Source organism: Thalassophryne amazonica, chromosome 15 (assembly GCF_902500255.1).
Source record: "Thalassophryne amazonica chromosome 15, fThaAma1.1, whole genome shotgun sequence".
Taxonomy (NCBI): Eukaryota; Metazoa; Chordata; class Actinopteri; order Batrachoidiformes; family Batrachoididae; genus Thalassophryne; species Thalassophryne amazonica.
The window spans coordinates 7,749,774-7,821,862 of NC_047117.1; the positions used below are offsets into that span (position 1 = coordinate 7,749,774).

The window sequence follows — 72,089 nt, forward strand, 5'->3', positions numbered from 1 at the left end:
CGACAGTGAGACACCTCCCTGTTGAACTGTGCTCAGAAAAATGTACCACGACTGTCGTTTTGCACTCATAGTGCCTGATTTTCTAAGTACCCTACCACATGCAAATAAAATATGCAAACTGGTTTATTAAGGTTGAGCAATGTAAATTGTCTTACAAATGCACAAAATAGTTTGTATTGTCCATTTAACACATTTACCTTCAAATATAGAAAAAGGAATCTTTCAGCTGTCAAATGCACATTTTCAGCCAGAGCAGGGTTAGTACTGCATGCATCTTGGAGTAATTTTCAGCAAAAGTGCTGTCTGAAATGGAACCTGGATAACATGATTCAATTTTTTTTCCCCTTAATTCAAAATTGGCCAAAAATATAATGGATTTGAATGACCAGGAGAATCTAAAAAAAAAATCCTTTCTTGACGTAAGCGTTGCCCCGTCCATGTCATGAAGCTTCAGACCAGGACTAACCACTTCAAATGGATGGTTGTTAGATCTTGTTTTTTTGGGGGGTTTTTTAATTGTTAGATCTTTGGAGGGGAGTTAGACTGGTCTGACTTGCCTAGTCTACAGAGGTGGGTAGATTAGATTAGATTAGATTAGATTAGATTAAATCAAACTTGATTAATCCCTTGGGAAGGCTCCCTTGGGGAAAATGAGGTTCCAGCAGCATTGTATAGCAGCGCACAGGGTAAGAAGCACACAGAGTATCAAAAGAGAAAGTTAAAAAAAAACTTGCAAATAAAATATAACTGCACAAATATAAATACCAGAAATACTGCTCGTTACTAGTTTACTGGCGACGACTGCTCCTCTCCTTCCTGTCCTCTGTCTTCCTGTTACTCCTCCTCCCCCTGAGTGAGGAGTGAATAAAAAGTCATAGATTGTGCTATTTCTGCCTGTGCACCTGAAACAGGTGATTTCACTAACTTGCTTATTTACCTGCCTGAAGAGTCAAACTAATTAGAATCAGCTGGTTTTGTGGATGGATGGAACAAATATGTGGTTGGACTTTTACTCACTGAAGCCGGAATTACCCAAGTCACCATATTTAGACTTTGGCTAAAGTCTGAGTACTAAGCCTTCGTCTCAGTATATCTCCCTTAGTACAGCCTCATAAAACCAGACCTAGAAGAACATCTGACACTGAGCCATGACTTCTGGCCATCTCAATCCTCAGTCTCATTGTCTTGTTTGCATCGGTGTCCTTTTGTTGGACCCCACTACCAAGAAGCTGTTGCCATGCTAAAGTCAAACAGCTGCATGTGCACAGGATTCTGAATTGTAGTGTGACCACCTGTGAGGATTTGAGAGATTTGGTTTGCTGCTCTGAAGCCGCCTGTGGTGGAAACGACACCGGTGGCCTGCGGCATAAAGCACAGATAGGGTGGGAGATGCAATCACTTGACTCTGCCCTCTTCCTTGACGGGAGCTCATTGTGTTCTGACCTTTAAAGTTCCCTCTATCTCCCTCTGTGTCTCTCTCTCACACTGTTTTCCTCCCTCCTGCTATCTGCCGGTGATGGCTGGGGACTTGACAGCTGATTTGAAGCACTGCAGCAGCACCACTGTTTCTTTTAATGATTTTCTTTCTTGTCTTCCTGTCCTGTCTCTTAGCTGGCTCTTACTCTTAATATGTGTGGTTTTTCTGCTCTTTCATATTATCTCTCCATTTTATTGCCGCTGATGTCCATCCCTCACTGTTTTAATGAGAGTGGAAAAAGGGAGTGTGCGCAGACTGTATCAGTATGCAGAGTGTTCCACCTCCGCTCTCAGCAGAAAGCTTTTCTGCATCCCCCCACCCCTTCCCTTGCGGTTTTGTGGTAAGTCCATCTCCAACTCCGGTAACCGGTCAGCTGAAAACCATGGTCAAGGGAGAGGCCGAGGACCGGAGGGACAGCAAGCCAAGGAGGGCTGAGAAATGTCATTGGCGTAGCACAATGTTCTTCAAGAAAATCAACCAATGGGCCGTCACTAAAAATGATTTATAATATACTTTTTTCTTAAATTATGATGACAGCGGCCCAAAAATGGGTGTCAGCCCATCGGGCATTGCCCTGTACGCCAGATGGCCTGTCCGTGCCTGTTAGCAGGTGTTGATAGCTAGACACATTGTTAGTGACATGAATACTGAGGCTATATGCCAATTGTAGTTTTTAATTTACACACTCAAGCCACCCAATATTAGATTCACTGCCCAATCTGCAAAATTATGCATTAACCAATCACCAAAACCTAGCTCGTTAGCCTTAGCTAACTTGGTAACTTCGACATAGGTGGGCATGTCCATTTTATTTTGTCCCACCCATGCCATTTAGGTCTTGCCCATGCTTCCACTTGCTTGCTTGGATTCGTCCATTAGGTTTACAATCTATTCGAAAAACTGTGAAAGTCCAGTCAGCGTATTGCAAGCACCACCCTCCAACAAGATTTAGGACTTTGGTCAGGCTCAACTAAATATACCAGACTTGTTAAGCTGATAGTCCGTTGGCAGGAGCATCTCAAGTAGGCTATTAAAGGAAACTTTCCAAAAAAGGACTAATCATCCAGTGTATACAGTCTGGTCAGAGAGCAAAGTGCCAGCCATTAGAGGATTAGAGGACTAGATCGCTTACCAGAGGTTTTGTCATTAAAAGCTGAGGGAAGAAAAGAACCATCCGTGAAGTCACCATTGTGCCAGAGAAGCTCAGTGTTGGCTGTGTCTCAAAAGAATGGAACCATGAGCATAAAACAATTAGGTTTGCCAGTTGGGTACAAGCCAGGGTCTGAACAACTGCTGGGTCACTCACAGGGGGAGTACGATGTAGAAATACCCCTAATAATCCTGTATCCATCAATGAATAAATCCCCAGCTGCAGCATCAGTGGATGTGAGAAAACAACTGATAGCTTTTCATTCACTCAAACTTCAAACTTCACATTAGTCATTTTGGAGCTACACAGAGTAAAACTGTACAATGCTACTACACACACACACACACACACACACACACACACACACACACATACATATATATATATATATATATATATATATATATATATATATATATATATATATATATATATATATATATATATATATATATATATATATATATTCACTGGGGATTTTAATGTTTTTCTTCCGCGTGCTTCATACAGGCCCTGTGTGTGTGGCCAGTCTGTCTATTTTATTGGGTCAGGCATCAACTGAGCCTTTATATGTTTGTCCTTGGCTTTACTTTTGTACTCCTGGGATATGAATTGGCGACCATGCATGCTGAACTTGAGTTACCAAGGACTTTTTTCCCATATTATGTCACATTTAGTTTTGAGGCCATTTCAGTCGGCAAACACGACCTGCTTATGAAGAATATATGCTAAGAACCTACCATACAGTGTTTGCCTTTATCAACCATTGCATGCTTCACCAGAATTTATGAGATATTGTTTTGAAGTTGCCTCACAGCAACAAGGTCCTGATCACAGGTGGGGTCTTTCAGTGCCGCTTTCTCACGTGTTCAATGCCTCTGGATTTGAAGCAGTCTATATCCAATTGACTTTTTCCATCTCTGGTATTTGGGAAGTGAGATGCAGCCAAGGGCCCATCTTGACACTAACCTTCTTTGGTTGTCCAGGCTTGTAACTAACACCTCTGGTTTCTTAACAAATATGGACATCAAGTGTGGGTCAAACATATGTACCAGAATGGAACACATGCAAACTGCATACAGGAGCCTCCACCCAGCTGTCCTAAGTCATTCCTGCACTTTTTGTGCTGTGAAGTTGCTTTACACCATCCTTCTTTTTACTACCTACATAACAAAAAAGGTGAAAAGGTCTCAGCCGTCATCATTTATGCATTTTCTATACCTTCTTAGTCCAACTAATTGTCAGAAGCCTATCCCAGCAGTCAACGGGCAAAAGTTGGAGTACTCCCTGGACAGGACGCCAATCACAGGACCACATATAGAAAAACAAGCAAAGGCACAAACCTACTGTCAGTTTAGATTTACCAACTCACCTAATCCTCATGTCTCAGTGAGAGAAATCCAGAGTACCCGTACTGTGCCGCCACCATCTTACCTGTCCTTTGACCTTGATGTTCAGATGCATATGCACATACCCATGTATGCTGCCATAATTTCTGTTTTCTAACATCAGACTTTTTTAAGTGGCACATAATGTATATTTTTCAGCCTTTTTTTCTTTTTTATGTATTTTTTTATTTCACTATTTCTAAGCATACCCCTTCCCCTAACAATAACCCCCACAGACACCACACCCATGTCATGACGGTGTCATTTCGTGACACCGTCATGACATGAATTTGTGCTTCAGTCATGAAAATGTGGTGCTTTTCATGATGGTATTAGGAACCACAGATTAATTTACTTTTTCTGAAGCCATCACAAATTGGGTTGATATTTTTACAGTGCCATTGCTCTTTGGATGCCGCTACCATTTTCATGTATGTCTGCTGTCTTCTTTGATTTTTCCAGGGAAGTTCTCCTTTAATTATTACACTCCAGCTGCCTCATGGGATCGCTTAGGACAGGGGTGCCCAAGTTCAGTCCTCGAGATCTGCCTTCCTGGCACTCCTAGTTGTCTCCCTGTTCCAACACACCTGAATCCAATGAAAGGCGGAACAGGGAGACAACTAAGAGTGTCAGGAAGGTAGATCTCGAGGACTGAACTTGGGCACCCCTGGCTTAGGGTACCATTTGACTCCTGCTAAAAGCCTCCTGAGTACTCAGGTGCACTCCAAATTTTGACATACTGCTTTTTGCCTAATATATCTAGGGCCTGGCATCCACATATGTGGACATGACATTTTTGGTTGTCTAGATCATAATACTATGTTTTGTTTCAGGAGAACCTCTGGGTCTTAGGAGGTTAAAGTAAGCTAATCAGAGTATTTGTAAGTAGCCTTTGTCAAGATACAGCATAAACAAGGTTTCCACAAACTCTGCCCCCTGTTGGCCAGAATTATAATGGAAACACATCCCTCATTGAACTTGTCTGAGGGCCAGTGTTGGGGAAAGTAACTTTGGAAAGTTACTTCATTAGTTAATCTATACAGTTATATTTTACAGTTACTTCTTACATTTATTTCATTAGCAGCTGTGGACAAATTGTTGGCAGCTGCTGAATGTAATTAATAAAGATACTCATAATCTAATTTGGTTATTTTTAAGATTTAGTACTCAGAAAAGTAACTATTAGTTACTTTGCTGATTGCTCAATCTTACGAGTAACCAAGTTAGATTACTCGTTACCTTATTAGTTACATTACTTAGTTGCAAGTTTTCTGCAGATTCTAATAAAGTAATTGCATAAAGCTGCTAATGAAGTAACTGCATAAAGCACCTGTATAAAGCAACTGAAAAAGAAACTAAAAAAGTAACTTGTCAAAGTTACTTTCCACAACACTGCTGAGGGCTAAGTGAGATGACTTTGTGTACCAAGTTTCACCTCAGTACAAAAAGCCTTTGTGAAGATATCACAACCACATGGACACAAAAAACACAGAGACACACAGGTGGCTTTAAGCAGATCCAGACACAGTTAAAAACAAACTATATGCCAGTTTCTGTTCTGACACCACTTTACCTATTTTTAAAGATCTTCATCAAGAAAATTGTTTCTGTCAATGCCAACTGGTGAAGCCACCGTGTATCATTGCATCGTGCACCTTTAGCTTTGAGATTTTGCTGTAGCTGCACAATGCAATTCAAACACACCGAAATTCACTTTTGTCCAGCAGTTACCACTGTGAGTACTTTGTAAACTCTGTCAAAGCATCTTCAGGGGCAGAAAACTTTCTCCTTTCTGGTCTAATGGCCTCCACCCTCCACATAAACTGTTTCCAATGCACCATATTTTGTGCTTCCCTTGCTGCCCGGGTGCAAATTGGTCCTGTAACATCCCCCTACAGAGAGCTAACAGCACCCCTAAGAAGCACAGCGAGCCAAACAAGCCCTAACACTGTTATCATCATTGTGCTACCTTTAAAAAAAATAGTCAGAAAATACTGGGTTTCACCGAGAGCAGCCATATTGAATGTGTTTATCATTCTCTGCAACTTGGGTTACCCATAACCCAGACAAACAACACAAAGCGCATTTTAAAGTGCGTGACCCAGAATGTGCCGTGCTAAATGAATGCAAGCTCAGAATTATTCGGTCCCTCTAACATTCTTATTAGTTCGGCTGGTGCAGCTGAACACAACACGAAATCATTTCATGAGCAGTTACACATGGCTGTAACTTCACAACACTGCTTTTACTGTATATTGCTGTTCTTTACCTCAGTAATTTGTGAAATAAATTATTTAAAATGCACATTTTGGATGGAGCCACTGCTTTGTAACATTGTAAATTTATGGAATGTCATAAATATTTGGAGAAATCTAATTTGGGTTTCTGCTGTGTGCTGATTTCTCCGTTTCAGGGTGTGTTTCTTTTAAAGGTATAGAAACCTCTCTTGAAAACAGATGCAAGATGTGGTGCAATGTGTAAAAGTGAATTTGGGGCATGTCCTGCTCTATTTTGACATTTACACAGAACATAATTTGAATGCAAAGTGGGGGATCAAAGGGGTTGGACTTAGTGGTTTAATTAGCCATAATTTCTGTGATATAGCACTAAATTGGCTGTCTGAGTCCAACCCCTCATCCGCATCATGACAAAAGGATAACTGACCAAAAAGGGGATTGCCTGTTGGGGTGAAATAAGATGAGGATCTTGAGTTCCCCGTGGCCGCTTCAGTCACCATGACAGTCCAAGAGGAGCCCTGAACACCAGATGGCTAACAAAGTTCTTGTGAAACAAGACGTCCTCAATGGCAGATCAGGTGGAGGAGGTGATCACCTGTAACCCAATGGCAGAGAAGGCTGCAGCAGGTCCTCAGACCCCCATCGTCTGGGATTTCGCTGCCATTGGAGCAGGCTAAGGAACTGTCAAGGACCATGTTTGTCAGCGTGCAACAACATTTCCTCCTTAAACAAACACACATATTGGATTGACCAGTAGATGTACATGTCCCATCGATCGAGAGATGATCTTCCTCACAACCAAGGGATGGCCATAACCATAGCGCCAAATTACTTGTCAATATGTATTTATTCCATGGCAAATACAGTTTCAATTTCAATTTATTTTCATTTATATAGTGCCAAATCACAACAGAGTTGCCTCAAAGCGCTTCACACAGGTAAGGTCTAACCTTACCAACCCTCAGATCAACAGTGGTAAGGAAAAACTCCCTCTGAGGAAGAAACCTCAAGCAGACCAGACTCAAAAGGGTGACCCTCTGCTTGGGTCATGCTATGAACATAAATTACAGAACAATTCACGAACGAATATACAAGAAATGCTATTGGCGCACAGGACAGGAGGATCACCAACACAAATACAACTCCCATCTCTGGATGGAGCTGCACCTTAAACAGAGACAAAAAACTGAATCAGGCATCAGACAAAAAAAATACTGTATAATTTGCCAGCATTAATCAACAAGAAAAACAAAGAAATACTAAGGTGATTGCCGGCCACTAGCCATAAACTTCACGAAAAGACACAGAATTTAGGTAAAGTTGAGGCCGCAGCCCGCTCCAATTACTAATAACATGAATTAAAAGAGTAAAAAGTGTAAAACAAAACTGTACCAGTATGCTAGCCATATGAAAGGGAAAATAAGTGCATCTTAAGTCTGCACTTGAAATCTCCACAGAATCTGACTGTTTTATTGACACAGGAAGATCATTCCACAGAACAGGGGCACGATAAGAGAAAGCTCTGTGACCCGCAGACTTCTTATTCACCTTAGGGACACAAAGTAGTCCTGCACCCTGAGAACGTAAAGCCTGGGCCAGTACGTAAGGTTTAATTAGGTCAGCTAGGTAGGGAGGTGCCAGTCCATGAATAATTTTATAGGTTAGTAGGAGAACCTTAAAATCTGATCTCACTGGGACAGGAAGCCAGTGAAGAGATGCCAGAATGGGTGTAATGTGGTTGAACTTTGTGCTTTGTGTCAAAAGTCTGGCTGCAGCATTTTGAACCAATTTGAGACCCCTAATGCTGGACTGCGGTAAACCAGAAAATAGAACATTGCAGTAGTCCAATCTAGAAGAGATAAATGCATGGATCAGGGTCTCAGCATCAGCCATAGACAGGATGGGACGAATCTTCGCTATATTTTGTAGGTGGAAGAAAGCAGTCCTCGTAATATTTCTAATGTGGAGGCCAAAGGACAATGAAGGATCAAAAATTACCCCAACGTTCCTCAGTTTGTCAGTGTGATGTATGACACACGAGCCGAGGCTGAGCATTAACTGGTCAAATTGATGCCGATGTCTCACTGGACCAAGAACCATCATTTCAGTCTTATCGGAGTTTAAAAGTAGGAAGTTTCTAGACATCCAACTTCTCACTGCTGCAAGGCAATCTTCTAAGGATTTTATGTGAACGAGATTACCAGCAGTTATCGGCATGTATAACTGAGTATCATCTGCATAGCAATGAAAAGTAATCCCAAAATGCCGCAATATGTGCCCAGTGGGTGCTATATAAAGGGAGAAAAGCAGGGGGCCCAAGACAGACCCCTGTGGAACCCCAAATTTCATGTCACTAAGGTTAGAGGTAGTGTTACTGTACAAAACACAGTGAGAACGACTGGTCAAGTATGACGTCAGCCATGCAAGGGCACTCCCAGTAATCCCAAAATGATTTTCCAGCCTATCAAGTAGAATATGATGATCCACTGTATCAAATGCAGCACTGAGATCTAACAGTAACAGAATTGTAGTGGTGTTCGAATCCACTGTAAGCAGAAGATCATTCACTTTAGTGAGAGCCGTCTCTGTGGAATGATATTTTCTAAAAGCAGACTGCAGTGGCTCAAAGAGATTATTCTCAGTAAGATAGTCTATGAGCTGCCGTGACACCACTTTTTCCAGAATTTTAGAGAAAAATTATAGATTTGATATCAGCCGATAGTTTGTCAATACACTAGGGTCAAGATTAGGTTTCTTAAGTAATGGTTTAATCACTGCAGATTTGAAACATTTAGGAACAGATCCAGAAGTTAAAGAAAGAATAATAATTTCCAGCACAGTCAGCCCAAGAGTGGGCCACAGGTCCTTAAACAGTTTTGTTGGATCAAATAAACAGGTTGTGCTTTTTGTTGAAATTACGAGTTTTGTCAGCATGCCTAGTGAGATACTATCAAATTCTGTAAATCTAGGTAATACCTCAGTAGTGGCGCCCACCTCAATAGCAGGGTGTAGGGGCTGGGTTAAGGCATGCCGGGATATGTTTAACCTGATGTCTTCTATTTTCTTCCCAAAGTAATCCAGGAAATCTTGTGCTGTAAAAGGAGAGCGAATTACAGGTGGTTGTCCATGCATAAGTGTTGCCACCGTGCCGAACAAGAACTTTGAGTTATGCTTGTTTTTGTTGATCAAATCAGAGTAGTAAGTCCGCTTTGTAGCCAATAATGCATGCTTATAGTCTAAGATAGCATCACGCCACGCAAGGTGAAATACTTCTAATTTTGAATGACGCCATTTCCGTTCTAGACCTCTTGCTTTATGCTTGAGGTCACGCAGATAATCATTGAACCAAGGTGACTGTGATTTGGGGGAGCGCAGTTTTAACACAGGTGGTGCAATCATGTAGAGTGTAGTTTTGAGCACTGAGTTTAAACTATCCACAAGTCTGTCTACTGACTGGGTATTTGTCAAATGTGAAGCTAAGACATCAGGCAGTCTAGCTTCGAGTTCAGTCTTAGTTGAGGAGTTGATGCTTCGCTGTAATGATATATAAGGTTGTTGTTCCACTAAACACGGCAGCGAAACTGTAAACTTAATACGTGAGTGATCAGACACCACTGATGTAAGAGGCATGATGTCAATATTCGTGACAGCAATACCACGTGCGAGAAACAGATCCAGGGTATTTCCACTAATGTGCGTCGAATCCCAAATGCATTGCCGAAATCCTAATGCATCCACAATTTCCATAAATGATTTGCAGAGGAGATCAGAAGGCTTATTTATATGAATGTTAAAGTCACGAATGACCAGAATGTTATCTGCACTAGTTGACAAGTTAGAGATGAATGCACCAAATTCATCTAAGAATTCAGAATATGGGCCAGGAGGCCTATATACAGTGACAAAGTAATATGACTGATTTTTATTCTTCTGACCTTGGCAATGTGTATTATCCTGAGCAGAGCGGAGAATCAGATGTTCAAACGAGTGATATTTGTAACCCCCAACAGCTAATAAGCTAAACCTAGATTTATAAACTAGAAGCACTCGGAGAGTGCAAACCTCTGCGAAGGCCATGGGGTCACTGACGCCATAACATCTACATGCCGTGGAATCACTGAACCTAAAAAAAATCTAACAATGATGGTTGCTCACACTATAAAAAAAAAATAGTTGAGAATACTTAAAATTTGCAGGCAACAGTCTGCACTAAAACTTTTATGTTGTACCGATGATGAAATATATGTTATAGTATATAGTTCATCATCGGCACAACATAAAAGTCTTAGTGCAGACTGTTGCCTGCAAATTTTAAGTATTCTCAACTATTTTTTTTTACAGCGCAGTAGTAAAAAAGTTTCATCTGTTGTGACTGGATAGCATGTAGCACTTGGCATCACAGTTTATTGCAACTTGCACCTTTCCCAGAAGCTGCTGTCATCTTAGCACTGATATTGATATTGCATGTGCTTATAGACAAAAACAAATAAGAGACAAAATTAAATTTATTATTCAACTAAACTGCAAATATATGAATTTTTTAACATTTATGAAACACTTCTCTAAACAAGGCCATAGGGTCACTGACCCTAAAGAGATTCCCTCCTTGGCACAGTGATCTATTCAACAATTCAGTGTTACAACCAAAACTATGATACATACACTTTTCTTTCCTTTATATTTGACATCCTTGACCATGAAAACATACCACTAGAACTTGGAATCACTTTTATGTCTTTATTAGTTCAAATGTTATTGTATAAAAACGGTTTTTGGGTAATGGCGGTTTTCTTCTGGATCTAGCTCCATAACATTTGAAGCTACATGAGAATCTGATAACACCTTACTGAATCAGTACAGATTCAGCTACAGTTTGGTGTTAGTTGTGCATCTCTAGCTTCATTTGTCACCTCACACTGACACATTTTCTATTTTCCCTATATTTTTGCATATTCTGGATCACCAGATTCGGAATCCGGATCCGATCATCACCAAACTTTGTTGTTTGATAGAACATTTGACTATGTTACACCCTAATTTTTTCAAGCCTTTTTGCCTTGTTTTTGTGGAGTTAGAACTAGAATGTCAAAATTCCCCCTATCCTGCAATGGTGAAGAATCCTTTAAAAAAATTCCTGGATCCGGATCGTGATCCGGCTCACCACTAAAATTTAATCACTTGTTCCTCTTGTCATTTCCAACCACTCCACAAAATTTCATCAAAATCCTTTTCAAAACTTTTTGAGTTATCCTGCTGACAAACAGACAAACAAACAAACAAACAAACAAACTCGACCAAAAACATAACTTCCTTGGCAGAGGTAATAAGAGCAACACCCCCACCTTGCTTCGCAACATGAGGGACGTGACTAAATGTATATGCTGGTGGGCAGGCCTCATTAAAGGGGAGGACAGCTGTAGGTTTAAGCCAGCTTTCACATAGCCCAATCATATCTAAGTGATGATCAATAATTAGATCATTGATCAACTTTCCTAGACCACAGAGGCCAAACTAACCCTTTTGAAATGAGACAATGGGCTCATCCTGCCCCTACGCTTTCTTGCTTAGCAACCTTGATTGTTTTACATTACAAAAGTGCGTAGTAGGTGTAACATGTAGTACACTAATCACTTTTCACTACTTATTTATACTTATAAAAATGAATTATTTTCCATGTGAGCATTTGCACTTCTGCACTGCCCCAAAAAAACGCACCAGACCCATTACACTGTCCACATGAAGGTGACACCATGTTGCTGCTTCTGGCTGAGCCCAACCAAATCCCATGACTGTAGACCCGGATACCAGGAACGTCCAAATGGGAGGAGGCACCGGCAAAGACCCACGATGACATGCAGGCAGGATTATATTTCCCAGCTGCCTTGGGAATGCCTCGGGATCCCCTGGGAAGAGTTACAGGTCTTGGCCAAGGATAGGGAAGTGTTGGATGAGCTACTTAGTCTACTGTCACTGTGACCCAGACCCAGATAAGTGGCAGAAAATGAATGACTAATTTTTAATTGTAAAACTGAGCTTTTTTAAGCTTTTTTTTTTTTTTTTTTTTAATTTACCAATCATTTTGTGTTGGAAAAAAAACAGCACAGTGACACTTAGGTTTGTTTTGGCCACAAAGGATACACATTTTGTATGTTTTGTTTTTAGGGGAAAGAAGGCTGCATTCCAAGGAGACTTCAAAATGAGAGCCTCATCTGTACCTATGGAATGAAGCCTTTGAAGGATGCAACCCATGAATTGAGACACAGACTCCATTGATGTTGAACTAAGGCTTATACCTGGAAGATACTGTTTTCGTTCTTTTACAAAACAATATTGTCTTTTCCGCCGCTGCCTGAAATAACACCAATAATAATAAAAATAATGAAAGAATAAATTCAGTGCTCCACCTTCATGGTGGTCATGTTCTCATGGTCAGCTCATGATTTGCATTCATCCATGAGGAAAGTCTAATGAGCCTTACACTATCTGCATACTGGCAATATCTACACACACGCGCACACACACACACACACACACACACACACACACACACACACACACACACACACAAACACACACTGGTGTTAACAGGCAGACCCACTTCACTCTCAGGTGCACTTAATTCTCTATATGTGTGAAACATCGACCAAATGGAGCAATCAATTAAGTCCACGCATGCAGGGATTAATCAGAACTTTAACCCAAGCGCTAATTGCAGACCCAGCAGTATTTCCTGCTGATTTGTTATCTCTCTCTTGTGCAAGCTCTGTTCTTTTACTCTGTAATAAGGCTTCCCGTCCGGAGACGGGGGAGCATGAGAACATCCCAATCGGGAAATCACTGTGCAGTTCGCCCTCCCTGCCCCTCCCCTTTTCCCCCCCACGTCCTCTACGTCTGTCTCTTCTTTTATAGCCTTCCCCTTGTGCTCTCCTTCTCTTCTTCATCCTGACTGCACTTCAGGAGCAGTATCCATGTTTTATTTGTTGGTTCTGGGTTTCTTTCAGTATCCTGTGGTTCAGGTTTGGTGTTTTTGTGGTCCAAAAGTTTAGAACTGATCTGTAACAGAGCTGTGCAACTGCAACTTACAACCACTGGGCCAAGCAGGTCCTAAGGCAGGTGTCTCCAACCCTGCTCCTGGAGGGCACCTGTCCTTGCATATTTTCCATGTCTACCTGCTCTAGTCACACCTGGTCAATTAACATGGGCATTTCCCGGCTCTAGGCAGCACGGTGGATTAGTGGTTAGCACTGTTTCCTCACAGCAAGAACATTGTGGGATCACTTTCAACCTGGAGCCTTTCTGTGAGAGGTAGAAAAATCTTTTTGTGCCCTCAAACCAAAAAGTCAGGGCCCTGATAATGTTTGCAGTTGCGTCTTAAAAAACTGTGCTAAAGAGCTGAGTCTTATTTTCCAATTTATTTTTAATATGTCTCTGGAAATGCAAACTGTGCCAAATGTGTGGAAAGATGCTGTTGTTGTCCCTGCCACCAAAAATTGTACTCCAAAGGTTCTAAATGACTTTAGGCCTATAGCTTTGACGTCCATTGTCATGAAAACCTTTGAGAAATTGGTGAGAACTGAAATTATTAATCAAGTAGGTGCCAACTTGGACCCTATGCAATTTGCCTATAGGCCAAATAGAGGGGTCGAGGATGCCACAGTCACTTTAATGAACTTACTTTTCAGACACCTTGAAGGGAAAGGTGCACATGCCAGACTTTTATTCATTGACTTTTCTTCTGCTTTTAACACAATTCAGCCCCACATTTTAGCCTCAAGACTTTTAGAACATTTTAATCTAAGTTGCACTTTTATTCCTGCTGCTATTAGTGTTCTTAACAGATTACTTTGAATGTATATTTAATTAATTTATCTGCAATTTTGCATTGAGATGGCACACGCTTTGTGACTTTCTTCTGGGTGCCATGCTATTGGCCTGTACTTGCACTGCTCATTGTATTTTTATATATTTTTTTTATTTTTATTATATTTATGGTATTTGTTATCGGTATTTATGTGTTATGTGATTGTTATGAATGAAGTGACTCACTGCCAAACCAAATTTACCTTTTGGTACAAATAAAGTAACCTTGACCTTGACCTTGTGTGGAGTTTGCATGTTCTCCCCGTGTTTTTGTGGATTCCCTCTGGGTGCTCCGGCTTCCTCCCACATTCAAAGACATCCAGGTTAGGCGAAGTGGAAACTTTAAACTGACTGTAGGTGTGTGTGAATGTGTTTGTTTGTCTATTTGTGGCCCTGTGACAGACTGGATTCCTGTCTGGGGTGTACCCTGCCTCACGCTCTATGACTGCAGGGATAGGCTCCAGCCTCCATCACCTTTAATTGAAGTTAGTGGGTATACAAAAAGGATGGATGGATTTCCCAGCTCGTGATTGACTGAATACACCTGACAGAGTAAATTAGCTGTGGGTGAAATAGACAGAGTTGTCAAACATGCAGGACATGTGCCCTCCAGGAGCAGGGTTAGGGATGTCTGACCTAAGGTGACCAAACATTTACAATCCAGCTCCGAGATACCTTGGCTACACAAAAATGAATAACCTAAACAGGTGTGTAGCTATAGCCAGGTAAGGGTCAAAGAAGGATTACAGTGGGGCCAAAATTTAAAAATGATCCAATAATTTTGAATTATATACCACAATATTTGTCTGAGCATAAAATGCACTAAAAGATATAGGTTTGGTGATCTACGACTGAGAGTTATGAAGTTATAGGATAAAAACAACAAAAAATGGTACAGACAGTCAATTTGACTTTGTACAGGGGTCAAAACTTAAATTTGCCCTAATGTTGTCAAATTTGTTATGCTTAGTTGTTACGTTAAGTAGTAGCATGACATAAAATCTGATGGACTTTGACCTTGTCTGCCCATTACTTTGAAGACCATGAACTACCAAAACTATTCCGTTTTTTTTTTTTTTTTTTTATAACCCTGCTGGTAAAGGTAACTTTGTTTAGTTTGTTGGTGTCGGCATGACACCAAAGGTTGTAACAGTGAACAACTAACAAAGAATTTGTCCCTTTTATTGCTTTTCTGCTGTTGGGATTTGATTTTGTTGCTACTTTTCTCACACTCTCATTCATATTTTTCAACATTATATAGCGTCTGTTGTTTTTACTTTTCTGAATTACCTTTATGTTTGGAACTTGGTCTCTTCAGGGAATCCATAGGTGCTGTTGACATGAGGCTGTCAGACAAATGGTTACTCGGGGAGACTCATAAAAGGTGCTCCAGTTGCTTTGTGACGGGATATCAGCGTCAACATTTTGACCATGTGGCACACTTCTTTGGACATGATTCAGCATATAGATGCCTCAGTGTTGAAGACCCCAGCAGCTGGAAAAAGGCAAGGGGAAGTACATTTTTCAGCTGCCTGAAGCAGATATGTGGCTACTTTGAGGAGGTGGCAATAGACCAGTGGTCTGTCTGGGTGTCTACCATCTAGGACCCAAGATGATTCCATAGTGTGGTGGATATAGCATTGCATGGCACTGGTGTATGCTCCCAAACCTAACCTTTATGGTGTACAAAGGCATCTTAGCAGTTGGGTATTACTTGCATGTCTGATTTTGGCAATTTTGCCACTACTTGTTTCTTTTTTTTTCTGGTTATCATTAGTGATTGACCTCTGCTCTCTTCCACAGCATGTCTTTTTCCTGATTCTCTCCCCTGAGCTCCAACCAGTCCCAGCAGAAGACTGCCCCTCCCTGAGCCTGGTTCTGCTGGAGGTTTCTTCCTGTTAAAAGGGAGTTTTTCCTTCCCACTGTCACCAAGTGCTTGCTCACAGGGGGTCGTTTTGACCGTTGGGGTTTTTCTGTAATTATTGTATGGCTTTTGCCTTACAATATAAAGCACCTTGGGGCAACTGTTTGTTGTGATTTGGCACTATATAAATAAAATTGATTTGATTTGATTTGGTTCATGATTTCCAAAATCAATTATATGCCTGAGTCAATGATCACAGATGTGCACAATCATCTTGTTTGATCAAATCCTAAACTGTGTTGGAAGAATTGAATACACTGGGTTGGTGTGATGAGGGTTGACAGATCTGAGATCACAGAGTTAACCATGGCTCTGTCAAGCAGCATGTGCAGAATATGTCTGAACTCAGCCAATACTAAATGCTCACTATTCATTAGCAGAGCAAGTAGCTCAGGGATAGGGGTTGGACTGCCAATACGTAGACCTGGGTTCACACTACCTGTTGCCCTGTCCATTCCCTTGCAATGTACAATGCCTTGTTCATCTGCAGACCATAAAATATCACCTTGATGGTGTCGAAATATATTTTACATTTGATGTATTACTCCGCAACCTGAGCGTAGTGCTACACAGATGTCAATAATGGTGCTGTCAGCTGAGACCGAGAGAAACTGGCAGAGCAACGACGATGTTGAAATGCATGGATTTAATGGATTTAACTGGATTGATTGATGGATTTACCGTGGCTTTAACTCAATGCAGCTGAGGAAATGGAGAAATCTGTGGGTCTGCTCACAGAATTTCCAGTTTGGCATGAAGACGCTGTTGCTACAGTAAGCTTCACTGACCAAATTACTAAATAAGCAGTGCAAACCATGGACTTGGATTAGAATGGGAATAACCCTGTTGTGTCTGATGATTTGTGAACACCTGTACCTGTGGAATGCTGGATTATGGTAAATATCGCAAATATCCGTTTTACCGTAAAACTCAATTTGCGACCGTAAAATCCAGCATTAACTGTCATGATTTTGGCTGGCTCTGGACTTTGATTGTATTTTTTCCTCCTTTTTTTACCCACCATCTGCCCCAGCTCTGTTTATTAGTTATTTGTCATGTGTTTAGTCCGTTCAATTTTGCTTTGTCACTTTGTTTTTTTATTACTTTTCATACTTTAGCCATTGTCCGGTTCTGTTCTTGTTGTTTTCAGCCAGTTTGTGTTTTCATTGTTTATCACTTGTTTATTTTGTTCTTCTCACTCGTTATATTATCTGTTGTGATTTAGTGTCGGGTTGTGTTAATCACAGAGTCTCTGTTTTATTTACAATTTGTTTAGCCACATTGTTTTCTTAGTCAGTTCCACTCTCGTTTTGTCCTTGGGCTTATTTTCTCATTATTCTCTGATTAATTCTTATGTTCTGTTCATAGACCTCTGTCTCACTTCACATCACTGCACCTGCCCCATGTCTTTGTCTCTCACCTTGTTTCTGTCTGCTTTATTTTCATTCACTCACGCTCTTAGCACCTGTTCACATATCTTTGTCTTTCCTTCACTCCCTCTCTTGCACAAGCTCACGTGTCTTTGTCTATTACATCACTCCACTTTGCACACTCCCTTCCTCAATATCTTGCCCCATCCATACTCTTTGTCCAGAAGCCATGCCCCCTTCTAGATCCTTCTCTTCACTTGCACCTTGTTAGCACCTGCTTATTTGATCTCCTCCCAGTCACCACACCCTTGCCAGATTGTTGTCTTTGTACACTTTCCAGCGCCCTTCACAGTCCTGAGTTTTTGTTCTGCCGTGTTCCGAATCCTGCTCTGTATTCTTCGACCATGCCTCTTGCCTCATCCCAGATGTCGGTGTTTGCTCGTGCCTCTGAACCCTGATCGTTTATGACTGCATCTCTGCCTAATCCTGCTAGTACTTCTGCTGCACTGACTGACCACATGTGTCCCGAAACAAGGCCTGGAATAAAGACCATGATTTCTCTTCCACCAAAGCCTAGTCTGGGAGTTTGCATTGCGGGTCCAGCCACTCTGGTTGCCGGGCAGCCGCCTGCCCTGACATTAACGTCCTCAAATCATCAGACCCAGCAGGGTTATTCCCTAAATTAATTGACCTAAAAAAAATTGCAGCCTGTCATGCTAATGGAATAACATCTTGGATCAAGGGAGGAAGAGTCAGGGCCATATGGAAACCTTCATTTTTACACACATTGTCTAAAGACTAATTTTTTCCCGGCAGTAACGTTCCTCTCTGACCCACTCAAACAGCACAGGACGAATCAGAACATATTCAGATTCTACTGAACGTTGCGTTCAGGGACCAGAAATGTCAGATATTAAGAACACTGCTGTTCGTAATCAAACCCTGTCTGCAGGACTTCATGGTGCTTGGAGAGTGAACTTCAAAACCAAATTTAGATACAAGAGGAAACCATATGGAAAAGCTCAGGGTGTAAGTTTAATCAAATTGTCAAACTGTCTTTTAAATAGCTATGGAACAACGGCCAAAAGAGAGAGGGGAAAAATAATCCAAAAGCAGGATATTTGTGCTGACAAAAGTAGTCCTTCTACATGATTTTTTATTTTTTATTTTTTTTTTTTTAAGTTTCCACGTGTCTCACCTGTAACAGGAAAGTCTTATCTCAGCAAAGTCAGGGGATGATTCTGTTTTGGGACTTTTTCCCTTAAAAATAAAACTGAAATGTACAAGCAGCAGCTCTAAAGTTTTGTTGTTATTGTTGTTGTTGGGTTTTTTATTTTTAGCATTCCAATTCTGTCCCAAAATACCATTTCCCCCCTTTTTTCACACTTGCATGTGCAGTTGCCAAACTTTCCATTGACTTTCATTAAAAAACTTTTGCTTCTGTGAAGGGTTTCAGTTTTGGAGACTTTCTGGGGTCATAACCCCAAACCACAATGTGGGTTTCTACCTTGACACATATCAAAATAATGAGTGCTGTAACTTTTATTTATGTTGTGTTCGAGTTCCAATGGGAACTTTTAATTTTCCAGGTAAATGTACCTATCTGGAATTTTACCCCAATTACTTTGATCTTCACCCAAACAATCGACTCAAGGATCCTCCAAAGAAACCCGGTATCAAACGCATCCAGTCATTGCCTCAGGTCACTGATCAGGGTTCAAGTCTGTTAATCATACAATGAGACAAGAAGCACTAGGACCTTGAACACTTGGACCTTCATTCTCCTACAAAGACATTGGCATCAATAAACACTTTTGTACAACAACTTCATGACTCCATAAACTCTTCTCAGGTGTGTCTCAACATGAAAGGCTGATGACCCAGAGACATGGATGTCACTGCTGAGATAAGAATGTCTCAACAAGTTCAACACTTTCACTGCATACAGATACTTCCAGTCATTGTGATCTGAAACCAAACAAAAAGTAAAGCCAAACATTGCTGAGGAGCTTGGTCCCAACGTCCAAGTCTTAAAACTCCCAAGAATCCCATTAAAACTCTATGGACTGATCGCATTTTAACCTTGAGGTGCATGTAAGAAACATGACCCTGGATTACACAGGAAAGCTTGAAACTCCACATTGATCCGTCAGCACTTTTATTCTTCAGCCTGGTCTACCGTAGAGCAAGTAGCTCCGTGGCTAAAGCTAGTCTGCCCATATGTAAACCTTTGTTCATACTCCACTCAAACTACCTGTCTGTGTCCTTGGATAAGACATTTAATCTGCACGGTCTCAGTCCACCAAACTGTAAATGAGTACCGGCCTTGGCTGGGGAATTAACCTGTGTTGGACAGACATCTCATCCAGGGGGAGTTGTAGGCTTTCATCCGCTTGATACTACATACTCCAGAAATAAGCACCAGCACCAACGGACTTCTGGGCCTATAAAGGCCATACTTCAAGTCTAGCCAGGATGACCATCAGCTCCAATTACCTTCAGGTTTTCTGTTTGTTTGTTTATTAGTTTTCCCCTTTACGACAGCCATCCATCCATTTTCTTCCGCTTTATCCGGAGTTGGGTCGCGGGGGCAGCAGCTCAAGCAAAGCCGCCCAGAACTCCCGATCCACACACACCTCCCCCAGCTCCTCCGGGGGAACCCCAAGGCATTCCCAAGCCAGCCGAGAGATGTAGTCCCTCCAGCATGTCCTGGGTCTTCCCCGGGGCCTCCTCCCAATGGGACATGCCCGGAACATCTCTCCAGCGAGGCATCCAGGGGGCATCCGGAAAAGATGCCCAAGCCACCTCAACTGACTCCTTTCGATGTGGAGGAGCAGCTTTACGACAGCTTTTTAAAAATTGTTTCATGTTCTGCAACGTGCCAAGAGTTTACGCCCTTTACACAAAGCTCTTAATTCAACAAGTGTTGGAATTAATTGGGACTTGCAGTACTGCTACTGCTGCTGTGCATTAAAGGAGCAGCAGAGTGTGCATTTCTGTGCATATACCATTGGGACACATATTAAATAATTAAGTCAGCCTTTGTGCACCATCTGTCAGTCAAACATCTTGCAGACTTTGCCAACCAGGTCCATATATGACATACCAGGAGTAGCTATTGCTTGCTTTCTCACCTTTTCTTTCTTTTTTTAGTGTTTCTGTTGTCTATCAGGCTTTGCAGAAGCCCTCACCCAAACTTTATATTCCAGAGTGCAACTTGGCAGTAACTTAAAAGTGTTCAGGCAGAAGAATAAACCCACAGCAGTTAATATTTGGATATTTAATTGCCTGCATTAGTTTTAATCCTATCTGAATGAGGTCCACCTGTCCATCAGTTTTCTTACTTGTTCCATGCTCTTGCACGTATTTAATCCCAGCTTTTCTGTTTTTATTATTTATGCCCTACTTTCACAGGTTTTTCTCTCAATGTTTCCATCATCTGCTTGTATCCTTTCACCAAAGATGTTATGCTGTTATTCACATGAGTTTCTTCAAATCAGGTTGACTCAAACATTTTCATCCAACCTGAATGAAACATGGTAAATAATAATAATAATAATAATAATAATTAGTAGTAGTAGTAGTAGTAATAATAATATTTCTATTGCCCTTAGACAAGACAATTAATCTGCATGGTCTCAGCCCACCCAGTTGTAAATGGGTACCAGTGTTTTGTCGAGATGAGCTCCTCAAAGCGTAAATTAACAGTTACGTGTGTCGAGATGAGCTCTTTGTCGTATTGAGCTCCCTACCGTGTTTCACTTTCATTCACCAAATATATGATTCTTAACCCTCTGGGGCCGACGCCGTCGTATACGACAGCTGAGACCAAGCTTTACTAAATTATAAATAACTTTTTAATGATATGAGATAGAAACTTACTTTTTGCTGAAAAGTTAACACTGTAGTCTTTCGAGCCACTGTCCACCACCTTTGTACTACTCATAGAAACTGTGTGATGATGAGAGCAATGTGAATGTCCAATAGGAATTGGTTCACCATCACATGGTTTTCCAAAATCCAATTGTAGGGCAGATTCACCTCACGTGACACACCAAAGATTGTTTTTAGGAGTGATGTGTTACTAGTTTATTATAGTTTCCTGTGTGTTTTGAATAAATGTGTGTGGAAAATTATTTTTCGGCTTTACTTCTTCCTTTCTTATTTCTAATTGTAAACATTTATTACACTTATAAAACACAACTATAGCATATAGATTTTGAAAGTACAGGTTGTCCTGAAAAAAAGGAGACATAAAACTTGATTGTGGGATGCAGGGAGAGCTATTAACAGCAATAATAAAACATTTATGCCAGGCGAGTGAACTGTCCAAAAAATGCCCTTGGACCCCAGAGGGTTAACCAAATTAGATTATTTTCACAGGCAAATAAATGTATAAATTGTTCATGCGAATGTAGTAATGTGTAAAATGAACTCACTATTAAGAGATAAGTATTCTTAACCCGGAAGCTATTTTTTTTATTATTTTTGCAAAAATTGTTGATTACAATAAAAATATTAGTTTTAGCCTACCATAAAATGTACTCCTGAATATTGTCATCTAATGACAATATTCTTTATTAAATACAGTGTGTGCATGCAAATCTTTACTTTTTAAAATTGAAAACAAGTTTATTGCTGTATTTTTATGTAAAGTCAAAACTTACGTGGGTTTTCTTCAGTGGGGGAGGTCAACCCCACAAGTGAGGTGTTAAAGTCCGGGGTAGAAAGAGTTGCGCATGCACAGTTGCATGGTAAAGAGAGAGGTAGCTAAACTGGGTGGGTGGGGGGTTGTTAAAGTCCGGTGTCTCTGACCGAACAGTCCCCCTAAAAATCGGTCCCCCATGATGACGCGGTTCACGGATTAACACCTTGTTTCTGCTTAAAATTGCACACCAGTCATCATCTGTCTGATTGACAGATATCTGAAGCTTTTGTACAACAATCATTTCCACACAAATTCAGCATTATTTCATCATAATAGGCGGCGGAAGCAATCAGAGTGCTGCAGCTAAACGAGCTGCTAGCTGATGCATTCACTGCGCGTCGGACATTTCAAAGCGTCACGGAATTTTGCCTTGAATTTTGCAAAAGGCGGACCGATTTTTAGGGGCGGACCGTGGTCTGTGACACCGGGGTAGAGAGAAATCCTCTCGACAGGTAGCTCATCTTGTCAGAACACTGGCCTTGGCTGGAGATGGAACCTGTGCTGAACCGATGTCCCGTCCAGAAGAAGTTGCTTCACACAATGGAATCCAGAGATGAGCACCAGCACCACCTCGGGGCCTATATGGGACTGGCAGTGGTTGCAAGAATCTGCACATTTATGGAGAATGTTTGAGACCACAGATTTGAACATGTCAGCAAAAAACAAAATCACTTTTTCTCACAAGCGAACCAGGTCAGGCTATGAATATTAGAATGTGATATTCTGTGGCAATTACCTAGTAATAAGAAACGTAATCTCTGTCACAGCCGGCCTGCAGCCAGTCAAAGACTAAAGGTCGAGGAAGTTTAATCAAGTCATATGATATCAGTGTTGACCAGGGAGACCTCAGGTTTGTAACTCTTAGAGACAGTGACTGTAATGTCTCAAGGTCAAAGAAGGCCATTCTGTGGAAATGAAAAAGAGAGATGGCATCACAAGCTATAGTAAAGGTGCAGATAATGAAAATCTGAAACTGGGATGATGGTCTTATGAAGATGTTGCTGATTTGTTTGAAATGTCAGCGGTATATTGGTGTTATATTATCATGCTGAGAAGATGGGACGCATCACAGCTTGAAACAGCTAAGCTATATTTTAAATTTACACATTGATCATGGCACACTCATTACAAAATGAACACTTCATATGACTCATTTAATTTTGGTGTTTTAAAGAGAGCAATGTTGTGTGTTGGGGGGCGGGGTTGGATATTGTGTTGGTGTTTGTGTGTTTGTTTTCCTTTCCAGGTGGTTTGGGACTGTTCTCTGGGTAAATTGTGCTGCAGAAGAGTCTCTCACCTCTGATACAAGGATTTGCTGCACCTGTGGCATTCATGTGCAGCGCTTACTCAGGACAATCTGCTGCACCTGTGGCATTCACGTGCAGTGCTTACTCAGGACAATCTGCTGCACCTGTGGCATTCACGTGCAGAGTAAGGACTTTCAGCTGGTGTCAATAGAGAAATGAGGAGCTGCATTTAAGCCAGCGGTGATGAGTGCTGGCTGCCGGAGAATTCAACTTTTCACAGCTCAAAACAACGTTGTGTCGACCGTTTGGGGACGCTGAGGGTCGCTCCAGAGCCTGACCGTACGTCTGTGAAGGAGGACGAGGGTGAGAGGCAAATGCTGTCAGCACACGTCAGAGGTGACTTTCTTTGAATGTTTATCTATGAAAATAATATGGCAATTGTGCGTAGTTAAATTTAAATACTAAAAGTCAGTGTCTTGTTTGCTCCTCGCGGCGGTGGCGTACGGAGTGATAATCCTCCACCAGCTGCGAGCAGCTGTTCTTTTAAATAACGCTGAGATCAAACTGAACGTGTTGCTGATAAGTAAGCCTCTAATAGTTTTCTGATATTTATATTGAAGGATACCACCTTTGTTTCCTCCTCACAGAGTATAGTCCGGGAAAGGCCACCTGGGGGGGTGTCGGCGGAGATCCTGAGTCCTAAACGTTCGGGCTCCGGTCAGTCCAGACGCAGAGAGAGTGCGCCGCCTGTTTAGCCACCAGATGTATTTTATTTTGACGTTTATGTACAGCACGACAGGGTGATCAATAAACTTGTTTCTTTGGAACTGCTTCTAGTTATTTTAGGCTGGGTTCAGTCGGGCCTTGGATTGCCCTTTTAACTTGCGCCCCCACATAATAAGCAAAATTAAAATCTAATAGATGAAAAGCCATAAAATCTTGAAAAAAAAATGAAAACATACAGTTTCTGTTACGGAACATGATGTCAAAAGACAACTTGTCAGGAGTGGTGGGCACAGCTATCCGAAACGTTAGCTTCGATAACCATGAAGCCGCTAACTGAAAAATTAACTCTTATAACGCAAAGCCATTAAAAAACTTAATGGAAGTTACCACTAACAGCTAACTTTTAGTATTGACTCGGTTGTGGCAACACTGTCAGCTAAACTAGTTTCGAGTTTGAGTGCCGCGGGGGCTGCTGGGTAAATTCAAAGGTCAAGTCATATAACCCGTGCATTCCCAGGATCACTAACACAAAACGAACACATGAAAAATAAATAAATAAAAAATAAAACCCAAACACTGTCATCATCTTTATCAATTAGAAGTCACAGTTTATCTCTATATTATATATTTATAAACCATTAACACAGATACGGCGCACCTGTATTGTGTTCACAAACACAAAACAAATGCATAAAAAATAAATAAATAAAAATACTGACTTACATACCATTTTTGTCCAAAGTATAACTTCTTTAGGCTCTATGTTGCAACAGCAACCCTGTCTTCTTAACAGCGCTTGTGTGCTTTGACCTGTGAAGCGGAAGTGTTAGCTAGCTCTCTGCACATTTACGCTGCGGCAGCTCATCTCGACAAAACACTAGCCTGACTGTTGCAGACACACAACAGACAGGAACTAACGTATGATTTTAGGGTTTACAAAAGTTTTTGACTGTTAAATTTTACTCACTTTACCAGTAAAAAAAAAAAGTTTGCAGACTGAAAGTAAGCAGAACTAAATTTAGCATAAGCTAATTGATCCATTGATGGTTTTCAAAGTTAGCTGAAAAGCTAATCTGCTAATGAAAAAGCTAGCTTTGCTAATTAGCAGATTAGCAGAACTGTGCCCAACACTGCTTATCAGTTATTTTTCTAACCTCTAGATTGAAGTGGGTAGACGTTTCCCCACAAACTTTCTTCTCGTGTGTGTATGTGTGTTGGGAAGAGAAGGTGTGAAGTCAAAGCTGCAAAAATAAAGAGATTGTAGCACATCTGCATAACATGGTTGTGATATTTACTTATTATTGGATATCAGTTTTGCATACAAATATCTGCAACACAAAGTATTTCACGCAATCATATTCAATATTCAGATGTAGATTGACTCTACCCGTTATCCACAGGAATACAGTGGTGTGTTGGACTCCTGATGGATCCATATTACAGAAGACATTCTCTGTGCTCATACTGTATGCGCTAATGTGTGCCACAGGGCTTATAAATGGCTCCCTTGCACTTCTTCTTTTGGTACAGTTCATACATCACCACCATGGCTGGCATCATACATCAACTGCCACCAGCTGAACTGCCACCAACTGGTGGCAGTTCTGTTTATCACATGCTAACCTTGTATTTTTTAGATAAGGATGCAGTAAGCCTGAGGACACAGTATGTGGGGACTGATAGGCTAATCATGGGCATGACTTCCAGACTCAGCATCTGCACTGCTTTAGTGGTGATGGATGAATAGTTAATGAAGTTATGCATCAGTTATTAATGTGTTTCTTTATTATAAATCACCCATGGTCCCATGTGGCTGCCTGTTTGTATGGCGTAGACTCTCCTTATGAATAATGAACATTCAATTCTCACTTTGACTGGAGATTTCACACCTTTCAATCTCGGGAGAAGAGTGCTCATGTGGGGATAGATGAAAAATGGAACTGTGTTTGATTGTGGCAATGTGCATGTAATCAGAAAAACCCAAGTGTGCTGAAAATGGAGGGAAAAGAGCCAGCAGTTAGGGTTATTGCCATTATTTAGGTGCACAATACCTGAGCAGGCCTCTTACTTGGCATCACTCAGAATGATTTCATTATTCAGACGGGCTGAGCTCTTGCCAACAGTGAGCTCTTAGAATTATGCTTGTATTTATGTTGGAATGATTGATTCGTAAACAGTCTTCTTTTCATTTTAAGTCAGTTCATTTGCCAGTAGAAAGAAAAGTGGACAGTTGCCACCATACCCGGAGATCATCATGGTAACAGTCGGCACTGTTTGGAAGCTGACAGGGATCAAGGAACCATCATGGCTTTTCCCTGTACAACAAAAAGGTCTTTCTTTGTAACCATGATAGTTCATATAAGATGGACAAAACTAAAAGCAGATGGTGTCTTAGGCATAGATTGTAAAAATTTTGGGCAAAGCCTCTGTTTTGTCAGCCCTAGGTTTTCCATAGAGCAGGTTTGAAGCACAAATAGGGAGGTTTTAAATGTAGCCATCCTGGCCGTCCCTGACTCTGACTAAATCATGGCCAACCCATGACTGGGCAAAGATATAGAGTGTAAGCAAGACCGGTGTGACCTGGGTGGGCTGAATGAAGCCTGAAGACCCACCCCCACCCCCATCTTCCATCCATCCATTTTCTTCCGCTTTATCCGGAGTCGGGTCGCAGGGGCAGCAGCTCAAGCAAAGCCGCCCAGACCTCCCGATCCACACACACCTCCCCCAGCTCCTCCGGGGGAACCCCAAGGCGTTCCCAAGCCAGCCGAGAGATGTAGTCCCTCCAGCGTGTCCTGGGTCTTCCCCGGGGCATCCTCCCAATGGGACGTGCCCGGAACACCTCTTCAGCAAGGCGTCCAGGGGGCATCCGGAAAAGATGCCCGAGCCACCTCAACTGACTCCTTTCGACGTGGAGGAGCACCCCCATCTTGCAGTTACCGAAACAAGTGGCACTCAGGCTAGCTTTGGTTTTGGGTGTTTGACTGAAATGTGGACTGGCCAATGGTACTCATAATGATTGACATGGTTGTGATTATTAAAAAGTGTTACCACTATAATGTCTCAGTAACTGCTGAGCAGTGCCAGTGTCAACAAGCTACCTGCCAATAAGTCTTAACTTGGTGCTAACATTCAAATTAAATCATACTAAAATTTCACTCAATGGAAATACTGAAGCACAGGCTTCTTAGATGGCTTGTTAGTACAGTTAACTGCACAGCAAGCCATATTCTCAATATTTGTAATTAAATGCCCAGAAACAACATCCATGTGTAAGTCCAGAGAAGCTACCAATTATGACCAGCAAGGCCCTGCATGCATGGTACATGCAACTACACCTAATTATTCATAAATTTATGACTTAAAATAGCTGAAACTGACAAGCTGTAGAAAATTTTACCCCCATACATGTTGGGTCATGATCTTAGATCACTGGCATAAGAAATATTTGTGACCTTTCATACAGGCATGTAAAAAAGTAAATTGGGATTTCTTAGCCATAATCCAATCTAAGCAATCCAGCATTATGCTCTCTAAAAGGATTTTAGCTACCTACAAACTGTTGGGAAAGTGTAGTGACACAGACCCACAACAGGGGGCGCAAATGAACGGACAATGGATGAGCCAAAAGTATAACACTTTACTGTTGTGAAATGTGCACAACGAAATACAGACAATTGCAGAATTTGGAATACTGCCAATGTATAAAGGTGACGTGCGGCTCGAGGATAGAAGACGTCTGTCCAGTGAAGAGCCGGATCCCCCACGATTTCCACTGCCAGCGGATCTGGAATACACTGGAGCCACCAAGTCCTGAATCCCCAGGTGGCCACCGTCTCCAGCTGTCAGATCCGGTACTGCTGGCAGGAAGCAAAGACAGGAGAAAAGGTGAGTGTGGGTTTACATCCAGCAACCCTCAACACACCGGTGCATTTCCTTCGGGTGGGAATAACACCTCCACCTCTAGATCTCAGATCCTTTAGTATCCGTGCAGATACCAATGTTCACTTTACGAGTGCAGAAGTGTGGAGCGGGACACGCCGACTCCTCCCAACTTTCTCCAACTCAGCTGAAAATGAAGTTGGCTACGTCTGCAAACTCAAAGTCACAATTTAACAGCTCCAAGCTCAGAAGTAAAGAAAAGTTACTACTACCAGCTTAGCTGCGGAAGGCACAAAAGACGGCTGAGAATTTACCTTCTATGGTAGATGATATCGCGGCAGCGAGGTTGAGATGCTGTCCGGCTTTTATGGGATGGCTGATGAAAATGAGTGGCACCTGTCACTCCCGGCTGCTCAGATGTGGCGGCTGCGCCCTCTCGTGCCTGAAGCCCGCACTTCAGGCAGGGCGCCCTCTGGTGGTAGGCCAGCAGTACCTCCTCTTCAGCGGCCCACACAACACAAACCTGGTCTTTTAATAACTGTGGTGGAATGTGATGTCAAATATGTCAGTCCAAATTCTTCCCAGTTGGGTTGAGATTTGGTGAGTGAAAAAGACATAACTGACATCACTTACATACTCAAACTATCCAGCGAACCTTCAGACCCTATGGGTGGAGACCAATTCCTTCAGGATGGAAATGCATCAGGACAAGATCAAATCAATCAACACCTTTATACTGATTTGCCACGATCGTTCCATTTTAGTAGATAAGTTGTCCCAAACCATGCGTTTACTTGTCAGTGAGGACTGGCGGATATTGATGTAATCCTACCAAGTAATTGGTGAATCATACAATTAACCTTCTACCGGTGGATGTCAGGTCTAGGAGTCTGCACTGGTGCCTTACGTTAGCTGATGCCAGCCATGTATCAACTTTGGGTCCTAGATGGCAATCACCTCCCGTTTCAACCCCACCTCTCAAAAGTTACAATCAACCTTCCACAGCAAGGTAAAGCATGGACTTTCTGTTGGCCTTCTCCAGTCTCTGCAGTCCTCAACACTGCTTCCATGTGAAAATCACTGATGACTGATTTGACTGCCATCAGGCCTGGTTTGACACCTTGTGGCAGGAAGATTTTGACATCTTCACTTACACATTCAGATAAACACATTTTTCCGCTGATCTTCATAAAAGCAGACGGAAAATCTGCTGCGCTGTGAGAGCTGCCACATTACTGTGAGGAGTTCAGAGATCCTGTGAAGCCTGTCACAAACCTGAAATTCTTTCTCTGCCGAGGTTGACACCAGGCTCGATGGATGCTATTCCTCAATTTTGGAACAGCGCTGCCAGGCACTAAAATAGCAAGCTGCTCTTTCAGAGGGTCAGGCTGAACACATTGAAAAGAGGACACAGAAATGACAGAAATCTGTCATGTTGGTTTGCTATTCGATCAGGCAGCTTCACCGCCTCCAGTATGCACACTGTTTATGCTACTAATATCAGGTTTGCTCGTTCTGTCAAATGCCAAAGAAGTTTGCTATCATAAGGACAGCAAATGTACCACAGCTGCTATAATTTGGGTCATAACACATGAAGCAGAGGCAGCGCATCCCTGTATAAGAACACAGCATGTTTTCCATCAAGTGGAAGTCTCACCACATGGCGTTGTGAAGTACATGTGCTATGGGGAAACCATACATTTGTGTTGGGGGAGCACACAAAATACATGCACACATGTGTTGTGGGGGGAGTCAACACTCTGGCACGCCACATGTGCAACTTCACAGTTGTGGGGCACTTAGACAAATTTCACTGCCAGCTCGACAATGATCGTCTGCTGACTGTTGTGTTAATAGTACGAATGGCCACATATTTTCTAAGTGCCAAATGAGCAGTGTTAGATGTTCATGTGTGTCAGCTGGAATTTGTCCGACACCTGTCACGAGAGAGATCGATGGGCTCACACAGCGCACACTGCCGCTGGTGTGCACAAATAGTTGTAGCAACAGGTGTATGAAGCAGCTACGACTTTACACATTTTGCACATGATTCCTGCTTCATGCACACTTTATGCGCAAAACCACCAAATTTGCACTATGTGTGAAGGAGCCCTACAGGATAAAAATGGACACAAATGGATATCAAAATTTTGTATTTGTTACTCATACCTTTCTTTCACCTGTCACATTGTGACAGCAGCATTATGAACTGAGTCCACAGTATTTCTCTCGTGTGTCTGTGAAGTGTTTCTTTTTTGTTTGTTTGTTTGTTTGTTTCTCCAGCTGAGAAGGTGGGGGAAAATGCCTTATCTTTGAATTAAGCTTTGATTTTGGCTGAGAGCTTTATTAAAACTAAAAAGTGTTCCTCATGGGACTTGTTTCTATGACAATAAAGAGCTATTCACTAGCTTACAGTGTATGGTGATAAAAAGCACTCACTTTCAGCAGGATGAGGTTTTGGTCTCTATTGTGATTTTTGTGTTTTAAATGTCCAAAGGCTTTAAATGTCCAAAGTAAATCCTGAGTTTTGGAGGCAATGCTAAAAGAAGGCACATTGCCCTCCATATCCAGCCCAGTCTCACGTTTTTTTGTTTCTGTTTTGTTGTTGTTGTTGTTGTTGTTTTCGTGCTCCCGTGACTAAATGAGTCAAATTTTCGTGGCAGTTTTTTTTTTTAACTAACTATGACTAACCCTACTCCTACCCCCGACCCTAACCTTAACCATAACCTAATCTTACTTTTTTCCCCCACCCTAACCACAACCATCACAATATCACGAACCGATAGATTAATGTATATTTCATGCTGCTGAATGACAACTTGCTGTGAAACCAGGCTGCCATCCTTTCATTCACATGGCCAGCCCACAAAACATTGCCTGTAAGGCAAATACATTAAACTGGTTTAATGCTGCATTCACATGTTGGTGGTAGAGAAACTGTCATGCTGGTGGTTCCAGTAAAATAATTTTCATCTTGAGCACAATCAGATTGATGCCCTGATTGCCTGGGCTGTTTATGTCCAAGTAGTACTAATATATATTTGATGGTTTACATATTATTAATGTGCCATACTTCAGATGTGTTTTCCACAGCTGACAGTTTTTTTATTGTATTTTTAAACCAAGCATTCACTGTTTTAAGTTACAAGCTTCTGCCTGCAGCAGCAGTGATCAAACGTGGAGTTCACATCTGGGACCTCTGTCTGTCTTCAGTGAATATGATATTAAATGGAATTTTCACTCCTCAAATCACAGGTATGCTGCATCATAGATTCCTCTGATAATGCCATCTGTTCTCTGTGTCTCTGGCTGAGGTTTCATTGTTACACTTGGGGAATTTTAAACATTTGGACTAAAAGACTGAACACTAAAAAAATGGGAAAGCTGAAATGTTACACCAGAGGACTCCTGGCACAGGAAAACTTCTCTTAAAATTGGACCTCGCCATCAGCCTACATGGATTAATATAACAAACAAATATGTCTAAAGTGTCTCAATTTACCTGTGAGCTGCAAAAGCAAGGTATGAATGAAGACTTCATGAAAAAAAAAACAATCCTGCATTTTAAATATGCTGCTGGTCTCTGTCACATGTGCAGCACTTTGAACTTATGCATTTCACAGACATTGAAGTGACTTACATTGGATGTAATTTAAGTATCTTGTTCAAACAAAAATTGCTGCACCTGTGGAGCATCTGGGAAACGAACCACCTTTTGTAGTCATACATATTCAAAAACCCTGAGGTTAAAAGGAACAAATGGTCAAGCAAGCTGAAGATGAAATGTCCTGATTAGTCCGAGCTACTTTGCATTACAAAACATGTGAGTGCACTGTTGGTAGTCAAAACCAAGTCAGGTCTCGTCTGGGAGAATCACATCCACCACATCTCAGAACTGTCCTAGGTTCCACCTGCTGTTAGTTATTTGTACTTCAAAATGAGGCATTTTGGATCTTGACAGAGGTATGCACTGTTTGAGTGCCATTTCAGTTCATTATTCGACTGATTATATTGAGCTTTCCTAGGAGTCAATAAATAATATAAAATTACATGTCAACAGTGTACAAAAAATCCAAAATTAAAGAGCTGATTTAAAAAAAAATCAGATGCACTCAAATTTTTATTGTAGTTTTGAATGTTATGAATGAATGTTCAATATGTGCCATTTGACAATTTCTTTTGTCCACACTGCACCAAATAATATACAAATAATGAATGTGTATGAGTGCAATGATAAGAATATTTCATGAGGTGAAAGATAGAAAAATTCCATCTTTCACCTCATGAAATATTCTTTCCATTGCACAAATAAAAAACATTCATTATTTGTTTTATATAACACATAAAATTGATCCTTCTCATTTGATATTTTATTTTTTTTATAAACAATAGCAAAGAGACTTACATTTTTTGGTGTGTGTCACTGGTCCTTTGAGGTCAAGAGGTTCCAAACAGTCCAACACAAACATTAAATAGCAATCCAATCCAAAATTGTTCTCAGTCAACTTGCAAAAACAGTCAGATAGTTGAAAACAATCCTGGCAAATTAGTCCGTGCATTGACTTCTTTGTGTACAGACTGCCATCAGAAACAGAAATTTGTTGATCTCTTCACCCAAAATCCGATCTACTTCAGCTAGAGACATCCCAGTGAATACTGCAAATCCCTCCAGACAGCTTACGGCATACTGGATTTGTTTTTTGTGTGTGTTAGAAGAATGAGCACCATCAATGAGTTTGTTCAAATCATTGTCTGTCACCAAAACAAACCCCGCCATGTTTGATTTTAAGCTGAGCACCATTGTTGCTAATGTGACCATAAGATGGTTGCGGCATGCAATGGTACAAAACTTATAGAACCAAAATTGCATGCTAAATAGAACCAACTCTGCACGGTAAATGGAACAAAATGGCAAATAGAGTGAATGATCCATATCACGTGATGTACAAACCACCAATCAAATGACAAGGATCTATTGAGGCATTATAAAACATCCAATATGTTGTCCAGTGCATGTTTATTTGTTTGTCCTGCTAATTATTAAAATTTAACCATCCTTTTGTGACACCCCACAAGCTGAAGTCTTCCTGCTTAAAGCCACGGTTCACTTCTAGATCAAATCAAATCAAATCAATTTTATTTATATAGCTGTTGGGGAAAGTGTAGTGACACGGACCCACAACAGGGGGCGCAAATGAACGGTCAATAGATGAGCCAAAAGGTAACAATTTAATGTTGTGAATGTGCACAATGAATATACAGACAATCACAGAATCTAATAGCAGTCAATCCACAAAAGTGACATGTGGGCAGGCTCGAGGATAGAAGACGTCTGTTCTGAGAAGAGCCGGAACCACACGATTTCCACCGCCACAGAACTCGATGAATACTGAAGCCGCCAAGTCCCGAATTCCCAGGTGATCACCGTCCCCGACTGTCGGATCTGGTACTGCTGGTGAGGAGCACAAACAATGAGACGTGGGTGTGTGCACACCCAGTAACAAAAACAGTCAGAAGGTGAAGGTCACCTCCACCTCTAACACACACTCGTGCAGCTCCTGTCAAACACTTATCTGGTTGGGGTGTGAAGCGAAGCCGTCGCGGATTACGCCAACCTCACTGATAAGGCACTCCACAGGAAAGCAGCTGCAAAATGAATTCAGACTAGGACACAGTTAGTTTCTGGCTGAGGATATTACCTTCACAGGTAGATGATATCTCGGCAACGAGGTGGAGATGATGTCCGGTCTTTATGGAGTGAGATGATGTAGAGTAGATGGGTGACAGCTGTCAAGAGATAATGAGTGACAGCTGTCACCCCCGGCTGTGTCCGTGGCGGCGGCGCCCTCTCGTGCCTGAAGCGCCCTACTTCAGGTAGGGCGCCCTCTGGTCGTGGGCCAGCAGTACCTCCTCTTCAGGCAGACCACACAACAATAGTGCCAAATCACAACAAACAGTTGCCCGAATGCGCTTTATATTGTAAGGCAAAAGCCATTCAATAATTACAGAAAAACCCCAACGGTCAAAACGACCCCCTGTGAGCAAGCACTTGGCGACAGTGGGAAGGAAAAACTCCCTTTTAACAGGAAGAAACCTCCAGCAGAACCAGGCTCAGGGAGGGGCAGTCTTCTGCTGGGACTGGTTGGGGCTGAGGGAGAGAACCAGGAAAAAGACATGCTGTGGAGGGGAGCAGAGATCAATCACTAATGATTAAATGCAGAGTGGTGCATACAGAGCAAAAAGAGAAAGAAACAGTGCATCATGGGAACCCCCCAGCAGTCTACGTCTATAGCAGCATAACTAAGGGATGGTTCAGGGTCACCTGATCCAGCCCTAACTATAAGCTTTAGCAAAAAGGAAAGTTTTAAGCCTAATCTTAAAAGTAGAGAGGGTATCTGTCTCCCTGATCTGAATTGGGAGCTGGTTCCAGAGGAGAGGAGCCTGAAAGCTGAAGGCTCTGCCTCCCATTCTACTCTTAAAAACCCTAGGAACTACAAGTAAGCCTGCAGTCTGAGAGCGAAGCACTCTATTGGGGTGATATGGTACTATGAGATCCCTAAGATAAGTTGGGACCTGATTATTCAAAGCCTTATAAGTAAGAAGAAGAATTTTAAATTCTTTTCTAGAATTAACAGGAAGCCAATGAAGAGAGGCCAATATGGGTGAAATATGCTCTCTCCTTCTAGTCCCTGTCAGTACTCTAGCTGCAGCATTTTGAATTAACTGAAGGCTTTTCAGGGAACTTTTAGGACAACCTGATAATAATTAATTACAATAGTCCAGCCTAGAGGAAATAAATGCATGAATTATTTTTAGCATCACTCTGAGACAAGACCTTTCTAATTTTAGAGATATTGCGCAAATGCAAAAAAGCAGTCCTACATATTTGCTTAATATGTGCATTGAAGGACATATCCTGATCAAAAATGTTGCTGAAAAAATCTATATGTTGCCGAGGACCAGCAATCCATGTCCATGGGACTATTTCTTTTGTTCAGATTGCATCAAATAACATCAAATATGTTATGTTATGTTAAGTAACAGCACATGCTGTGGTGTGCACATGTGCTCAACTGAGTTCCTGCCAGTTGTACAACTTATACTCCGATGCAACTTGTACACAATTTTTTCCCCTCTTCATACTGAGTTTTTTGACTCATCAAAAATCTATCTATCTATCTATCTATCTATCTATCTATCTATCTATCTATCTATCTATCTATCTATCTATCTATCTATTACAAGATTGCATCAGTATTACAAGAGATGCTTGAAATAAAATCTTGTGTTTGCTCACACAGAGGCTTTCTGCATTAAGACACTCCATAAATGAAAGAAGAAACAAAAAGTACCAAGAGCATTCAGGCTGTGATGGGTAATACTGCATTAATGCAACAGGATGTGTTTACTTGGAAGCCATGTACTAAAGGTATTTGTAAAATATGGAGTACTCAGACTGAGTAACCTGTGCATTAACAAAACTCTGGTGGATGTTTTATCTGTGTTACTGCAGAAAACAACAGTATACAGATCTGGTGAACCTCTAGTGAGTATTTTTGCTTTTAATGAATAATGTACGCGGTCTGCACATCTTCAAATAGAGAGCTGTGAGCTCTGCCAAGAATTATGAGGCTGTAATTCTTTGATGAATGATTATTTCCAAGTGCCCGACTCTGACTGAGCATCAATTTAACACAAGTTCAAGCCTCACCTGTAGAAACCGATGCAGATGTTCCCACAATAATCCCAATAACATACAGTAGAAAGAATTTCTCAATTTCTGCATTTCGATAAATAATTTACCGTACAGAGGATACCTTAGTGCACAGTATTTAAGATACGTATTAGGTTAACTCTTAACACTGTTTTTACAATGCTATAGTTAAAGTTGGTGAACAGTTACTGGGTTACGTGACACCAGATGGCACAAATAAGTCTGCTGAATTTGGCCGTGCTTTCATTACAAATAGAAACAGTCATTCTTAGGGTGTTTCCAGGCACCCTTTGGTTGGTCAAGACCTTCAGACTTTTCACTTTCATACACACGAAAGTAGCAGGTGTAAAAACTGCTTCGGACCGCAATCTGAACCACAAACGTGTCCTGATCAAAGCTGTTGGTCTCATTCCAGATCCAGCTAAACCATGGTCCTGAGCATTTTATGGATTTAACAGACTTTGAGACAAGTTACAGGAACTTGAGGAAGGTTTTTGTCACCTATTAAACAGTAGAAGAAGAAAAGAGATGCACATAATAACAACCCATGATGCCGTAGAGAAAGAATAGAAGTGAAAGAAGAAAAATGAGCTGTGGGAGCACATCTGGAGAGGAGACAAAGTTTTTAATTACGATTTAGCCTGAAGAAGTACAAGTCAAATTTTTTTCCATTCTAATGGAACTGCAAACCAAATCAGACATCAGACACACACATCTATGAACAAATCTGTCGAGTATAAAAGTATAGGGAGACACTGCCTACAGTGATGATGATGACAGGACACCAGTATGTCATGGAAAGTTCTTTAATGAAACCCGACATTGCAAAATTAAACCAAATGTATGAAAACATGGACCTCTGTACAGATCTAGTTCTGGACTTGCAGGTCAATCTACAATTTTGCACTTTTGCCACACCTAAAAGTTTGAGAGGCTTTTTACTACAATTAAAATAACCCTTGCAAAGAACAAGATATTTTCAGTACTTTTTTGTATCTTTTAGATGAGATTAGATAGAACTTTACTGATCACTTGGTATGACTCCCTCAGGGAAATTGAGGTTCCAGCAGCATTGTATAGCAGCACACAGGGTAAGAAGCACAGAGAGTATCAAAAATGAAAATAAAAAAGATAAAGAGTTCGCAAATATAAATATAAATACAACCAATATAAATACCAGACATACTAATCAATACTGGTTTACTGTCTTCCTGTTACTCCTTCTACCCCTGAGTGGGGAGTTGTACAGTCTGATATCCTGAGGGACAAAGGAGTTTTTCAGTCTGTTGGTACTGCACTTGGGAAGGAGCAGTCTGTGGCTGAAGACTCTCCTCTGGTTGCTGATGACAGCATGCAGAGGGTGACTGACATCGTCCATAATGTCCAGCAGTTTGTCCAGTGTTCTCATTTCTGCCATCACCAGCATCAAGCCAACCACAACCACCTTTTAATGTATGTTTTGAGTTTTTTTTTATTATTATTTGTGTGTGTCGCACTTTGAGATTTGTCTTTTAATGTAAAGTCCTTCATAAATTGGATTGTTATTACTTTTCCATAGATAAATCACTCACCTGAAAACACAAAACAAGATGGGAAGGCAGACACTGAGTTTGTTCCAGTGGTTTGTGTCAGTTATGTGTTAACTTATATTTTTAAAAGATGGGCACATAGACAGTAAGTGAAAATGGGCTTTAAGTCAGTCATTCATGTAGTGTTGTCATAGGCTGGGGTAGCTCACTCACTGGAAAAGCAGACATATAGAGACCCTATATATTTATATATTCTTGATGAGATGATAGAGAGCCACGTACCGGGAATCTTGAAATATCAGCATTACATGTCACCATGTTCCACATTATCATGTTTTATGTTTGTCCTTCCAAACATCTGCTGGCTACATGTCCCCAGTCCAGCAGACTCTAAGCTAAACATTTGATTGTAAATGACTCATCTGTATTTTTATGTATTTATTTATTTGTGCATGGTGGAGCATTTGTTTCATTGTGAAAATATACTTATAATTTCTGTGCTCATCAGAGACTAATGCTGTGCTTGGGCCTCTGCTGTTTTACGTAATTTCAGGCTGCCTGTGTTCTGAGGGTAACAGTTATATTATTGTTGTTGCTACAAATCATGCCTGACTGAGTAAAAGACAACCTCAAAAAGGACAATTCTCCTTTGAGGTCACTGTGCCCTCAATCTGACCACTGCTCCAAACTGCCAGAGTTGCTCCCCATCAAAAAAACAATGAAATAAAGAAATGAAAAATGGATCACAAGGATGCCTGCCAAGCAGAGGGTCACCCCTTAGAGTCTGGTCTGCTTGAGGTTTCTTCCTCAAATCATCAGAGGGAGTTTTTCCTTACCACTGTCGCCTGTGTGTTTGCTCTGAGGTTAGTAAGGTTAGACCTTACTTGTTTGAAGTGCCTTGAGGCAACTTTGTTGTGATTTGGTGCTATATAAATGAAAATAAATTGAAAAATAAATTGAAATTGAATGCCTCGACAAACCAAAATTGACCTTCCTAACTTTGTAGCATTCCATCATAGACAGACCAAACTATACCTTTTTGGAATCTCTATTATCAGACAAATAATTTGGGATACTGATCAACATGATCAGAGCACTTTTAAATTTTGGCCCCTGTATAATCCTTCATTGATGACTACCTGACTACAGCTACCACCCTGGGATGGCTGCCACACATCAAATCCCTATATATACGTGACCAAAATGCCATCTAAAAGGTTTTGCCCCGCTGGGTGGTTATGACCAGTTGATCTGGCCCATGGACTCACTGCTCATAGTGGTTGGATTGTGTCTAACTGTAACTGGGTTGGGTTAAATGCAGACAACAAATTTCACTGCATACATCCATGTATGTGTGTTATCTGTGTGTTATATATCATACGGATAAAGTGAGGAACCTTGGAGTAATTTTTGATCCTACGTTGTCCTTTGATCTCCACATTAGAGACATTACGAGGACTGCTTTCTTCCATTTGCGAAATATAGCGAAGATTCATCCCATCCTGTCTATGACTGATGCTGAGACTTTGATTCATGTATTTGTCTCTTCTAGATTGGACTATTGTAATGCTCTGTTTTCTGGTTTATTGCAGTCCAGGATTAGGGGTCTTCAACTGGTTCAAAACGCTGCTGCCAGACTTGACACAAAGCAAAACGTTTGACCACATTAAACCCGTTTTGGTGTCCCTGCACTGGCTTCCTGTTCCTGCAAGATCGGATTTTAAAGTACTGTTATTAGTTTATAAAATTGTACATGGACTTTCACCTCCCTATCTGGCTGACCTGGTAAGCCCCTATGTACCGGCTCGCGCCCTGCGTTCTCAGGGTGCAGGACTTCTGTGTGTTCCCAGGGTGAATAAAAGGTCTGCCGGTCACAGAGCTTTCTCCTACCGTGCTCCAGCTCTGTGGAACGATCTCCCGGCACACATTCGGCAGTCAGATACTGTGGAGATTTTTAAGTCACGTTTAAAGACTCATTTGTTTTCTCTGTTTTATCATTAGTATTATGAAGTGTTTTTATTCTTGTATTCTTTTATGGTTGTCTTTCTTTTATGGTCATTTTTTTTTATTGTGTTTAAAATTTTTAATTGTTTTTTGTGTGAAGCGCCTTGAGATGATTTTATCGTGAATTGGCGATATATAAATTAATAAATTTGAAATTTAAATTTATGTATGTACTGTACAATGACCATAAAATGTTACATCATCTTCTTCTGTTCTTAATATTAATACTGATTATAGAAAATGAATTTATAGAAAATGAAATGTATCTGATGACACTGAATCGAATTACTTAATAATAAAAGGAATTATTCCTGAATCATATTGTAGTCCATGTATCTAGATACACATTGTTTTATAAGGGATAGATGCACAGCTATAGCTGGTTTACATGACCCACTTAAAACAAAATGTGCCATGTTCCTCTCAGGGAACCATAACCTTATCATGGTGGAGACGTTTGTGAGGTTTATGTGTTCCTGTGAACCTGAGAGCTGTGCTGTCTGGAGCCTTCGTGCTCCTGGTAGAGTCTCCCATGGCAAACTGGTCTCAGCCGAGGGGCCAGACTAAGACTGGTTCACAAAGACTCCATGAAAAACAAGGCAAAGGAACTGTGACCCGACCCAGAGGAAGCTAGGCTTACCACAGAGCCCGGCTCCAGAACCACTCGGCTCCAGAACAACTCTCCTTGATAGGGGTTTGACCTTATTCTTCTATTGCCCAGGATGTGAGGCACCACTTGGGTGTAGGGATACTCACTGTCCCCGGCTGATGAGAAGGTCGCCTCCCTGTGCCTTCAGATTGTGGGGCTGTTTGTGCATATGCACCAAACAGCAGTTTGGAGTATTCGGCCTTCTTGGAGTCTGTCCATTGTTCTGCCGAGGGACTTCAAGGCACACATGGGTAATGATAGAAACACCTAGAGAGGCTTGATTGGGAGGAACGGCCTCCCTGATGTAAACCTGAGTGGTGTTTTGTTATTGCACTCCTCTGCTAATCATAGACTGTCCATAATGAACATCATGTTCAAACATAAAGATGTTCATAAGTGTACATGGTATCAGAGCACCCTAGGCCAAAGGTTGATGATCGATTTTGTGATAGTATCATCTGATCTGAGGCCACTTGTTGGACACTTGGGTGAAGCAAGGGGCAGAGCTGTCACCTGATCACCATCTGGTGGTGAGTTGGATCAGAGGGTGGGGGAGGACTTTGTACAGACCTGGTATGTCCAAACGGATGGGGGCATGAACTGGGGACATCTGGAGGAGCCCAATGTCTGACAGATCTTCAACTCATACCTACAGCAGAGCTTTTCTGGCATCCCTTTGGATGTTGGGGGCTGTATACATTAAGGATCAGACTCTATTGACTTCTACTGAGGAGGCAATTAGGTGCTGGAAGGAACATTTTGAGGATGTCCTGCATCAGACGGGAGCACCCTCTGTAGTAGAGGCAGAGCACCTCTACGTCTGAGGCCATGGTTCTCAGCAGGAAACTAATGGATTGCATGCTCTGGGTAGGGAATGAGGTCTTGCCTCAAGTAATGGCGTTCAAGAACCATGAGGTTTTGTTCACAAGTGAGTAGACAATGGAACATGAGATTGTCCAGAGAATTGGCACAGCAGGGGCGGTATTGCATTCGCGCTGCCATCCTGTTGTGTGTTGAGCCAAAAGGTGAAGCTTTTGATATACTGGTCAATCTTCATTCCTACTCACACTTATGGTCACAAGGGCTGGATCATGACTGAAAGAACTAGATTGTAGGTGCAAGTGGCCAAAATGGCTTCCTCAGGAGGGTGGCTGGTGTCTCCCTTAGAGATGGGGTGAGAAGGTCAGTCATTTGTGAGAAGCTCAGAGTAGAGCTGCTGCTCTTTCACATTGAAAGGAGACAGCTGAGGTGGTTCGGACATGTGGTAAGGATGCCTCCTAGGTGTCTTCCTAGGGAGATGTTCCAGGCACATCCAGTTGGGAGGAGACTCCGAGGAAGACCCAGGACTAGATGGAGAGATTATCTCCCCACTGGCCTGGGAACACCTCAGGATCCCCAATCAGAGGTTGTTAATGTGGCCCAGGAAAGGGAAGTTTGGGGACCTCCAGTGAAGCTGTTGTCCCTGCACCCTGATCTCAGATAAGCAGTTGCAGTATAACGTGGAGGCAGAGAATCCATTTTCTACACATGGTGACATTTTTCTTCATCATATATTTTGTGGAAGCAACTGCAGCATTTTAAAAGGCCACTTATCACACACACACACACTGCTCACAGGTCCCTCGTTGGTACCCTGATTAGTTCTCTTAAATGTTCTCATCTAGTCTGTGTGTGCCATTGATTTATGGACTGAATGCGGACTTTAATAGCCTCTTACCTCTTTCTTTGCAGAGGAAATCAATGGGTCCTCATATGGAGACGGTGGCCTCAAATGCACACATCACATAAACGCAACGCTGAGCACCTCATTAGCGGGGCGGCTCTAAAGTGCATCAGAGATGGTGAGTTCTGAACTTCAGGACTTTTGGACAATTATAAGTGGTTTTTGGACTATGGAGCGAGATGTTTTATGAAGTCTAAACTCATAAATAAGAGGAAATTGCATCAACAAGCATTGATATTAGAACGAGCTGGAGACTTACAACTCAAAGGGCTCACTGAGTGCCTTCCATTGAAGGACAGCAGAAGGTTTCGGGAACAGGTTTCTTGGAAGTAGTGGTGACAGACAGGATGGAAATAAGAGAAAAACAACAAAAAAAAATAATATTATTTTGCACCGTCTCATTGTTAGGGTCCCTTCACACATAGTGCAAAGTTTGGACGACACTTGTTGTGTCTTTCCTTGACAAACATTCAGCACAGTGGTTGTACCCTTACCTAACAATGAGAAAGTCCTGGATTCAAACCAGACAAATAGGTAGGTTTATGGTGTATTCATGCTGGACAGTAGAGGCCACAACACGCATACAAATAAACAAACACCTGCATCTGTTCAACAACATGTAGTTGGATCAAAAAAGTTGCAACGTCTTTAAAAAAATCATTGTAAACATAGAACATGACTATACCCTAATACCCCAGACCAAATGCAACAATATAATTTGACAACAACTCTACTGGTCTAAGAGCATTTTGCAGAACAAGCTGAAATTTTCAGGCTACGTTCAGAAGATTGTGTGAAACCACATATTAAAAATCTCCCCAAAATTCCCCTTGTAACTTGATCAAAATCCAAGGTGGCATCCAAAATGGCTGCCCTTTCAGAGGTGTTTGTTTGTTTGTTTGTTTGTTTGTTTGTTTGTTTGTTTGTTTGTTTTCCTCCACGTTCATATCTTTGCTTTTGGAACAGTGAGTAACCTGATTTAAATGTCTAAATTTGTGTTTTAGAGCATAAGAACCTCTTTACCATGATTATCTAGATGTTTTAAGTAAGTCATCGGGTTGCACATGATGTCTTTCTCAGCATGGCATCATGTGGATTCAAACATCAAGGATGCAACAACATGACATGCAGTTGCAAGAAATGGGCTCTTTCTTCCCCAATGTGCAGTAAGTGCAATACTCAGTCTTGCAACAATACTGTAACAGTACACAATGTCAATGACAATGACTGAGACAGGAAACACAAGTGTTGCAGAAACAATGGTGGATGATGAAACAAGTGCTGTGATTTTTTTGAGGATGGGGAAACTTTGTATGTGGAGTGTGTCAAAGGAATGTATCCTCATTGGTCATGTTTCTGATATATCAATAGGCCAGTTCATATAAAAAGATGGCCATTTACATTCTAATATGGACATTATCTACTTAGACATTTCCAAAAGTTGAAACCTCTTGGTATAGACTGCAAAGAGTTTCTCACTCATTCACTCTCACTCACTCATCTTCAACCACTTATCTGGGACTGAGTCACAGGCGCAACATCTCCAGCAGGGGACCCCAAACTTCCCTTTTGTTTGACACATTAAGCATCTCTGACTGGGGGATACCGAGGCATTCCCGGGCGAGTGTGGCGATATAATCTTTCCACCTACTCCTGGGTCTTCCCCGGGGTCCCCTCACAGCTGTACGGGTCTGGAACTCCTCCCTAGGGAGGTGGCCACGGGGCATCCTTACCAGATGCCCAAACCACCTCAGCTGAGTCCTTTCAATGTGAAGGAGCAGCGGCCATATTGGCCACCATTTTAGTTTCCAGAAACCTCAATCATTGTAAAGAGTTACTTTTGCTTTAATATCTCTCTCTAAACTCTTTCTCTCCGATTGTTCTGTCTGAGTTATTTTCATTAGTTACTTCCTCCAAACCATCAACATGTCTATTAGACCCCATTCCAAACCAGGCTGCTCAAGGAAGCCCTACCATTATTTAATGCTTCGATCTTAAATATGATCAATCTATCTTTGTTAGTTGGCTATGTACCACAGGCTTTTAAGGTGGCAGTAATTAAACCATTACTTAAAAAGCCATCACTTGACCCAGCTATCTTAGCTAATTATATGCCAATCTCCAACCTTCCTTTTCTCTCAAAAATTCTTGAAAGGGTAGTTGTAAAACAGCTAACTGATCATCTGCAGAGGAATGGTCTATTTGAAGAGTTTCAGTCAGGTTTCAGAATTCATCATAGTACAGAAACAGCATTAGTGAAGGTTACAAATGATCTTCTTATGGCCTCAGACAGTGGACTCATCTCTGTGCTTGTTCTGTTAGACCTCAGTGCTGCTTTTGATACTGTTGACCATAACATTTTATTACAGAGATTAGAGCATGCCATAGGTATTAAAGGCACTGCGCTGCGGTGGTTTGAATCATATTTATCTAATAGATTACAATTTGTTCATGTAAATGGGGAGTCTTCTTCACAGACTAAGGTTAATTATGGAGTTCCACAAGGTCCCGTGCTAGGACCAATTTTATTCACTTTATACATGCTTCCCTTAGGCACTATTATTAGAAAGCATTGCTTAAATTTTCATTGTTACGCAGATGATACCTAGCATTATCTATCCATGAAGCCAGAGGACACACACCAATTAGTTAAACTGCAGGAATGTCTTACAGACATAAAGACATGGATGACCTCTAATTTCCTGCTTTTAAATTCAGATAAAACTGAAGTTATTGTACTTGGCCCCACAAATCTTAGAAACATGGTGTCTAACCAGATCCTTACTCTGGATGGCATTACCTTGACCTCCAGTAATACTACTGCACAAGTTGCATCGGAGTATAAGTTGTACAATGGGCAGGAACTCAGTTGAGCACATGTGTACACCACAGCATGTGCTGTTACTTAACATAACATAACATATTTGATGTTATTTGATGCAAACTGAACAAAAGAAATAGTCCCATGGACATGGATTGCTGGTCCTCGGCAACATCTAGATTTTTTTGGCAACATTTTTGATCAGGATATGTCCTTCAATGCGCATATTAAGCAAATATGTAGGACTGTAGGAATGGTCTATTTGAAGAGTTTCAGTCAGGTTTTAGAATTCATCATAGTACAGAAACAGCATTAGTGAAGGTTACAAATGATCTTCTTATGGCCTCAAACAGTGGACTCATCTCTGTGCTTGTTCTGTTAGACCTCAGTGCTGCTTTTGATACTGTTGACCATAAAATTTTATTACAGAGATTAGAGCATGCCATAGGTATTAAAGGCAGTGCGCTGTGGTGGTTTAAATCATATTTATCTAATAGATTACAATTTGTTCATGTAAATGGGGAATCTTCTTCACAGACTAAGGTTAATTATGGAGTTCCACAAGGTTCTGTGCTAGGACCAGTTTTATTCACTTTATACATGCTTCCCTTAGGCAGTATTATTAGACGGCATTGCTTAAATTTTCATTGTTACGCAGATGATACCCAGCTTTATCTATCCATGAAGCCAGAGGACACACACCAATTAGCTAAACTGCAGGATTGTCTTACAGACATAAAGACATGGATGACCTCTAATTTCCTGCTTTTAAACTCAGATAAAACTGAAGTTATTGTACTTGGCCCCACAAATCTTAGAAACATGGTGTCTAACCAGATCCTTACTCTGGATGGCATTACCCTGACCTCTAGTAATACTGTGAGAAATCTTGGAGTCATTTTTGATCAGGATATGTCATTCAAAGCGCATATTAAACAAATATGTAGGACTGCTTTTTTGCATTTACGCAATATCTCTAAAATTAGAAAGGTCTTGTCTCAGAGTGATGCTGAAAAACTAATTCATGCATTTATTTCCTCTAGGCTGGACTATTGTAATTCATTATTATCAGGTTGTCCTAAAAGTTCCCTGAAAAGCCTTCAGTTAATTCGAAATGCTGCAGCTAGAGTACTAACGGGGACTAGAAGGAGAGAGCATATCTCACCCATATTGGCCTCTCTTCATTGGCTTCCTGTTAATTCTAGAATAGAATTTAAAATTCTTCTTCTTACTTATAAGGTTTTGAATAATCAGGTCCCATCTTATCTTAGGGACCTCATAGTACCATATCACCCCAACAGAGCGCTTCGCTCTCAGACTGCAGGCTTACTTGTAGTTCCTAGGGTTTGTAAGAGTAGAATGGGAGGCAGAGCCTTCAGCTTTCAGGCTCCTCTCCTGTGGAACCAGCTCCCAATTCAGATCAAGGAGACAGACACCCTCTCTACTTTTAAGATTAGGCTTAAAACTTTCCTTTTTGCTAAAGCTTATAGTTAGGGCTGGATCAGGTGACCCTGAACCATCCCTTAGTTATGCTGATATAGACTTAGACTGCTGGGGGGTTCCCATGATGCACTGAGTGTTTCTTTCTCTTTTTGCTCTGTATGCACCACTCTGCATTTAATCATTAGTGATTGATCTCTGCTCCCCTCCACAGCATGTCTTTTTCCTGGTTCTCTCCCTCAGCCCCAACCAGTCCCAGCAGAAGACTGCCCCTCCCTGAGCCTGGTTCTGCTGGAGGTTTCTTCCTGTTAAAAGGGAGTTTTTCCTTCCCACTGTCGCCAAGTGCTTGCTCACAGGGGGTCGTTTTGACCGTTGGGGTTTTTCTGTAATTATTATATGGCTTTTGCCTTACAATATAAAGCGCCTTGGGGCAACTGTTTGTTGTGATTTGGCGCTATATAAATAAAATTGATTTGATTTGATTTGTCCCTATAGCCAATAGAGCTGACAAAGCATATTTACGTACTTTATCATTTATTGAGCTCTTAAGGTAGCTTTTTGCAGATTTTTATTTGCTTTTCAATGTATTGATCAGCACAAGCTTCATTAGAAGGTTAATTATATCCCAAGAACATAAACAAAATCTTCATATCGACACCAGTCATTTCCTTCCACGGCTGTCTTAAAGGATACTTGAGGCTGAATGTTGCACTTTGACATATCAGAAACTTTTGCTACATTGTTGCAATAGTTGTCTTCTCACACATGCAACCCAGACACCTAAGTCCTTGGGAAATGATAAAAGACAAAAAAAAAAAAAAAACAACGCAGAAAGATGTTGTAAATAATTTTCATCACGTCAGATGAATACACTTTGTTGCTGAACACGGTTGAAGCAAATGTGAATGAATGAGATGCCGGGATTAATAATATCTATTTCCAGTGTAAAGGATTAGCATGAAGAGGCGGGCAGCGGGCATGCTGATGAAACTCTCTGGAGGTCTGCGAGGTATTCAGAGCACCGACTCTGACACTCAGCCTGGAATCAAAAGCACAACTTGGAAGCAGACTGTTTGCGTGCATCATGTGGGCGGATCAAATTTATAGAGAACATGAAATATGAAACTGAACGGTGTCGCTGGGTTTTGTGTGTTCACACCTAATGCAGAACCGGCTGACGTATTCTGCTGCTGTGCGCACATTTCAAACTTTGGTTGCATAATATTGCATGATTCTTCTGCTCACACGTTCTGCTTAAAAGCTTTTTTATTCAATTGTAAAATTTAAATTTTATGATAAAGTTAAATTGCAAATAATCTCTAAAAGCGTCTTAGTAGTTGAGTGTCTTATTACAAACGAGAAAGATTTCTGACTTTTCAGTGACTATTCAGTGAAGTCTTCCGCGCAAATTTGGTGAGAATCCTTGAAGTACTTTTGAAGAAATCCTTCAAACCCTATACAAAGTGGTATTTTGAACCAGAATCTGGATCTGGATTCTGATGACCCCCGAAATTCAGTGGAGTCTTCCATGCCCTAATATCTATCTGTGGTGCACATTTGGTGAGAATCCGTGAAGTAGTTTTGAAGTAATCCTTCAAAACCTATACAAAGTAGAATCTTGATCCAGAATCTGGATCCAGAGCCAGATCACCTCCGAAATTCAGTGGAGTCTTCCATGCCCTAATATCTATCTGTGGTGCAAATTCGGTGAGAATCTGTGAAGTAATTTTGACGTAATCCAAAGTCTATCATGGCCTAATATGTATCAGTGTTGAAAATTTTGTCTAAATCTGTGCAGTAGTTTTGACGTAATCCTGCTGACAGTATTCCCTCAAAGTCTATATAAAGTGAAAATTGATCCAGAATCTGGATCCAGATCCAGATCACCTCAAAAATGTAATGAGTTCTTTCATGGACTAAAATTTATCTGTGGTGAAAATTCCGTCAAAATCTGTGCACTAGTTTTAAATGACAGACAGACAAATAAATAAATAAATGCCAATGATTTTATTATGTCCTTGGCAGGCATAATTATTAACGTTTGATTTTGGGTTTTTTTGTTGTTTTCATTGTTGTTTTTGTATCCTGTTAGGTACCGTCACAGATTTAACGTCAGGAAACCTTTGTAGAAACGGGCAATAATAAAAGAAACCTCTGTGATTCTTGGGTGGACGGGAACATTGGCTTGGATCACAGCACAGCCGTACTTCACCTGCCACCTCCATCCGACCCTGCCTGCTGTGAAATTGCAGGTTATCGAGATTAACTGGAACCTTGTCCTTTTGAGCTCAAGAGACATCTGGGTAGAATTTATGGGGTCAGCAGCCAAAGTGTTTGATGCCGATTTCTTTGCAGAGGCTCGAACACACCCAGTGCACTGCAATGTGCATCAGTGTGAAGCAGTGCAAGTGTCCCTGCCAGGTTCTGCCTGATGCATCAGGCCCAACACTCATGCTGTCTGTGCAGGTAAGCTAAATCATTGCACCCATGGGTACTTTGGTCCTAAAATGAATTCAGATGCCATGCTGGAACATATTTATTCTCAGGCAGTATGAAGCAATTCCACCATAAACCACTGTTTGTATTTTTGCATTACAGTGATGGTGTTGGGATCACCTGTGCACACCTGCAGGGGGTGTGTCCATGTGCAGACACAGTAGGGAGGTGATGGCATAGAGGTTCAAGCTGTGGTCCTGAGATGAGAGTTCAAACCTCTGCCAGACTAGAAAATCACTCGAGGCATTTGGGCAACATCTTTAATTGTGAAGATGCTCCTGGTGTGCACTTTGTATGGTGAGACACTAACTGTGTGTCTGTCTGAGGCATCATTGTAAAGTGCTTGGAGCATCTGCTTCACATGGAAAAGTGCTACATAGTCCATGGGCCAAGCAGGTTTTAGGTACCACTTAAGGGGAATAAACAACACTTAGAATCCAGCCTCAGTGTGTCATGGCCCACACAAAAATGTATGATAGCCATCCCAGGATGGTAGCTGTAGCCAGGTAGGGATCAACAAAGAATTACACAGAGGTCAAACTTTAAAAATGCTCCAATCACGTTGAAAATTATATCACATTACTTGTCTGATCATAACGATTCCTAAAAGCTATAGTTTGGACTATCTGTGATGCAATGTTTTGGAGTTATGGGGTAAAAACAGCTAAAATGGTGACAAAGGTCAGTTTCAGTTTGTATAGGGGTCAAAAGTTAAAGTTGCTCCAATTTCAGTACAAAATGATGCAAATTATTGGTTTAAATAAAAGGATTAATAAATGGAATAGTTTTGACTGTGCTGAATGTTTGGTCTCCAAGGTAAAGGTCAAATAAGGTCAACATCTATTGGATTCTATGACATATGACATATGTTACCCTGTAACATGATAACTAAGCATGACAGGTGGTGCAAACTATTCCTTATTAGAACCCTATTAACCCAAACAATAATTTGGATAATTTTTTTTACTGAATTTTAGCAACTTTAACTTTTGACCTGAAATTGACCATCATCACCATTTTTGCTGCTTTTACCCCATAACTCCAGATCATTCCATAACAGATAGTCCAAACTATACCTTACTGGAATCGTTATGATCAGACAAGTAATGCAATATAGTTTTCAGCATGATTGGAGCATTTTTAAAGTTTGACCTTTCTGTAATTCTTCATTGACCCCTACCTGGCTACAGCTACCACCCTGGGATGGCTATCATACATTTTTGTGTGGGCCATGATACACTGAGGCTCGATTCTAAGTGTTGTTTATTCCCCTTAAGTGGTACCGATTTAGTCAAAATTGATGAGTGGCTCATGGACTAACAGGAATGCAGTCTGTTTGCCTTCACACATTCAACAAAAAGTCAAGCAGCATCTGTGTTATGACATCAAAGTAAAGACAACACACAAAATATTTTACCACAATTTCAAAAAGGTATTATTTATTAGCTCTTCATTGTAGAGGAGGTATCAGTGAATTTGGAACTTGGTCACCAATATGTAGACCTGCAATTTGATTTCCGCTCACACAACCTGTCTGTGATCTTGTGCAAGACATTTCACCTGCACGATCCCTGTCGCTGTCCATCCAGCTGTAATCTGGTACCGGTGTCGCTTACCGAACGGTCCCCCCTAACAATATTTCCACCCCGCCTTCACTGCGCATGCGTCATTTTGGAGCGTCAGCAGAGATTCACTGAATATCACCTTGTTTCTGCTTCAAACTGCACTCCAGTCATCATCTATCGCAGTGACAGATATCTAAAGCTTTTCTACAACAATCATTTCCACATAAATTCTGCATTATTTCCTAATAAAAGATGGGAGAGCGATCACAGCACCATGTCATTTCAGAGCATCAGCAGGGATTCATTGATTATCACCTTGTTTCTGCTTCAAACTGCACTCCAGTCATCATCTATCGCACCGACAGATATCTGAAGCTTTTCTACAACAATCATTTCCACATAAATTCAGCATTATTTCTTACTAAAAGATGAGAGCACGATCACAGTGCCGCGCCATTTCAGAGCATCAGCAGGGATTCACTGATTATCGCCTTGTTTCTGCTTCAAACTGCACTCCAGTCATCATCTATCGCAGCGAGATATCTTAAGCTTTTCTACAACAATCATTTCAACATAAATTCAGCATTATTTCTTAATAAAAGATGGGAGTGCGATCACAGCGCCGTGTCATTTCAGAGCATCAGCAGGGATTCACTGATTATCACCTTGTTTCTGCTTCAAACTGCACTCCAGTCATCATCTATCACAGCGACAGATATCTGAAGCTTTTCTACAACAATCATTTCAACATAAATTCAGCATTATTTCTTAATAAAAGATGGGAGTGCGATCACAGCGCCATGTCATTTCAGAGCATCAGCAGGGATTCACTGATTATCACCTTGTTTCTGCTTCAAACTGCACTGCACTCCAGTCATCATCTATCACAGCGACAGATATCTGAAGCTTTTCTACAACAATCATTTCAACATAAATTCAGCATTATTTCTTAATAAAAGATGGGAGTGCGATCACAGCGCCATGTCATTTCAGAGCATCAGCAGGGATTCATTGATTATCACCTTGTTTCTGCTTCAAACTGCACTCCAGTCATCATCTATCGCAGCGACAGATATCTGAAGCTTTTCTACAACAATCATTTCCACATAAATTCAGCATTATTTCTTAATAAAAGATGAGAGCATGATCACAGTGCCGCGCCATTTCAGAGCATCAGCAGCAATTCACTGATTATCGCCTTGTTTCTGCTTCAAACTGCACTCCAGTCATCATCTATCGCAGCGACAGATACCTGAAGCTTTTCTACAACAATCATTTCAACATAAATTCAGCATTATTTCTTAATAAAAGATGGGAGTGCGATCACAGCGCCATGTCATTTCAGAGCATCAGCAGGGATTCACTGATTATCGCCTTGTTTCTGCTTCAAACTGCACTCCAGTCATCATCTATCGCAGCGACAGATATCTGAAGCTTTTCCACAACAATCATTTCCACATAAATTCAGCATTATTTCTTAATAAAAGAGGGGAGCGCGATCACAGCGCCACACCATTTCAGAGCATCAGCAGCGATTCATTGATTATCGCCTCGTTTTTGCTTCAAACGGCCTTGTTTCTGCTTAAAACACTTTAAACGTAAGAGGTTTTAATTTGCCATCTGATGGTTAATAATCACAACATTCCCTTTGATCACTTTGGGTCAGAGTCAGACTCAGAGAGTGAGACTCAGGCGTGCTGGTGTTGAGCTCTGATCGCTCCACCATCTTTCATTGTGAAATAATGCTGAATTTATGTGGAAATGATTGTTGTACAAAAGCTTCAGATATCTGTTGCTGAGATAGAAGATGACTGGAGTGCAGTTTGAAGCAGAAATGAGGAGATAATCTGTGAATTGCTGCCGATGCTCTGAAATGAGGCATGCACAGTGAAGGCAGGGCAGACCAGTTTTTCAAGGGGACCGTTTGGCCAGCCATGCTGGCCTTTGCTGAGGAAGGAACCTGCGTCAGACAGGCATCTTATCCAGGATGAGCTGTAGACTCATATCAGAATCTGGAGATGAGCAGCAGCCCCAACAGGCTTCGGGGCCGATATAGGTCTTGTACTTTGTTGCTTAACCCTGTCACATAGTCCATCTGCATTGAAAGCTCTGCAGCGGCTTTGTTCTTCATGCATTATTTTACTGCTTTCAAACAAGCCGTGAGTCCCTGCATGAATCTGGTTGTGTCGTGACAGTAAGGACCCTTCAAGTGCAAAATTCCCACTTCACTCTTTTCTTCTTAACTTCTTGCATGATGATTAGTGTATGCCCACTGTGTTCTTTTGAATTTGTTGTAGGACTGTGTGCAGAGGGATGACTACATGAATCTTCTTGAGCTAAAAAGGATTTTAAGAAGATGAGGGAGGTGCTTTTAGTCATTTGCTATTTTAGACGTCTGACATAATCCAGTAGAATAACAGGGATTTGTGAGGGTTGTAATACCGTGCAAAGTACGATTGATTTAGGATTCCGACTCGATCGTAAAGCCATGTATGTACATATACTCAAGTCTATAAACACTCACAGAAATGATTACCAACCAAGCCATAATTCCAACCCACCAGCGGTCATAATTTTAGGTTTGACCTGAAAGCCGATTATTATGGATACAAGTCTCTGAATTCCGTTTTCTTTGCATGGTCACGCAGAAGGACACACTGAGGTGGACCCAGAACACAATAGGAGGATTACATATTCACTTTGGGAACACTTTGGCAAAATTGGATGAATCATACCACAAGGGGATTTCTCCTTTGTCAGGGACAATCAGTGTCTTTTCACTCTTTTCACTGATCAAAGATAATAAACGTATTAATCATATATCTGGTTATGTCATACATGTCAAAGAATTACAGAACAGAATTACAACAGCTTGCTTGCTTACTTACCTTCCTTATGTTCTACTTGTAAGTTTACGTGTAAATTTTCACACATTTGTAAAAAAACAAGAGACAACTCAAAATTGGCATTTCTTAACATAAATATTTCATTTCAACCTGATGGACGATCTGAAAGCTACAGTGTCAGATTTAGTGTCATCTAGTGGTGAGCTTGCAGACTGCAGGATGCTATCACTAGTCACGAGAATGTTTCTCTCCAAGTTCTTGCTTCTTTGGTGATGGGAATTCATGCTCCTTTGCCTTTTCTTGTAATAACCAATATGTATGATCCTCCAGTGCTCCCAGTGAGTTTAAATAAGTGCAAACATGACGGAAGGCATTAAGACTACGAATACCTGGAAATACTGTCATGTACTGTCAATGCTTGAACAGTTCAAAAATTGGATCCCGATTCCAAATCTGGGGCCGATGATGGCTGTAACTATTATATATAGCAAGTTTGTTCAAGATTGACAAAGATGGATTAAAAATTTACTATGATGCTTCAAAACATACACAGATTTGCTATTTGGGATGAGAAGAAATGGTGCTCTGTGGAATGGCCCTGTTAGTCATATTGAAGGAAGCTCCAGCTGGTGGATAAAGGTGCTGCATTAATTTGTTGAAACCAGCCCCCCTCTAACCCCAAATAAATAAAATATGACAAGCAGCTGTCAACCTATGTTCAAAAGGGCATACATATGGTAGTCTACAATTTGGCCCAACAACAAAAGACCAAAAGCTTCACTATTTTTAAAAGGGCGTCTCAGAACTCAGCAAAAGTGCATCATCTCATGGGATGACAGGAAGTCCCAGAGTGGATGTTGTAAACACGCTCCTTCAGATACGTTTAAAAGCTGGGACATCGGTGTACAAGATCCCTCGTAAAAGAATCACATGCACGACGAAGCCCACTGTTGAGTGAGGCATTAAGAGTGGAACATATTCGAGTGCTTAACACATTGTAAAGTTTCCTGAGGCACGATGGCGGAAAGATGGTATAATCTGAGGTTCTTGAATGCTGGAAAAAACATGGATATCACATTATCGAGACATGAGTCTATGGAGACCTAGCTGGTTGTTCAGGACAGAAGATGCAGGAAGCAACAAATAAAGGAGAGGGTAGAAGACTGGAAGTGTGGGGAGGATGATCACAAACCTGGTTTTTGTCTGCATTTCTATGATTGTGTTTTCTGTGAGTGCATCTCCAGAAGGCAGAGAAACAGAAATACAGTCATGAAAACAAGTGTTTAGACTGTTTTTTATTATTATTCAAGGGGTTCAACAAAAATATTGTTTAACCATTTTGGCATTACAACCTTTTTTAACACACGGTCCCTCCATTTTCTGAGCTCATAAGTAATTGCACAAAATAAATAGGTTTCTTTTAACACAAATAATCATTATACCCAGTTTTCTTCAGAAAAGCTGGTGAAGTCACTGAACTGATGTAAGTTGTTCCCAAAGGAGAGTGCAGCAAATTCAGGTGCACAAACTACGATTGACAGCTCCAAAAGTCCACAAGTCCTTTTGGGGGCATGTAAAACTGTCAGGCCATTTATGAGCTTGGGCAGTGTCTGAGGTGGTGTGTCTCTATCTTACCTAAGTTTATGTCCCAGTAGCTATGTACCTTGTCAACTTAATAAGGAGTGTCCTATGTGTCTGCACCCTTGTATCACGTCAGGGCAGCCAAGGTTGGTGCATGGCTGCCGAAGTTGGTAGGTGAGCTGAAATGGTACCATGTTGTACCAGTGGTGTTCAAACACCACTGTAAGGTGTGTTTGAAGTTTATAAAATCCTGTCTTTGGACTGACTCTGGAGAACGTTCCATTGACTGCAGGGAAAGTTCTGCTAAATGCAGGGAAAGACCAGAAGCTAGGATCCTTTTGGAGCCATGTAAGACTGACATGCCAAATAGGAGCTTGAGCAGTGTCTGGGGTGGTATCTCTCCAGCTTATCTAGATTTGTTTCCCAGTAACTATGCCCTTTGTCGACTTACTGTGGTGGTCCCCCGTATGCCTACACCCTTTTAACACATTATGACAACAAAGCATGGTGCAGGACTGCTGAAGTTGATAGGTAAGTTGGGATTTCAAACTCTGGATCCCACTGCACGCCAAGGTGTAAGATTGTTCCTACAAGAATGGCTAGTGAGGATTCTCCTTTGGTAGACCATCGGTCTAAATAAAGCATTTAAGTCCCACCAAATGTCACAGAGATGTAACACTTGGTTCTAATTGTCCTTTGTTGACAGGATGTGGCAGTTGACCAAATAGCCACAGGTGAAGGTTTTCAATGTTTAAAGGCAACTGATCTTGGGACAAGGTCAAAATGTGGTGAGGAGATATGTAGCAAGGTGAAATCCAGTGAAATACGTTCCTACAAACCTTGGCTAATTGGGATCCCCCTTTGGTTGACCTGACAGAACAGCGGTCTCATGAATGAGATGTCCAAAGAGATATCTCACTCGGTTACAAGAAGTAATCAACAGTAACTTCTCACAGATGTAGAGTACTAAAAATAATACAAGTCATGTTTGTAGTGATGAAATAGCAGCTAAAACAAAAAGCAGCTGAAGCAAAAGTTAATCTTGAACACAAAAATAAAATATCATTTGTACATAATTGTACAGAAGAATGTTAAGGAAGCAGTTTGGTGGAACATTGTTATACGTGACCCTTAAACAATTACAGCACCTTCTTGTAGTTCTAATTATCCATTCAAGGACGACTCGCAAGTCTGCTTTCGGACTGGAATCAAGTACGACACAAAAACTGAGAAGAAAAAGGAAGTAATGAGAGAGTGAGGAGACAAAAAGACGAGCAGGAAGGCGAGAGACAATCTCACAAAGAAAACAATGTGCCACTAAAATGTTAATTAAGCAATGAAAAAACACGGCACACGGGGCACAGCCTTAAGAAAGTGGCGATGAAAGGGGAAGTATTTAGGATGGAGCCAAATGACTGAGAGCGTCGACAACAAATACATGAAGGTGTGGAGGAAGTGAAGGCGGCGGCGAGGCTTAAGGATTAGCAGGTTTGTCGTGCTGTAAGCCTCTTAGGAAGACCTTCCCAAGCCGGGAGGCGGTGAGAATGTCAATTTAGCCTCTTTCTCTGCTGGTAATTACGCCCTATCTCTGTGCTAACAGCTTATTTTACATGTGGCCGGACAAGGGGAAAGATATTCAGCAAGAGGACGCACAGAGGTGAGAGAAGATTCTCACGGATGGAGAGACAGGTTGTGTGCTGTGGCTGTTTAACTGGTTCGCAATGTAAATGTAGGCAATTATCCACAAATGAATTCTTATCAAACGTACTGCAATATTTAGCAAATCTGTGGCGCTTATTGCTGCCGTTTGTAGCGGCATGCTGAATTTTCTCACTCAATCACTCATCTTCAACCACTTACGCCAATTAAGGGTCACGGGGGGTTGAAGTCTATCCCAGCAGTCATAGGGTGTGAGGTGGGTACACCCTGGACAGGACGCCAATTTGTCACAAGGCCGCGTAGAGACAAACAAACACATTCACACCTGCACGCACCCCTACGGACAGTTTTAAGTTTACAATCCTCCTTACCTGCATGTCTTTGGCTGTGGGAGGAAGCCAGAGCACCGGGAGGGAACCCACACAAACACGGCGAGAACATGCAAACTCCATACAGAAAGGCCACAGGTGGGAATCAATCCCATGACCTTCTTGCTGTGAGGCAACAGTGCTAACCTCTAAGCCACCGTGCTGCCATACTGATTGTACCTCGTTGAAAATTAGCAGACCCCAAAGCTCCAGTGTATTCCAACAAATTAAAATTGATTATTAAAACCTCGAGGAGAACTTCTTAAATGGTTCTGCTGAGTGATGCAAGCAGCTGTTGTTGTTGTAAATAACTGGTGGACGAACCGTCGCTTTGGCTCAACTGCAGTGACGTGAAATTTGATGGACGGCGTCATCTTCATTGCTCCTTAGATGGATTTCGACTGACAGGCTTGAAACAACACAATATGTGGTAACATTGAATTATGCAATGACTCGGGTGTAACAATTAACCAATATGAATCAAAACCTGTTTTGAAAGTAATAAAGACGACTATAGGAAATCATTCCTGCCTTTGTGCTGGAGAGGAGCGAGATTCTAAAGGCATTGCACGATGTACACTATACTTCTTTGGAATGGCCATGGATTTATCATAAATCCTGTTTTTATTTTATTATTTGATATCTAGTATACCCTGTACCTGTCTAATGTATGTAATATGTATGTAATGCTAAAACTTCCTCTTCTGGATGAATAAAGTAAATCTACCTACATACTGTACCACCACATCAATACACAGACTCCTGAGCTGATCTAAATGTTACCATGAAATGACTCAGTTTTTAAGATTATTAATTGGTTAAGCTTGTTTCACCACTACTTCCCCATCTTCAAACTCGTGTTCAAGTTGAAATGACGGCTCTCGACGCTCTTGAGAGACTGTTTACACCTGGCGTGCACAACCAGTCCCTCACGGCCGACTGGTCAATCGCCAACTGAGTTCCAGTTGATTGCATGACGCTTGGGCTGTAACGGACAGTGCTGCTAGAACAGATTGATGCAGAAGGTGGCAGCACTGCACCAATAAGGATGCCACCTTCCGTTAAACACCATAAAAGAAGAAGAGGGCTTTTCTTCTTCTATCATGCAGGATGCAGAGGAGAAACAAATGAAACACATTTACTTCAATAATGCATTATTATTGTTAAAACTTTATATTTGTGCCAGGAAATTGTGTTATGTATATTGGTACCCAATAAATTGCGGCTATACTACAGCTTTCGATATGGGTTGGTAGATCTCGATACACTTTAAATTTTAAAAATAGATCCTGGTTCAAAAAAGGTTGGGCACCCCTGGTTTACACCACTGTTAACTTTGCTAGGTAAAAACAAAATCAATATGTCCAACAGTGGTAGGAATTATAACAGATAAATGTACCATTTGAATTTAATGTGCTAATTTTGTGCCTTTCCAGTTGTATGGAGTTGTAGTTGTATGGCGTTTGCATACAGTAAAGATATGTTGTGTTATTTATGATATGCTAACAACAGTTGGCTTCTTCTATGTGGAATACTGCATGTGGTGCTGCCCCCAGTGGTGAACAAAAGGCAAGCAAAAGCAGTGCTAGTGTGCTGCAGCAGAGTAGAAAAAAACCTGCAAGTTTTCATGTATTTGATGGTGAGCAATACCACTTTTTGGCTTATTCCAACTTATAGAAAATGACTGACTACATTAAACAAAGAATGGCATCATATTAATTCAGATTGTTCCATTATATAAAAGTATAGCTCCTGAACTTCATTATAGTCCATATATATATATATATATATATATATATATATATATATATATATATATATATATAGTGTATTTTTATTATGCAGAGATACCCACCATAACTAACAAAATTTAATATGTAATAACAGAAACATTTAATAACAAATAACCTCAAACCAATGTGTAATAGGTTTCTACAAATTTTGTAAGAAATAATTACATATGGTTGTGGTTATTACATATGGTAGTAGAAGTTCTTCTAATTAAAATACAACTATGTAGCATATTATGTAATAACCAATCAAAATGGTTGTTTTCTCCAGTACACATGTAACCAACAAAGTATGTTGATTAACGATAATGACTTTGCAGCTGAGAACAATTTGCTGTTAAAGAACTGTTCACAAAATGTTTGACAGAAAAAACATTTTGTTTTTGTGTTTTCTGTATACTCACGATGGTTGCACAATTAATCGTATTAAAATCTCAATCTCATTTTTATTATTAATTCATAATATTACATAGTGTGTTCAGGTCGTTTATAGCATGTGGGACATGTTAACAGAATGAAGTGAAACTACATTAGATAGTTATTCTATAATTTACTGTTATTACTGATTGCCTTATTTGCCGACATAGCCAATTCATAATCACGTGTTGATTTTCCAGTTTTCAGTTGCTCCTAAAAGTCACCGTTCCTCAAGTTTACCATGAGAAATACAAGTCGTTGGTTAAAAACCATAATGCAGAACTTTGATTCAAGACATTAAAGACACCCACCCATGCTGAAATAACTGGTGATGCTAAATATAACCAATCCATTCAAATACTGTGATTATTTGTCAGTTAACTTTTGCATAATGTCTCATCTTTTATGCAACATTTGTTTACGGGTTTTGTTAATATCGTTGAATGCATAATTGTGTCGCTTTGATGTTCTTTCACTGAGTGTCTTGTCTGAACACAATCTGCTTTATGGAAGATTAACTTCTTCAGTGTCTGATTAGTGTGTGATTAATTAATCAGGCGGTGCTGGCAGACTAATGTGTCTTGTATTATTCTTTATATTATGTTCTGTGTACTGTGAAGTGTGAAGCGGGTAGATCAGTGGGATGGGAGCTGGGCTGGCAATATGTGGACATGGGCTTGATTCCCAGTCTTGTTTCCTGTCTGTATCCTTGAATAAGACACTTCATCTGCATTGTCCCAGTTCACCCTGTAAGTGGGTACTGGCCTTGAGTTTGGAAGCAACATGCGGTGGACTGATCTCCTCTGTGGATTCACATCCGCTTCACGCTCTGAAACCTGGAGGTGAGCACCAGTTGGCCTCATGGTTGATACAGCATTTGTGAAGGGCCTGACATTTTTGTATCTTTCCCTTTGTCATTACCTCAGATGGTGGCAGTGGTGTGTGTCTTTTCCTCAAACTCAGGTCTTCCACCAGAGGCCTGGGAATGTTAAGTTCCTGTACTGTATCTCAGCTGTTCCTAGGACGGCACTCTTCTAAATATAGACCTCAAATCTTGCACCTGGAGCCTTGCTGAAGTCATTCTCCATGCATGGAGTTCAATCCCAGAGAGCTGCTATTGCCACTGGGTCCACTGTGGCCTTCCTGCAGCTCCTGGTTCTTCTCAGTCTTTTCATTTTCGGTATTGCTAGTGCTACTATCAATTGGAATGGCCAAATCCACCAAAACTGTCCTTTTCAACAAGGGTTGGTTGGTTGACCAGCATCTTTTTGTCCTGTCAGGAACTTGATGTCTAACAGCACTTTAGTTTGGCTCTTCTCAACGACGTATGTTTGTGTTCAGCACTTAGACTTTGGTACTTCCAGTCTGTACATGACATCGATGTTCCTGGATTTCCAACACTGAGATCATCCGTCATGCATGGTTTTCAACACTGCCAGTTCCACACACGTCAGGTGTGCTCACCTAGAAAATGCCAGACTTGAGTAATTACATATAAACACATTAGAAAACATAACACATAAATCATAAATCTAAAAGGGCATAAAATCTACAAATATAAATTCCACAAATTTGTTCTTGGTTTGGTTACATTCACTGTCATTTGACTCTGAAACAAATGAGTTTTACCAGCCCATATCAAGTCATAGGAGTCTGTAACATTATAAATTTAAGATGTGTTTATAGTGAAAACAGTTATATGCATATCATGGCAAGCATGTGAATTTTGCCCAAGCTGGGAAATGAACTGATTTTTTTTTTTTTTGTATCTTCTTGTAATTTTATCACTTTTATGTTCCCACTCTAAGAGCTCCTCATGCAGCTTTCTGTTGTGTGCGTGTGCGTGTGTGTGTGTGTGTGTGTGTGTGCATGCGTGCATGTGTGCGTGCATGCATGTGTGTGTTCACCAATTTGACCATAAAGGGGTTTTTTTGTTGTTGTTGTTTAATCTGCAACAACAGGATTGAAGTTTAATGGAACAAATCCATTCCTGCAGGAACCATCTATATCTCCTGTTAACTAATTTTCATTAACTTAATCTTATTTGTGTGATTATTCCAGGCTGCAAAATCTATATCTACAAATCTATATGACCAGGGGCTGTTTCTCAACAGAAACACTGAGACCCACCATCTGAAATACAGTGCACCTAGAAAGTATTCACATTTTGTTATGTTACAGCCTTATTCCAAAATGGAGTAAATTAATTTTTTCCTTCAAAATTCTACTCACTACACCCCACAATGACAACATGAATTATTTTTTAATTTTTACAAATTTATTAAAAATTAAAAAAAGCTAAGAAATCACGTGTACATAAGTATTCACACCCTTTGTTCAATACTTTGTTGACACACCACTGGCAGCAATTACAGCCTCAAGTCTTCTTCAATATGATGTCACAAGCTTGGTGCACCTATCTTTGGGCAGTTTGGTTCATTCCTCTTTGCAGCACCTCTCGAGCTCCATCAGGTTGGATGGGGAGCGTCAATGCACAGACATTTTCAGATCTCTCCAGAGATGTTCAATCAGATTCAGTTCTGGGCTCTGGCTGGGCCACTCAAGGACATTCACAGAGTTGTCCTGAAGCCACTCCTTTGATATCTTGACTGTGTGCTTAGGGTCATTGTCCTGCTCAAAGATAAACCGTCGCCCCAGTCTGAGGTCAAGAGCGCTCTGGAGCAGGTTTTCAGCCAGGATGTCTCTGTACATTGCTGCATTCATCTTTCCCTCAATCCTGACTAGTCTCCCAGTTCCTGCTGCTGAAAAACATCCCCACAGCATGATGCTACCACCACCATGCTTCACTGTAGAGATGGTGCCTGGTTTCCTCCAAACATGACAGCTGATATTCACACCAAAGAGTTCAATCTTTGTCTCATCAGACCAGAGGATTTTGTTTCTCATGGTCTGAGAGTCCTTCAGGTGCCTTTTATCAAACTCCAGGTGGGCTACCATGTGACTTTTACTAAGGAGTGGCTTCTGTCTGGCCACTCTACCATACAGGTCTGATTGGTGGAATTCTGTGTGATTATATGCTGTCATGTTGTAAAATGTGAAATAAATGAATTAATAAGTAAATAAATATCTTGTTCTTAGTATATACAGTATATGTCACTCTAGTACAAGTATGAGTCACAATCAGCTCTTACCATTAAGAATATATACAATTTTTAATATTCATTCATTCATTCATTCCTTTTCTGAACCTGCTTATTCCAGTTAAGTGTCACGGGATGGGGTGTGGGTGGGTTATACTCCGCCTCTCACCAATGACCACTGGGATGTTTAATATTGCAGAAGTAATTTTCTGCTCCCTTTTATTAAATCAAAGGGGATGAAGGCAGCAGTGAGGATGCTAATGAGAAGAGTGAGGAGAGAGAAAATACAAGCATGCAAACAAACACTGACTGAAGGAGGCGGTCAGCATGGCAGTAATGAAATATTATGACTTACTGTTATACTGAGAAGATGTGAGTTATGTGAACGTACGTGTGCTCAGTATGTACGTGGGGAAAAGCCACAAATCTATATGCAGCGTATGAACAATTAAAATAGATGTGAAATGCTGTGAATGATTGTGAAGTGCTGCATTATAGACACGTGACCTTCAAACCTACACGTTGCCCCACAGCCATGCGATTTGTTTGATTTCAGTAAAACGTCACACAATTAATGCATCCGGCTGTACGATTTGTTTTTTTTTTTAAGTGCAACTCTTTCTAAACTGATTTGTGGATTTCAGCAAAATGTCAGACAGTGGTAGCGCCATGTGAACATGTGCAGGAAGGAAAATGATTGTGGTCAGATGTCTTCAAGAAGAGTTAATTAGAATTTTGAGTTTAATTAATGCATCATACTGTATGATATTCATGGGTGTCAAAATCCAACCCCGCATCTGCATCAAGATACCTGGGTAATGGATCATGTAGGGGAGCAGCTTCTTTCCATCTGTGACTAGACTAATAAATAATCCCAGAGACCCCTATTTACCCCCCCCCCCCCACACACACACACACACACACACTTCCACAAAGTACAGATGGGTCATCCCTGCCCTGAAAGGTCCTGTACATGCATTTGCACAGTCCCATTCCACTACCTTATATTCATTTATTTTACAGTGAACTTGGTACATTGCTGCATTCATCTTTCCCTCAATCCTGACTAGTCTCCCAGTTCCTGCTGCTGAAAAACGGCAGGAACTGGGAGTTCCTGCAAAGCCAAAGTTTCAAAAGAACACTCCTTGCAAGTGCACCCAGGTATCCTTGGACCGTGTGAAGTTTATTTGTCCATTTATCTCTTTTACTTCTTACAGAAGTGTTTTTTCCTTTTCTTTTTTATTCTTATTTATGCACCAATAACACCAAATCAAATTCCTTGTATATGAGAACTTACTTGGCAATAAATTCTGATTACCTGTTGGTGTGAAATATGGTGAGGACCTTGTGTGTCCTGTGGCCATGAACCCAGGGCAGATCAGGCAGAGGAGATGATGGCTGCAGCCCAATGGCTGTGAAGGCGGATGAAGGCTGCAGCAGGTCCTCAGACCTCAATCATCTGGGATTTCCCAGCCATTGGACCGGACCAGTGTAAGGATTTGTCGAGGGCCGTGTGTTTTTTTGCATGCAACAACATTCCTACGTTAAACAGAATGACACACCAGCATCTCTACATTGACCCTGGATGCCAATTTCCGGTCCTTATTGTATAAACTATGACATTGTCTACAGACAAATACATATACATTTCAAACAACTTCCTGATTTGGATCAGGTGCCTTGCTAACTGGCTGCTTGGTAGCAGTTTTTCGTAGTTGTAAAGTTGTTCTGCGCGGTTGTTTAGAGCGTTACATTTCACAAGGCGTAGCTGTTCACACAGTGATATAATCAGAATAACAGAAGGACTCTGCAAGGACACGGTGCAGAGCGCGGCCTCAGGCGACGTTGTCGGGGCGTTTATGTTTCTGCTGCACCAGCATTGTGCAACGATGTTTGAACGGTTCATGTGGAAACTAGTCAGCACTCTGACAGTGATCCTGTTTAACATAGCCGTCGTCCCCGAGGGTCAAAGCTCAGTCTGCATTATGGTGAAGCAGTGTGTGCAAGGTTTTGTTGCATCCACTTGGATACCTTTGTGTGTTTGCAAATGTTGCGTATTCATTCATTGTGTCACGTCCGTGTTTGAATACACAAAGTGTGCACCAGCCATGGATTCAGTGTGAAGCAGCTTTTCAGTTCAGTGAAAGGTGGCGTCGTGACACGACACAATACAATCTTTGCTGTCGCCGCCGGTGGCTCAACGCTGCTTTTCCTGTGTGTAAAGAAGCTGATTAGCATGGAGGCTGAGGAAGGAGTAGATTAACAGGTGGAAGGAGACATGAAAAGGAAGTCTGTGCGAAATGATTGAGGCAGAGCAGGAGGATCCAGAGGAGCCACATTTAGGACGATCTTCTGTCCCAGCACAATTAGACACGAGCCACAGGTCTGCTCAATGAGACAAAGTATGTGCGTTAACATTCAGCAACTAATTTGCTGAACCCTGATGTGAATTTGCACTGACGATTGCCCATTCACATGTCATGATACATATGACCTTTCAGGAGATGGAAATAAACAAGTTGTTGAGAGTTCAAAATGGAAGCAGCTACACAGGAAATTTATCTAAAATTTCCTCTCGCATTTGATCCCAGTCCAAACAGAGTGAAATACTCTATCACAGAGCTAAATCACCTCAAAACAGTGTAAAATCAACTCTTACTGGAGTAAAACCACTTGCAATGAACAGACGGTGTCGCAGACCGAATGGTCCCCCGTCAGCCCTGCCTTCACTGCACTTACGTCATCAGTCACGGTTCACTGCTAATCACCTCGTTTCTGTTTCAAACTGCCCTCTCGTCATCATCTGTCTCAGCGACAGATATCTGAAGCTTTTGTACAACAATGCTATCCGCATTAATTCAGCATTATTCCATAATAACAGCTGGAGGAAGCGATCAAAGTGGCGCGGCTGCACAAGCTGCTAGCTGATGTGTTCACTGTGCGTCGGACATTTCAATGCATCACCATTTAAAGCCTTGTTTTTGCTTAAAACGGTCTCGTTTCTGCTTAAAACTGACTTTAGAATGATTCAGGAGGTTTTACCTTGTCATCTGATGGTTAATAATCCCGTTAATCCATTTGATTGCTTTGGGCGGAGAGACTCTGTGTCACACGGTCGGCTGGGCTCCAGCGTGACACATGCACAGTGGAGGTAGGGCGGACCAATGTTTAGGGGCGGAACGTTCAGTCTACAACAACTGTCAAGATGAATCACTCTACGATAGATTATAATTTACTCTATTTAGACTGGGATGAAATGCTCTCCCAGCAGAGTAGATTTTACTCAGCAAAATTTCCTGTTTATGGTACTAAATAATAATCCTTTGCTAACTGAATACTTTTAAGTTATTTTGTGTGATTTTGTTTGGTGCCCAATCCCACAAACGTGCAGTGAGGCCCTTTGAAAGGGAATATTTGACAGTGTGGTGAATAGGCCACATGTGGTGCTGCTCTTGTGTGGTCTCTGATAGAGCTCCCAACCAAAAATTACCCAGAAGACAGCTTTCTATGGAAGTGAATCTTAGGGAAGGTTAATCCCAACTTCAGGGGCATCACAAGGCTTGTGAAGGATCAGTTAGGTCATTTCACTCAAACTCAACAGCCTGTAATGGCACAAACCAACACAATTGTTGATTGGTAGATGTGACGAATGTAAATTTCAAATAGGTATTGGATGGTTTTTCAGACAGTTTCCACTTTAGTGTCTGAGTGGGCAGGTGATGCCTTGCAGTGGCAGAAGCATGTATTGCAGTCGTCATGATACTGAAATGACAAACCTACACATCTTACAACACCTTGACACTTGCAGGAATTTGATCCTCGCACTCTGCACAATTCATCGTGCCATTGTGTTCTGTTTAACGCCACGCTATACAAAACAAAATAATCATTTCGTAGACGATCCCTGATGCGCTCAGAACTTGGCTGATGAAATAATTCTCATCTCTCCCAGAATGAAACAGAAATGATCTACAGCTGCAGGTTGTCTTGTGCACTTTATGCAGTGAAAAATACATTTAGAATCTTGTCTCAAAGGTAATTATTTAGAATACATACATATATTGTAATGGATTGGTAAAACAGTTGCATTTTTATTCATTCTCATGAGTAAGATAATGTATCTGTAATATTATTTTTATTATAGATGCAACATGTTGTAATCTCAATTTCACGTTCAGATGCACTGCGTGCAACGACGCACAGTGGCAAGCATTGTTTTCAAATAGGTTGCTCAGTGTTCATTACTAGTTCACGAAATGAATGCGTGCCAGAAGTTTTGAACATTTCAAAAGTTTCTTTGCACACAGTCACGCAGCTTACTCACAGTTTACTCACAGCTTACTCACAGTTTACTCACAGCTTACTCACAGTTTACTCAGTTTATGATGGGTTTACTCTCTGGCACTGAAAGTGTCAAGGTGCCTTACAATAATGATCATAGTGTATAGTCGTAATAATGATCATAGTGTAGTGATCATAGTGTGGCATCCCCTCTACACACACATACACACCACCTATAGCGCAGGTTGTTGCTAGTACATTAAAGTATTGTCATGTTTGGGGTTCTCTGCAGTGATGTCCATGTCTCTTTCTCAGCCTTTGAGATTGAGAGACACCTGGGAAGAGCTTATAGGGTCATGAGGTTGCTGGACATAGGCATTTGGTGACGTTGATACATTTGAGCCTTTAGGGTCCTGATGCTTCCCGTTTTGCTTCATGGTTGTTCTCTTTGGATTGTCTTTGTGTATCCTCACAATGACTTTGGGCCTGATTTACTATGATCCCAGATAAGAAGTGCTAAATTGCTTGGACAGCCCAAATCTGTGTGCTTTGGGGTGGAGACAGTTTTGCAGGTGATTTACAAAGCATAAATGTGCAACTGAGAGCAGGCGGTAATGTGATGTACACAGCAGTATGTAAATGAGGATTTTGCAAGTGTTATTGGCCGTAAGCACAAAATGAAATAAAATCGGTCACTTGAGTTACTGGACGCAGATACCAGGCACCCCTGTTGGGGAAAGTGTAGTGACACGGACCCACAACAGGGGGCGCAAATGAACGGTCAATAGATGAGCCAAAAGGTAACAATTTAATGTTGTGAATGTGCATAACGATTATACAGACAATCATAGAATCTGATAGCAGTCAATACACCAAGGTGACGTGTGGGCAGGCTCGAGGATAGAAGACGTCTGTCCTGAGAAGAGCCGGGACCACACGATTTCCACCGCCACAGAACCTGGTGAATACTGGAGCCGCCAAGTCCCGAATTCCCAGGTGATTGTTAAAGATTTTGTATAGTGTATATAAGTTATCACTGTTAAACATTTGTACCTTACTCTTTCTTCATTTAATTGTACAGGCCTGCTGTGTGGTATCTGTGACACTGTTATTTTGGCTGTTGTGACTTTATGACCTTATGCTGTGCAAGTGCTGTGCAAACAGGAACAGCAGATGCAGAACAGATGATAAGTGCAACCAGACAAGCCTGCAAGAACAGGATGTGCTGACCGCCACTGATAGACTAAACAAAAGGAAACGAAACTGTTTCTCCATGCAGCTGCAATCATTGGCATACGTGCCATGAGATGTTTTGTATTACGGGAGGAAACTTGTCATGCGATGTTTCCCCCACCCTTAGGACAAGTTTCACAATGTGGGTAGGGCTTCTCCTAATAAAAAGAGTGAGCATGCAGCAGTCCTCAGTGCTCTCAGTGGTACTACGTGTACGGACTGTCTGCACTCCTCGCGAGCTTCAATTGATATTCTGTCTCACTGGTATTCTTGACTCTGTTTTCTTGTTAAAGGTTTTAAGAATGTTTGGAGGAGAAAATACCCAACAGTGATCACCGCCCCCGACTGTCGGATCTGGTACTGCTTCACAGGTAGATGATATCTCGGCAACGAGGTGGAGATGACGTCCGGTCTTTATGGAGTGAGATGATGTAGTGTAGATGGGTGACAGCTGTCAAGAGATAATGAGTGACAGCTGTCACCCCCGGCTGTGTCCGTGGCGGGAGCGCCCTCTCGTGCCTGAAGCCCGCACTTCAGGCAGGGCGCCCTCTGGTGGTGGGCCAGCAGTACCTCCTCTTCTGGCGGCCCACATAACAACCTCTTTATCCAGATCTAATATACATGGAAGACAACTCAGTCCTCAAAGAGCAGTATGATTTATTATTATTTATGCACACAGCAGAATGCCCGTGAAGCACATGCATGTACAGATAATTACCACCCCAGAACTGTTGGCAGCACTCTGCTTTATTCTGCTTTTCACTCTTTGCTCACATTAGTCGTGGCTTTAGCTCAACTCTAAGAGTACACTTTCAGCCATAAAATTACTTTTATAGCAACCTGTACAGGTGAGCTCAGGTCTGAGAGCAGAGGTGGAATGAAGTCACCATCAAGTCACTCTCAAGTCATAATGACCAACAATTGTTTGCAAGCTGACTTGAGACTTGACTTAGGAGTTGCAGATTGATGACTTGACAGTGACCTCTGTCTGAGAGCATGCAATGGTGCCATATATTGCCACATCCACCACACCATGGTACTGCCTTGGGTCTCGGATGGGAAAGTCAGGTAGAAAACAAATCCATTCGCACCGCTTGAAATAAAAATCTCTCTACCGCCAGCCAGATGAAGTGTACGCATCTCCTTGTCCTTCTTCAGCCACTGGGATTCTCAACACTAAGGAACCTGCAAGCTGAATCATGCCCAGAGATCAATGCCAAATGGTAGCTGCAGTTGATGCAAATGATACTCTTCATCTTAAGGTGCCTTGACACTTGCACAAATTTGATCCCCGCACTGGCATGCAATCTGGTGTGCAAGGGAGTAAACTTGTTGTAAACTGCTGTAATCTGTATGTGAGCCATGCGCAGCTGTGTGCAAGTGCGCAAATAAAATGTAAATATTTTCAAAATCTCTGGCACGCATTCATTTTGTGAAGTAGAAGTGGACATTGTGCAGTCTCTTCGAAAACACTGTGTGTCACTGTGAGTTGATGCATCTCACTGCTGCAGCACATCTGAATGATTATGACGAGATGTTACATCCACAATAAATATAACTTTATAGATACATTATCTAACTCATAAGAAGGAATGGCAATGCAACTGTTTTACCAAGTCATTACAATATAAATTTTATAAATAATTACCTTTCAAGCAATTCCAAATGTGTTCTCCACCTCATGAAGCACATGAGAAAAGCTGCAGATGTAGATAATTCCTCTGTGATTCCGGAAGCGATAAGCGATGGTTTTATCAGCAAAATTCCGAGAGCAAATGTGTCATCCACTACGAAATAACTATTTTACATAACGCAGCATCCAGCAGCAGAAAGCGCAGCAAAAAGCTTGGCATCCAGCAGGATAAAGTGGGTCATATTGGCACTACAAATTGTGCAGCAGTGCATGGATTAAATTTCTGCAAGTGTGAAGGTGGTTTTAGCTCTTGCAGAGCCTGGCAGATGACGGTCAATACTAAAGGTGCGCGAGATAGATAGATAGCTTTATTTATCATTGTCATGACAAATGTCTGCTAACACTTTATGCAGGCATTTGCATGCATGTCATTGTGACGATCCCACCCACTGTGTTCCAGCTGGATGCCGTACTTTGTTCCACTGACTGCCACACACTGAGCACTGGACGCTGCGTATACAAAATAATTATTTTGTAGTGGATTAATCATTTTCTCTGCAAGTTGGCTGCTGAAAATGGCTCTAATCGTTTCCTGAATCACAGAGGACTGCTCCAGCTGGGGCTGTTTGCACGTGCGTGCACCGAACGAGCTGGAGAAAGCATTTGGAGTCTTCTAAAAAGGTAATTATTTGTCATGTTTAATGTTCTTTTCTTCATGTGTGCAGCTGTAAAAGTATGTTTATGGTAGATTTAACATCTTGTTATATTCGATCAGACCAGTTGCACTCTGATGTGGTGTGCTGATGCAACCACTCGCTCTGTTCACTTCTTCTTTACTCCACTTGACAAGCTGCACGTAGTGTTGGCGAGTTGATCACGCCATGTTGCACGACATTTATGCATGAAAGATTTTTTGAACATTTCAAAATTCCCTTTGCACAATTGCATGCCAACGACCCTCTCACGTTAGGTCTACACCTGTTAAAGACGAGTTTACTCTCCTGCACGGCACAGGTCCTGCAAGTGCATGCATCAAAGTGTGAATGGGCCATTACTAATTGCTTTTGTGATGCAAAGTCACTGCAACAGTATCCAACAATTGTCTGAAGACACCTGATACCAATAACATCCAGGTGTCTCCTTTGGTTACCAAACAGCAATTCATGAAGCATTAGGACTCTAAAGGCAAGGACCTTCATTTTCTTGGTATTGGCATGTTAGAGCCAGCTGGAGGTAGAGGAAACCACAGCAGAGCATCAAGGGCCTTGTCGTTGGAGGATGGTGGCTGGTGCCGAGCATTACTTTGCTTTACCTGTACATACATGTGAATCAGAAAGGGTTCTTTTTGTGGCCAAAACAATACCTGATGTCTCTTCTTCCAATTTAATTAGATGTGTGTGTGTTGGGGGGGTCAGTGGGTTGCTTTAATGTTGCTTGTTTGTGTTTATTTGCATGTACAAATGAAAAGCAGCCAAACCACAGCGTAATCACATCCATTGGTCACCGCCAGGCTGTTAACACAAAACTGTCGGAATATCGAAACGTGTTTAACTCTCAACTGTGAACCATTAACATCTTCAAATTGAAATTTCACTGCTTTCAGCATGCATATAAGTTCATCAGCTTCCTGATTTGAATGTGATTGGATGTGAAGTCTGTAACCAAACATAATCTGTTTCTCCTGTTGACCTTTTCTCCTTTTACTTTCCACCTGGACCCTCCTCCTGCCTCTGTGTCTCTTCGCCCTGTCACACGAGTCCTCAAAGGATAACAAATCAAATGTGCCTTGTTTAAAGGGATCAATAAATGCAGCTTGTTGGGATTTTGGACATCTAACAATTGCGTACACCTGCAAGCAGGCCCTGGCTGACACGTTAACAAGGAGAACCCACGGGCTCACTGGTCAATACAGACCTGTCGCGTCCACAGAAACTCAGCCTACTATCCAGAATTTATGGACTTTTACAGGAATTGCTCAGTAACTGACCTTCTCAGCCGCTGCGTCTCCACTGCAGTGACGACCCACCGGGCAGCAAACATTAATGCTGGCGGTAGCGGCAAGCAAACTTTAACATTAATGTTAGAGGCATTAAGAAAAACTCTTTCCTTCCTAGGTATAACTAGGATTCTGTGTTAGGACACTAGTCAGAAGATGAAGTGGGAGTCATTCATGATTTTTAGCAGGATTACGTCAAAACTACTGCACAGATTTTGACAAACTTTTCACCACAGATACATACTCGCCATGGAAGACTCCACTGAATTGTGGAGGTGATCCGGAACCAGAATCAAGATTTTATTTTGGTAAATAAATGGTAAATAGACTGCATTTATATAGCGCTTTTCCATCTGCATCAGACACTCAAAGCGCTTTACAATAATGCATCACATTCACCCCGATGTCAGGGTGCTGCCATACAAGACGCGCACTACACACAACTAGGGGATTAAGGACCTTGCCCAAGGGCCCTTAGTCATTTTCCGGTCAGACTGGGATTTGAACCGAGGATACTCTTGTCTCAAGCCCAACACTTATCCACTAGACCATCATCTCCCATTTTATATAGGCTTTGAAGGATTATGTCAAACTACTTCACGGATTCTCATCAAATTTTCACCACAGATAGCTATTAGGCCATGGAAGACTGCATTGAATTCTGGAGGTGAACCAGATCTGGATTCTGGATCAGGAATTCAATTTGTATGCTTCATTTTGTCAGATTTTGAGGATTAGGTCAAAACTACTTAATGGATTTTCACCAAATTAGACCTTGGAAGACTCCATTAAATTTTGGAGGTGATCTGGAGCTGGAATCTGGATCAGGAATCCACTTTGTAGACTTTTAAGGATTATGTCAAAACTACTTCACGGATCATGATGTAAAACCAAGATCAGGAAGATACTATTTTGTTTCAGCTTGTGAATTAAATATCATATTTTAACATCTTGATCAGTCGGACCATTCTGGATCAGGATGCAGTTATTGCACTGTGTTGTGGAATCCAGATCCAAGTAAAGTCCAGGTCACAATGTGGCTTCCCACTAGATTGCCAATTGCAAACTTTTAAATTAAACTATTAGAATATGTGTATTTCACTAATGTTCCACCTGACCTGAGTTCTTGATGGCAGTGTCCATCTGTGAAGATGAAAAGCAGTGAATCTTTAGATGCTTATTGTCCTGCTTCAACTTTTGTCTCTGCACTGTTTAATTCCATGGGGATCCATGTCCATCGCCTGGACCTCCTGCTCAGTCTACGAGGTCTATTAGAA

The 72,089-nt window shown here is 41.3% G+C and overlaps 1 long non-coding RNA gene across 1 annotated transcript; it reads left to right on the forward strand.

Moving 5' to 3' along the window:
- The first annotated feature begins 41,261 nt into the window (after positions 1-41,261).
- Positions 41,262-55,599, forward strand: LOC117526787. The gene is made up of 3 exons (XR_004565350.1): positions 41,262-41,354; positions 48,831-48,834; positions 55,588-55,599. It is a non-coding gene; the product is annotated as an uncharacterized LOC117526787 (long non-coding RNA).
- The last annotated feature ends 16,490 nt before the right edge of the window (positions 55,600-72,089 follow it).